The sequence below is a fragment of the Cnephaeus nilssonii genome (assembly GCF_951640355.1).
Source record: "Cnephaeus nilssonii genome assembly, chromosome: 10".
Classification (NCBI taxonomy): domain Eukaryota; kingdom Metazoa; phylum Chordata; class Mammalia; order Chiroptera; family Vespertilionidae; genus Cnephaeus; species Cnephaeus nilssonii.
This window is the reverse complement of record NC_137081.1, coordinates 73,873,727-73,945,815: the sequence shown is the minus strand read 5'-3', so window position 1 is coordinate 73,945,815 and position 72,089 is coordinate 73,873,727. Positions and strand designations below refer to the sequence as shown.

The 72,089-nt window shown below is 39.8% G+C and overlaps 1 protein-coding gene across 1 annotated transcript; it reads left to right on the top strand.

Moving 5' to 3' along the window:
- Positions 1 to 21,169: 21,169 nt before the first annotated feature.
- Positions 21,170 to 62,765, top strand: HNMT (histamine N-methyltransferase). The gene is made up of 6 exons (XM_079782974.1): positions 21,170 to 21,438; positions 25,394 to 25,446; positions 47,831 to 47,938; positions 49,119 to 49,249; positions 53,035 to 53,128; positions 61,751 to 62,765. Exons 1-6 carry the CDS (start codon positions 21,302 to 21,304, stop codon positions 62,104 to 62,106), a joined length of 879 nt encoding a protein of 292 aa, XP_079639100.1. The 5' UTR covers positions 21,170 to 21,301; the 3' UTR covers positions 62,107 to 62,765.
- The last annotated feature ends 9,324 nt before the right edge of the window (positions 62,766 to 72,089 follow it).

Genomic DNA, 72,089 nt, shown 5'->3' with positions numbered 1-72,089 from the left:
TTTATGTTCTTAATAACCCACTTACTCTTTTCCCATAAGATCCCAGTTTTCAGCAGCCTTTGCAATCCTTTGCAATTCTAAAAGAAACACCATTACTTAATAGTTATCGAGGATTGGCAAGAACTGGCCCCAGTAGGATAATTTTTCTGACATCAAAATTTAGTCAGAGATGAGCTGGGAAGCTGATGGCATTTTTGTTTAAAAACTCTGCATAGAGAGTTTGATCAAAATAACTAGGATCCAGCCATGTGTTTAAATCTGTCACAGAAGTACATCTGAGCACCGAGGAGGGAAAAGAAGACATAATATGAAACCCCCTTTGTCCATAGGATGATGCCAAAGACTCTCAGGAGGTTTCATATCCTTGTCAACGCTGTCTTCAAGGGCTAAGAGTGGGTGTGAGTGAAGACAGCCAGAACTTAAACTAATCCAGTGATGCTCTGTAGCCGGGGACTCAAGGCCAACAAGGAGTTAAACTGGTCCAAGCATGGTGAGTAAAGGTGGCTGGGTGTTCTAGCAAAGCAGAGGCCATGAACTGTGGGAAAGGCGGATTTGGGACAAGGATAGCAAGACTGGAGTAACTGTCCTAAAATGACCAAGGAGGAGAATAAAAAAAAAAAAATGAAACATGGTATGTTTTAGTTTTCTATTGCTGTTTTACCAAATTACTACAAATTTAGGGATTTAAAACAAAATGGATTAATTGTCTTATAGCTTTGGAGTCCAGAGGTCCAAAATGCATCTCACTGAGCTCAAATCAAGGTGCTGGCAGGGCTGCCTTCCTTTCTGGAGGATCTAGGGGAGAATCCATTCTCTTGTCTTTTCCAGCTTCTAGAGACTGCCCGAATTCCTTGGCTCATGGCTCCCGCCCATCAAATCTTTCTCATCATGCCATTTATGTGGTTCTATCTCTTCCACTTCCTTCTTCCACTTTTTGTTTTGTTTTGCCTTTTAACTCTATTTTAAGAAAATGTTCTTAATTTTATCTTCTAACCTTTCTATTGCATTTATCTTGGCTATTGATTATATTTTTAATTTCACTTTTTATAACACCCTTATCCTATGGATATAATACATTTAAGATTGTTAGTAATATTATTATTTTGCTTTTTAATCTTTCTTCTCTTCCGCAGATGATCTCTATTTCCTCCACATTCTGCATATTTAACCTTTGTTTCCTGGGCACCCTCTCTTTCCTTGCTCCCTGAACACTGACGGTAGTCATGAGCTATACTTCTCAGTAAAGGTGGAGGAGTCCTCTCTAGAAAAATGGAAGAACCTCAGAAACTATGTATACATATTGTTAGTAAAGGGATGCTTGATTAAAAAAAAAAAAGCCAAACCTTTGGTCGACCTGCATGCTAAAACCCACTTGTTGGCCAAGTCCATCTATGCATCTGACTTAGGAGGACCCTCAGAACTACTTAGAAGCTCAGGGTCCATGGGTGTTCCCAGCATGCACATGCTTACATAAAATCTGTTTTCATTCCCTAACCTCACAGAACTTGGTGTCTAGGTCTGTCACATGTTTAGCAATTTCTCCCCAGAATTATTTTTCTGAGATGTGAGAGGTATTATATAGCAGTTGTCAATCAAAAGAATATCTTGAATACAGAATTGAAGCACAAAGTGTCTGATCCAAAGAAGGCAAAAATACAGTAATACTGATTTATATTTAAACAGATAAGAATACACATTGTTTTGATAGGAGTATGCTGAGGAGTTGATAAGAAAATAGTAAGATGAAAACAAAATGCAATTCATGGTGGCACAGTGAAGAGAAATGTTGTCTGTCCTGGGGCAGAATTTTGGAAGGCTTTCCAGCATGAGGAACCTTTGAAAGAGGAGATTCTGAAAGGAGTGTGTATAGAATAGGGTGGAATCTTTAAGCAGCAAGAGGTGTTAAACAGGTATCAAGAAATCCTAAAATGGCCTGTTGTTCTTGGGGTATGATTAGAAATTATGGGTGTGGAATGTTGGCCCTCTCAGAACCAAGATCAGCAGCAGCTTTGCACCCATATCATGATGTTGTTCTGGAAACATGCAATTGTAAGCTTATTCCTTGAAATGCTTTCTTTTTATTTTTAATTGATTTAGTTAATTTGATTTTTTATTGATTTCAAAGAGGAAGGGAGAAGGAGAGAGATAAAACATCAATGATGAGAGAGAATCACTGATCAGCTGCCTCCTGCATGCCGCACACTGGGGATCGAGCCTGCAACCCAGTATATGCTCTGACAAGGAATCTAAGTGTGACCTCCTGGTTCATAGGTCAGTGTTCAACAGCTGAGCCACACCTGCTGGGCTAGGCTGCTCATTTTCATTGTCTTCCTCACTGTAATTCAGTCTGCCTATTACTTACTCTTTCCTTAACTACTTTGTTTCCTATTTCTTGCATTAACTTTGTAATCCAGGAGAGATATTAGGTTTATTGAAGCAAAAGGAAATGGAAAAGAGTAATTTAAACATATGTGATGGGATGTACAGTTTTAACCTATACCTAGTGCTATCAGAAATCTTGCTAGATCCCAGCTTTGGCTGTGAGTTTCATGAGAATACATTAAAGCAGTGGTCGGCAAACTCATTAGTCAACAGAGCCAAATATCAACAGTACAACGATTGAAATTTCTTTTGAGAGCCAAATTTTTTAAACTTAAACTTCTTCTAACGCCACTTCTTCAAAATAGACTCGCCCAGGCCGTGGTATTTTGTGGAAGAGCCACACTCAAGGGGCCAAAGAGCCGCATGTGGCTCACGAGCTGCAGTTTGCCGACCACGGCATTAAAGTATAGATAGTTACAACTAGAAGATATTTATGGACTAGACATGTTATAGTGTTGCACAATATTGATGGCTCTTAACCCCTGAGCTTCAAAAATAGGTTTCTGGTATAACACATCAGTACTCTATTTTGCTTCAATTCTGCTTAGCCTGCAGAATCAAGAATTACCTGGGTTTCTTCCTTCTGTGGAAATGGGGTCACAAGTCACCAGGTGGCAGTGCTTGTTAAAAGTGGCTACAAGTCAATAATACTCTGTACTCATTGTTCCTCTTTTCATTCTGGCCATATTTGAGGACTTGTACATGTTCCAAAGGTTCATATAAAACGCCCAACCAGGTCTTTCTTTTCTATGGAAATGTTATTCTCTCAATTTCCCATTTTGAAAGAGAATTCTAAATTATATTTCACCCTTCTAATTCCTTATTGTTAATATTCAATTAATAATTTCTTCTTACTAAAATATTGCTAATATCATGATACTTCTCTATCAGTCTTTACTTCTTACTAAAACACTGCTGATATTCTATGATTCTTCTCAATTACTTCTGATGGCTTCTTAATTACTGAGCAGGATCTAAGCATTTAGGGCTAAAAATTAGAGCTCTTACAACCCATACTGATCCATCTTTATGTAACCATCCTATATAATAAAAGCCTAATATGCTAAGTGTTCAGTCATCCATTCAATCAATCAAAGCATAATATGCTAATGATATGCTAAGGCCACTCAACCACTCACTATGAGGTACACTGACCACCAGGGGCAGACAGTCAACCAGTCGACCAGTCGCTATGACATGCACTGATCACCAGGGGGCAGACACTCTGACCAGTAGGTTAGCTTGCTGCTGGGGTCTGGCCAATCAGGACTGAGCAAGACAGGCCAGACACACCCTGGAGTCCTCCCGCACACCCTCCCCGGCTGGCCAACCTCCCGTGTCCCTCCCCAGCCCCAATTGTGCACTGGTGGGGTCCCTCGGCCTGGCCTGTACCCTTTCCCAACCCAGAACCCCTTGGGGGATGTTAGAGAGCCAGTTTTGGCCCGATCCTGCAGGCCAGGCTGAGGGATCCCACTGGTGCATGAATAGAATTATATGGTGTTATCCTTTGAAGGTACTTAATAAAATTTATTCTTTAATTGATATTTGTGTATATACAAATTGATATAAATGAAAATATAAGGGATATTGTCCTTCAACTATTTTTATTACTGCTGAATCTCTCTGCAAATAATATATTAGAAGCAAGCAAGTCATTCAAAGCTTATATATCCTTGAAGCATAAAGATTACATAAGTTTTCAGTACCACCTCAGAATTTAATCAAATACCTATGGCATAAGACAGCCTCCTGTGATAAGAACCAGCTTTTTCTTCCATTGAATGGACTAGTTTAGTTCATTTATACCCAGGAAACAAACTCACCAATGGATTTAAGATTTCATACTGACAGTACTAGTAATAATGATTTCATCTTGCATGCATAGAATAATTTATGATGACTTTAGTTGTTCTATCATTTGAATTTATTTTATAATTTAAGCCTTACAGGTATCATAGGAGGTTGGCAGAAGAGTATTAGTTGTTCTATTTTATAGAAAAAGGGATTGAATTCTAGTGGAAATAGGTATTTGTCCATAGTGACATGGCTAAGAAGTGGCAGAAATGTGACATATGCTGAATCTCCAAGCTTCTGGTTACAAATATAAACTAGAAAAACTTTGTTTTGTTTTGCTTTATTTCTTTACATATACCTGTTTGTATCAGTATTTAATAGTCACCTGAAATATCACGACCTAAAAGAACAGAAGAAGAAGTTGTGAACTGATATGAAGCTTGAGATAATTGAGAATTCACAGTGGTAAGCATGGAAGGGCTAAGAGCAACAAACCACAGCCCTACATCAAAGATCCCCATTTCTCAAGAGAAAAATGTGAACACAGTCACATTTTAACATCAGGAATGAAAATAAGAATTAGCCAGTAAATACCAGAGGCACAAATCACCTTAAGAAAGAGAGTTAAACACCTGTTTCTGGATGGAAGATGAAATTGATCATATTATTAAAAAAAAACACAAAAACATGAGGACATCTAAGTTTCGTTTGTTAAGAGCAATAGACACAATTTCTTGACTTGAAAAAATCTTGGTAAACTTCTAGGACTATATCCTAAGAAACCCGAAGCACCAATCAGAAAGAATGTATGCATCCCTATGTTCATAGCAGAAAAGTTACAATAGCTAAGATCTGGAAACAGCCCAAGTGCCCATCAGTAGATGAGTGGACAAAAGCTATGGTACATTTACACCATAGAATACTATGCAGCAGTAAAAAAAGAAAAATCTTTTACCCTTTGAGACAGCATGGAGGGAGCTGGAGAGTATCATGCTAAGTGAAATAAGTCAGTCAGAGAAAGACAAGTATCACATGATCGCACTCATATGTGGAATCTAAGTAACAAAATAAACAGATGAATGGAGTGGATCCGGAGACATGGAAGCCTGGAACAGAGTGCAGAATCTCAGAGGGAAGGTGGAGGAGAGTAGGTGGGTGGGAGGTAATCAACCAAAGACCTTATATGCATACTAGAGGCCCAGTGCATGAAATTCAAGCATGGGTAGGGTCCGTAGGCCTGGCCGGCGATCAGGGCTGATTGGGGCCTTCCAGCTGCCGGCCAGGGCCTTCCTTCCCTGGCTGCCACTGCCGGCTGCTTGCTGGGGTCTTCCTTCATTCTGTGCCGCCCCTGGTTGTCAATGAACATCATAGCAAGGGATCAAACTCTTGGTCTCCCGGTTGAACTCCTGAGGGGACACTTTACATATTAGCTTTTTATATATATAGACTAGAAATTTGTGCACAGAGGGGGATCCCTCAGCCTGGCCTGCACCTTCTCGCAATCTGGGACACCCCTCAGGGTATGTCCTACTGCAGGTTTAGGCCTGATTCCTGCAGGATCAGGCCTAAACTTGCAGTCAGACATCCCTTGGGCCTAAACTTGCAGTCGGACATCCTTCAGGCCTAAAACTGCAGTTGGACATCCCTTGGGCTTAAACCTGCAGTCGGACATCCCTCTCACAATCCAGGACCACTGGCTCCTAACTGCTTGCCTTCCTGCCTGATCACCCCTAACCACTCGGCCTGCCTGCCTCATCACCCCTAACCACTTGCCTGCCTGCCTGATCACTCCTAACCACTTGCCTGCCTGCCTCATTGCCCCTAACCGCTCACCTGCCTGCCTGATCACCCCTAACCGCCCTGCCTAATCACCCCTAACTGCTTGCCTGCCTGCCTGATCACCCCTAACTGCCTCTGCCTCAGCCTCTGCCACCACAGCTTCATCCAGATGGATGTCTGGAAGGTCGTTTGGCTGTCCGGTCTAATTAGCATATTACACTTTTATTATTATAGACATGCATAACCCATGGACACAAACAATAGGATGCTGAAGGCCTGGGGAAGGGAGGGGGGTTGCGGGGGGGGGGACTGGAGAGGGTAAATGGGGGGGAAAGGGGACATATGTAATACTTTCAACAATAAATATTTTTAAAAATAAAAATAAATAAATAAATCTCAGTAAATTAACAACACATACCACTGTGCTAAAATACTGAAGCACCGTTAGTCCTGAACCACCTTTAGTCCACTATTTACATGGGGGGTTGCACACACTGGAGAAGATTCAAGTCTGTTTGGGACAAGCTCGACAAACTTTCCATGTTGGAGAAGGAGCAGGAAATCACCTTGGCTCACTTAAAACTGCAGCTTTCCACCCAAGTGTGGAAGAACAGCTCTGCTTTTGTATCCAGGGAAAGTCCAGGAAAATTCATGGAATTTTATAGAGAATAAAGAACTACTTCTCTGCCACCCAAATGTAGTTTTCAATCTCCCTCTTCCTCCCACTCCCTAAAGCCCTTTTTCATAAGAAAACGTTAAGTTGAGCTGTTCTGATTGAAGGGGACGGAGAGCCCAGAGAAGTGCAGGCTTGGTTTAATTCTAGGTATTCCCATATTGCTCTTGAGGTACTTAGGATTAAAAAAAAAAAAAATCATAAAAAAGAAAGCATTTGTAGTATTCAAGATCCTTCTTTACCAGCAACAGAAACTGAGTCTAGCTGATATAGGCAGAAGCAGCATTTATTTACTTTAATCCTCTGAAGAATTTGGATTCTCTTTCTGGGAGGTCTGGAGAAGTGGATCCTGGACTGCTTGTCAGAAACAAGCCCAAAGTGATACCTGGAAATGATGTGATGAGGACATTACTCCCCTGAAGCTGATGCTGTGGTGGACTCGTTCCCACTGCGCCCTAGAAAGTTGTTGTTGGGGCCACAGCCACTGGTGGCACAGCAAGTCCCTGTGACCTCCGTGTTCTGGGGTCTCCAGTTCCCATGCTAAGTTCAGGATTTAAGAAGCCTCACTCACACCCTTCTTCTAGCTGCAAGGGAGGCCGGGAACCTGGAGGAAAGGTGCTGCCTCCAGTACAACTCACGAGGTGGGGGATTCCCTGAGCACAGGGCCTGGGTTTCCATGCTGAGTAGCCAAACAAAGTTACAGATGTTCCTTATACCTTTAGTTCATATTTGTCATTCTCAAACCTGGCAGCACAGATGAGTCACCTGAGGAACTTTGAGAACAAATAAAATGACAAAATACCACAGAGACCAAATGAGTCTGAATCCCTAGAGCTGGGGCCCAGGCCTGCAGATACTGATTTCAGTCTCCACTGGGGATTCGAATACACAGTGAGGGAAACATCACTGGCTGTGATGGTCTCTGAAATAGTCCCAGCTCTGCTGTTTTAAGGATTCCATTATAACAAACCTAGTGCTCTTTCCACAACTTTTTGCACATTTTGCTTCTTAGGAAACTAACTTTCTTATATTAAAGTGAAGAAAAAAAAAACAAGAATCATCCTAATTTTCCAGCCTGTCCAAATTTTATAAGAGAAAACCTTTCTCCTCGCTCTTAAGGTAGTAAGAGTGGCTTTATATCCTCCCACTGCTGCCTGCACCCTTGCTGGACTCCCATGTATCTGACATGAGACACAGTCTTCCTACTATGCAAAGTGAGGAATGAAAGAAGGGAGAAAAAGTCTCTCTCTGGCCGATAAAGGGAAGGCGGAACAGCTTTTCTGGAACATAGTATGGGCACTCCATAGCAGTTCACTCCCCTTATTAATTTAAACTATAGCAAGAATCGGGAACTATGAGAGGCACCAGAGAAACACACAGGCCACCCAAGGCTCAAACACAATTTCTTGTCTCCCTGGTATTTCATCCTAATGAAGGACATGTTTTACAAATGTTTTGAAGGAAAATATCTCACTGATATCCGAGAATCATAGGCTGGAGGGGTCCGGTCCAGGAAAAGTATTGGATTATGGGCAAGGGCCATCTCTCTGATGAAATGACGTTCATGGATTGTTCAAAGAGTTAATGTGATCAGATCAGATCTGGAATGGAGCCACTAACTCTCTCTTCCATGTTTTTCCTCAAGTCAAAGGCAATTTATTTTTCTCTATTTAAAACCAGGAGATTAGGCAACCAGATGGGCATTTGCTCAACTGGTTTGCTATTTATACTTTGCAATGTATTGATAAATATTGAATCCACTACAGAAAGCAAAACACACACATTTGGCAAAACCAAAGTCTCTTGAGGAAATTTCTCAGGAAGTGCTGGGGGCCATCTTTCTTGACGATGGTTAACAGGACTAGATTTGTGCTTTTCGTGTTAGTCTTATCAAATCATTTGTGGAACAAGGCACAGAATAAATAAAGATATGTATCTGTAGTTAATAACCTTCTGCCTCATGAGGGAAAACCTGTCTGATATGTTCATCCTTGAATTGGTCGAATTTCCCTCCTTCAATATATGGGAAATGAGATCTCTGGCACTATTTCCTGATTTGGAATTTTCAATTTGATACTGCCTGTTATGAAGGTGGCCTCTGACAGAGAGAACACTGCTTTAGTCTGAGCTCCCCACTTCTGTAGCTTTTCTAGATCAAATTAAAACAGTACAAGTGAACTCATCAACATGGAATTAGCTAGAATGCCATCCCTAAAAGACACGCCCAAAGTCCAGATTGCTGACTCACTTCCCACACACACCCTTTGGACAACCGCTGGCAAGGATTTCACTGGGTGTGATATTGCTGTTGGTAGCTCTGGCCTCACAGCAATTTGGCAGAAACTACATCGGTTGTAAACTGAAGCTAGCGCTTATGACCAGGAATCCTAGCTCCAGTACAAGCTTTTTTAAGTACCAGCCCGGTGACCAGGGGCAATTCACTGTCCTAGTGAATTGGCCTCATATGTAAAATGGAGACAAAGATCCCTACCTTCGTTAGTGGGTTGATGAAGTATCTGAGAAGCTAGTTTAAGATTATTGTAAATTATAACATACTTTATAAATATAAGGTAGAATTATTATGACATTCTTCTCCATTCCTTCCCTACCCCCCACCCCCGGCCCTTTCAGACTCACAGGGATCTTACAAAAAAAAAAAAAGAAGCGCCCTAACTGGTTTGGCTCAGAGGGCAGAGCGTTGGCCTGCAGACTGAAAGGTCCCAGGTTCAATTCCGGTCAAGGGCATGTACCTTGGCTGCAGGCACATCCCCAGTAGGAGGTGTGCAGGAGGCAGCTGATCAATGTTTCTCTCTCATCGATGTTTTTAACTCTCTCTATCCCTCTCTCTTTCTCTCTGTAAAAAATCAATAAAATATATTAAAAAAAAAAAAAAGAAGCTACCCCCCCCCCCCCAAGTCAACCTTCTACCCCAACCGCCACCACTTTGAGAGTGAAGCTATTCCCTCAGCACAGCTTCCCCACCATCAGAATGTTCTTTCCCAGGTCTGAGTTCTTTTCATCACCATCATTAATTTGAGGCCTTGGTTCCCAAAGTTGTTTTATTTTCCCAGAAAAAAAAAAAAGAGAGAGAAATCAGGAAATCTTAGCAAAACCTGGGGAAGCTAAAGAGATATGGGAGGGACGGGCGCTTTGAAATAGTCATTAGGAAGGTGCAGAAATGCTAGTTAGATGTGTCAAGTCTACTGGCGGAACACGTATCAGAAAGCCAAACTGACACACTTTCTTTAAATGTAAAAGTTGATGCTGTTTACTTGTTTATTTTCAATTTACATACAGTGAAACTCCCTTCTCTTGGCATACAGTTCTAGAAGTTTTGACAAATGCCCCCAAATACAGAATAGTTCCATCACTCTAAAAATACTCTCTCTTGCTGCTCCTTTGTAGTCCATCCTCCCCTGACCTTTAACCCTGGCAAGCACTGATCTCATTTCTGTCCCTGCCAGAATTTTCAAATTGGAATTGAAAATTTCCCATATGGGTGGTAAATATGGTTTCCTTCTTATCTCAGCATTGCCCTTGGTCTGGATTTTTGTTGTTCTGTAGTTCATAGTAATAAAGTTCAAAGAAGAGCTATGGTTTTCCAAGCATTCCTATCATTGTTTTGGCAAATGCTGTCCTGTCTGGATGCCAGAGAAAGGTCCGGGGATGGGGATATATTGTGTTTGAAAAAATGAACAAGATCTCATAGAAAAGCCATTTTCAGCACAGAACTGCAATCCTAGTATAAAATTAGAATTGCTTCTCAATGAGAAACAACCTTTATTAAAGTAAGAACAAAATCTTTCAGGAGAATCCCAGGTTTGATATAACTTTTAATTAAGTTTCTCAAAAGCTGGAGCTCATTTATTCTTCCCTCTGTCTGCCATTTAGCAGCTCTGTATTCACTGAGACCTTGCTTTGAATTCCAGTCCCAATTTGAGTTTTTGCACATAGTTTTGGTTCATTCTATGGGTTTTCTAAAATGATTTGCTTAAATATCATCAATATCTACTTCCCCTCTCTCTCCATTTTCACTATGGAAATCTCTCTGGATAAGACTATTAAGGAGTTCAAGCTATCTCTTCTCAATGCCAGATTGCAGTTAGTACTTTAAAATCAAATTAAACAAAATGAATTCCCTAAACAAATTAAATTCCAATATGCATTCATTTCTTACTCTTGACTGGAGATAAAAAGGTGATAAAATGAATCTTAGGAAAATGATTCTACAGCATTATTATGAAAATCAGGTGAGCTTTTTAGTGTTTATCTGACTAATGAATGGTTCAATAGTGTGAAAAGTTTTAACCAACTTTGAAATACCAACCAACGTTTCTTTGGCATCCAAACTAAAAGCAGATGGGAGGCAAAAATCACTGTGGCCTTTTTTTTGTTTGTTTGTTTGTTTGTGGCATGACATTTCAGAGGCAAGATAACCCACACATGTATTCAGAATTCTCAAAATCATATTTTCAAAATTTATCAAGTTAATTACATGCACCTTCACCACCTCTGACCCAATCTGCATTTCCTTGCTGCTAGAACCACACAAATGGAAGTATGTATTTCGACTAGCAGAATAGAGGTTTTATATGCACTTAGTATATATGATACCTCCTCCTGTAATCATCTGTTTATTGACTGTAAATTTCATTTGACTGCACAAAATACATTCAGAACTGATAACCCTAAAATGTAACAGCACTTGTGTTCATGGAAGGCCATCTTCTAGCTACTTAAACTGGCTGACACCCATGTATAACGTCTGGTTATAGGACATCCTGGGAAAGGAGCTGATTCTTCAGGTTCTATTGATATCAACAACTCTTAGATGCCTACACAGGAAATAATAAGAACATACATACATATACACACCAATGGTTTTCTTTGTTTTGTTTTTAATTAGCCAATCAATAAATAGACCTTTATTATTTTCTACTATCTGAGAGCATATGGGTAATTATTATGATCTCCTTATGTTTTCCAAATAGTGCATTATGATGATACTAGAGGCCCAGTGCATGAAATTTCTGCACGGGGGGGCGGGCAGAGGGGGCAGGGGTGTCTCTCTACCCGGCCTGCGCCCTCTCGCAGTCCGGGACCCCTCAGGGGTATCTGCCTGGGCCTAAGCTGGCAGGTGAACATCCCTCTCACAGTCCAGGATCCCTCTATCTTTACTGCCCACCTGATCCCTGCACCTTAGCGCTGCTGTGGAGGTGGGAGAGGCTCCCACCACCACCACTGCGCTCGCCAGCTGTGAGCCCCACTTCTGGCTGAGCAGCACTCCCCGTGGGAGTGCACTGATCACTAGGGGGCAGCTCCTGCATTGAGCGTCTGCCCCCTAGTGGTCAGTGTGCATCATAGCGACTGGTCATTCTAGTTATTCCGCCATAACAGTCGTTCAGGCTTTTATTATATAGATAATCTATGCTTAAAAAGGAAAAATAGCTTTGAATTTAGGGAAGGAGGAGTAACAAAGAGTCAGAGAATGAGGCATACAGAGTGCTAAATTTCTGAGAAGAGTTATCCTGCTTCCATACTGAAATATCAACCACACACACCTCTGAGTAATGGGTCTAAACCCAAATAATCAGAATTTTAGAAGTGGAAGTGAGATGATGTGATTGAGTTCTTTACATGTGAAGAAATTCAAGCCTAACAGAATTAAGTATTTATTCAAAGTCGCACAGGGAGCTAATAAGTAGAGTCAGAAGTGGAACCAGGCACTACTCTACTTACTAACTCCATCTGAGTCCTGAGGAGAGAGGCACCTATGGACCCATATCATGGCCAAGCTCTCAAACGTTCAGAGACTAGAGGAGTCCCAGGTGCCTACTGATGGTTCTTTCTGATGAACTTATTGAACCTTGAGGGATTCCAAAAAATACTTTCCAACCAAATACCCTCCTCAAACAAAGCCGATCCTCCTGATGTTCCGAGGGAGTTAATGGACACAGTCAATCATCTCAGCTCTTTAAGATTTCATGAATACCAGCCTTCCTTTGACCTTGCAGCTATCATAATGACTATAATAATATCAAGTATATAACATATAATAATAGCATAATACGGTGAAAATAACTTTCACTTTTACTGGCATTATCTAGCTTTTATTGAGCATTTAATGTTATAGGTGTCTTGCTTTATACTTTAAAAAAATTTTAACTCTCACAATAAATTAACCAGTGGCACTTGTGCTGCCCATTGCCTGCATGGAGTCAGATCCATATCTAGTCCTTCCCTTGTTCAATATTATAGGGAACTGAATCCTGTAAGTTACATTGCCCAAGCTTTCTTGCCAAGTGGCTTTCAGTTAGTTTTAGTAAGGGGGAAACTGGCAAAGATGAGAGGGTAGGAAGAAGGGAGATGCTGGGCATTTCTGCTCATTTCCTTAGGTTTCAGGCAACCTCTCCAAGGGTGCCTGTGCCCCTCCATCATTCTAGCTCATACTAGGTAGCCCCGGGTCCAGAGCTTTGGTAACACAATGTTCTCCCTTATGTCTCCAGCCCCAAAGGAAGCAGGAGCTTCCTGGTGGGTTCCCTCTCCATCTCTGCTTGTCCTTTCAGTTCTCCCAGTACATTTACCATTAGTTTACTATAATTACTAAAAATTCCCTTTGGACTCACTGGCATGGACTCTGCCATTTGGATTGGAAACTGGCTCATAAAACATTATTGTCTTCATCTTACACATGAAGAAACTGAAGTCTGTCTCACACCAGAGAGATTACTATATACTAAACACTATGCTGAACACTTTATGCATAGTACTTCATTTAATCTTCACAAAATATTGTAAGGTAGATTATTATTTCTACTTCACAGGTAAGAAAATGAGACTCAGGGTACATAAATGATCTGCCCAGTGTCATACTAGTTAGTGGGAGACTTAGGAGCTATATTGAGAACAGTCTCTAGATAATAGTAATTAATTAATTAAGAAATGCTGGATGATGGGGCCACCTTTTGCAGAGTTTAATTGGTCAGACTTTTCTGAAAGTTTATGAGACTGGAGAAAGGAGGACTTTGCCGCATTATATTAACTCAGTCAGTTTACAAGAAGGTTCAAGGTCATGGCAGCTGCTTTGTAAATAATCACAGGACTAAAAGCAGTGGGTGCTGCTAATTGTTTAACATCTAACCCTTTGCTGGGGAGGCGGGGAGGGCGAAGTCCTGATTCATAGCATTTGCCAATTTCCATAGAGTAAAGCATCCCACCAGGGCTGATTTCAAGCTATTAAACACACACACACACACACACACACACACACACACACACACACACACAACACAACACAACAAGACTCTTCTAGAATATACTATAAATCAACAGAAAAGAAACAATACAGTTTTTAAAATGGATGTAAGACTTCAACAGGTCATTTATAAAAGGCTATACACCTTTTATGACCCACAAGCATTTGAAAACACACTTAAAATCATTACTCAGAGAAAAATGCAAATTAAAACCACCAAGAGATCCCGCAGAAGTAATAAATCAAAAGTAACTGGCAATACCAAGAATCTATGAGGATATGAAGCTACTAATATCCTTATTTATATTTTGCTGGTGATTGTGGACATTTACAAAATTTTTAGGCAATGCCTTCTAAAGCCAAACATTTGCTTATCCTATAACATAATTTTCACTCATGGTAGCAAAATTGAATGCATATATCCATCAAAATGCATGTAAAGGAATGTTTCCACCAACTTTATTCATAATAGCCAAAAATTAGAATAGCCCAGATGTCCATTAAGAGAAAAATATGAAATATTGCCCTGGCGTGTGGCTCAGTTGGAGAGTCATCTCATATGCCAAAATCTTTCAGATTTGATTCCCAGTCAGGGCACATTCTTAGACTGTGGGTTCCATCCCTGGTCAGAGCACATACAGAAAGCAACTGATTGATATCTCTCTCTCTCTCTCTCTCTCTCTCTCTCTCTCTCTCTCACAGAAAGCAACTGATTGATATTTCTCTCTTTCCCCTCTTCCTCTCTCCTTTTTCTCTTCCTCCCTCCCTCCTTCCCTTCTTCTCTCTAAGGCAGTGGTTCTCAACCTTCCTAATGCCGTGACCCTTTAATACAGTTCCTCATGTTGTGGTGACCCCCCAACCATAAAATTATTTTTGTTGCTACTTCATAACTGTAATTTTGCTACGGTTATGAATCATAATGTAAATATCTGTGTTTTCCGATGGTCTTAGGCGAGCAGGGTTACCACAACATGAGGAACTGTATTAACCCTTTGCACGCGCTTGCTTTTTTCTCGATTCCTTTATTCTAATGCTAACCGTGTTGAGTCACACTCGACATCCAAGTGCAAAAGGTTAAAGGGTCGTGGCATTAGGAAGGTTGAGAATCACTGCTCTAAGGTCAATGAACATAACCTTGAATAAGGATTTTTTTAAAAAGAAATATTTCTCTGCCCAGGTGGGTCAGTTATTTCCAGCATCGTCCCATGCACCAAAAGGTTGAAGATCGATTCTTAGTCAGAGCACATACCTAGATTGTACATATCTGGGGTTTGATTCTTGATCAGGGTGCATATAGGAGGCAACCAATCTATGTTTCTCTCTCACATCAATGTTTCTCTCTTTAAAAAAAAAAAATCAAACATATCCTCGGGTGAGATTAAAAATATTAAAAATATAAGATATTTATACAATCCTATCTAATAAAGAGGGAATATGCTAATTGACCCTCATGCCATCGCAAAGATGGCAGCGCTCACAGCCAATAAGGAGGGAATATGCTAATTGATTGCCACGCCCTCAAAGATGGCGGTGCCCAGTCCCCTCAGCCCCGCTGGGACGGCAGGCGCACGGCAAGGCCAGGCCTGCCAATAGGCAGGCCTGGTCACTCTGCGTGCTTGCCTCCAGAGTCCCCCAGTCCCCTCAGCCCCCCAGCTGCCCAGGGCCGGCCCGAGGTGCAGGCAAGCCTCGGATGGCAGCTACCCAGGAGACGCCCGAGGCACAGGTAAGCCTCAGATGTCAGCTTCCCAGCTGCCCAGGGCCAGCCCGAGGTGCAGGCAAGCCTTGGATGGCGGCTGCCTAGCTGCCCATGACCACCCGAGGCTCAGGTAACCAGGGCCGGCCAAGGCTTGCACTGCCGGCAGTGGCAACAGCTGAGGTGTGATGTGGCATCACCTTCCCCTGATCGCTGGGTCTCCTCCTGCCCCTGAGGGCTCCCAGACTATGAAAGGGGGCAGGCCAGGCTGAGGGACCCCCCCCTCTAGTGCATGAATTTTCATGCACTGGGCCTCTAGTATAATAATGTCTAGCAGTAAAGAATAATGAACTTCTGATGCCCTCCCCTCCAAAAAAAAGTATAGGTGAGTTTCAAAAAATATAATGAGCAAAAGAAACCGAAGACATTCTGTTTGGCCTTTTTATATAAAGTTCAAGAACAGGATAAACTAATCTATGGGGATAAAAATCAGAATGGTGGCTATTTGAAGTGGGAGGACACATTATTAACTGCAGATATGAGTTAATCTACTAGGATGTACACATATGTAAAGCTTTCTCAACCTGTACAGTTGAGATTTATGTGCTTTATTATTTAAAGATTATGCTTTGATTTTTTAAAAAGTAATCTTTGGGTCCCCTCTTTTGTCTCTGGATCATGCAAAGGTAAGGTTTCCCAGATGCGAGACCATTCCAGCCCAGCATATACTTGAGCACCTGTCTCTGAACCCAATGCCAGAGAAGTTGTATTAGCATTACCACTGTCTTTGGCAAACTTTCTTTGACATGAACCCTTAACCTTCACCCAATCCCTAATTCAATATTAGACCTTCTTCTTAGGGTCACTGACTCAGTAAGATAATCTGAATCTTGGACTCAGACAAAGCTTGTTTGATGAACTGCATTATTTATTTCTTATGCATGTTTGTTTTCTGATAATTTACCAGGTTCTAAATATTTACCAACCTCTATCTTTGAAAGGGGATCTAGATCTTTCCAGTGACTTTTTACTTTTTTTATTTATTAAATGGGAACTAAGTTCTCAGACTATTTCTTCTTTGCCTTGTTTCATTACTTGTTACTACCCTTAATAGTTCATATAAGCTTTATGTCTCTATAATATTACTGGTTACTCTTCTATAGCTTTTAACATTATGTGTCTATGCATCTACCCTCTTCCCTGTAAACTAATTACTCCCCAAATATTTATTCTGCATTATTTCTTTTGGTTTGCCTCCTTTTTGGTTATTTTGGGCCTTTTAAAAAATGGTCTAAGTTAATTAAAACAAAACCATTATAAACTCCACATTAATAAAGTGAAATTGAAATAACTATACCATTAAAACAACAAAACATATGGCATTATTACCAGCTGTATGAGCTTAAGCAACTTTCATTGATAAAATGTGGCTCATGACATTTTATATAAAGGCAAGAGATTCCTTACCAAGATACTATTTATGTTATTACTTATGATTTATTGATTATTTGGATACAGTGGTACTATATCCAAATAATAGAATGAATATATCTATTTTTAGTTTTATAAACCTATAGTTATTTATCTTTTTCAAAATATGAAGACTAAGTAGAATTTCAAGAAATATTAAAGGTCATTCTACCTTCATTCCCCATACTTCTATATAGTGGGAGGATGGGAAAGGAGAAGTTTAGAGCAGTTAGATAATTTACCCAATGTCATTTACTGAGGAAGAGGCTAAGCTTGTACAGTACTCAGGTTTCCTTGACAACTCACTGAATGGGAGGACATATTTGCCAATGATACATGTGATAAGGGGTTATATCCAAAATTTATAAAGATCTTATAAAATTCAACATCAAAAATCAAGCAATTCCATTAAAAAATGGGCAAAGGACCATAAAAAGTGTTGGCAAGGAGATGGAGAAAAGGGAACCCTTCTGCACTGCTGGTGGGAATGCAGATTGGTGCAGCCACTGTGAAAAGCAGCATGTAGTTACCTCAAAAAATTAAAAATGAAACTGTTTTATGACCCAGCCATTCCACTTCTGGAAATACATCTGAAGAAACCCAAAACACTAATATGAAAGAATATATGCACCCCTATGTTCACTGCGGCATTATTTACAATAGCCAAGATATGGAAGCAGCCCAGATACCTCTCTATACTAATAAAAGGGTAATATGCTAATTAGACCGGGTTGACCAGACATCTTCCAGTCATCCGGTCCTCTGATCCTCCTTCCAGACAAAGCCACAGTGGTGGTTAGGGGTGATCAGGCTGGGAGGGGAGCAGTTAGGGGCAATCAGGCCGGCAGGGGAAAGCAGTTATGGGCGATCAGGCTGGCAGGGGAGGGCAGTTAGGGGCAATCAGACAGACAGGCAGAGTGGTTACGGGCAATCAGGTAGGCAGGCAGGTGATCGGTTAGGAGCCAGCGGTCTCAGATTGCGAGAGGGATGTTGGGATCAGGCCTAAATCGGCAGTCAGACATCCCCCGAGGGGTCCCGGATTGGAGAGGGTGGAGGCCGGGCTGAGGGACCCCCCCCCCCAGGCATGAATTTTGTGTACTGGGCCTCTAGTCACTAGATGATTAGATAAAAAAGCTGTAGTACATTTACACAATGGAATAGTAATCAGCCATATAAAAAGAAAGAAATTTTACCTTTTGTAACAGCATTGATGGACTTGGACAGTATTATGCTAAATGAAATAAAACAGTCAGCGAAAGACAAGTACCATATGATTTCACTTAGATATGGAATTTAATGAACAAAATAAAGTTGTAAAACAGAAACAGACTCATAGAGAGAACAGACTGACACAGTTGTCTGAGGAGATGGGGATTGATTAAAAAATTGAAGGGATTAAGTAAAAAAAAAAAATGCACACACACAAAAAACAGAGACACAGTGTGGTGATTACCAGAAGAAAAGATGGGGTATGGGGAGGCAGAAGAGAGTAAAGGGGAGTTAAATGGTGATGGAAGGAGACTTGACTTTGGGTGGTAAACACACAACACAATATACAGATGATGTATTATAGAAATGTATACTTGAAACCTATATAATTTTATGAAGCAATGTCATCCCAATAAATTCAATAAAAATTTTAAAAAAATAGAAATTGAGATTAATTGGCTACCTTTATTTTTTGAAAAGTGGAAAAATATAACAAAATTAGGGAATGATCATAATAGAATAAAGCTCTAGTAGATTTAATTGTAAATAAATAAACACTTTAAACCTTAAAAATATTTAAAAACAAATTAAAAGGGTGTGTTAAATGCTGCATTTTTCTTAAAAAGGAAAAAAAATAGCACAGCAAGTGAACAAAATAAAGAGAATATTAAGTAGGGTAGAAGTATTGAGAATGGAGAGAAAAATCCTTAATGAGAATTACATTAAAAGCAGATTGTTGGAGAACATTTGACAAGAGAAGCAGGTGATGAATTCAGGAGAAGATTGGGTTTTAGTTAAAGGCAGGAACTTTGAAGATAAGGTCAAGGATATTTCTTCTCAGCAGAATAGCACACAGTAGACCCTTACTAAATATTTGCTTAGTAGATGAATACATGAATGAATGATTTGGATTGAGTTCTATAGAGAAGAGTGGAAGATGGTAATAGAAAAACTTAGAGAGTCAGTTTGAGGAAGGTGGAGCTGATTGGATAGAGATGGGTGTTAAGCAGCCTATGTATGGAGGCCTAAGAGCTAGATTAGGAATTGGCCAATTAGGGCCCATGAGCCAAATCCAGCCCAGTAGCTGTTTTTGTACAAGCAGCCCATGAGCTAAGAATAACTTTTATATTTTTAAATGATTGAAAAAAATCCAAAGCAGGACACTATTTCATTACATGAAAATGATATGAAATTCAATTTTTAGTGTCTATAAATAAAACAACATTTTTGTTGTTTTTATTATTGCAGAAGGGAGGAGCCTGCACCTTACAGGAGCAGTAGTAACATGCTTTATAAAGATTATTTCTTTAAATTCTCACAACTCTATGCGATATAATTCATTGTTCCCATTTCACTGATGAGCAAGGTCACAAAGTTCAATAGTGGCCAAGTCAGGAGCTATACCCACAGCAATGTGCCTTTCTGGACTTCCCATTTTCCCCTAGGATAAAAGCCATCGCCTGGAAGTAGTGAGACCATAAAATGCTTGTAAAAGAGGGTGTGGGAATATGCTGAATATTTAGAGGGCAGTTTCGGAACTGAATCAGAGGAATGAGGAAATGGTTTAGGCAGACACATTTCTAAGAGATGTATATAGATTAATTCATTTAATTCTCACAACTCCTCCAGGAGTTGTATACTATTATTAATAATCCTAGGTTGGATAAAGAGTGGCTTCCTTTGATAACCACTTTCCGGGTAAAAGGCCCAACATTTGGGCACTCTAACACTTGGAGGCTCTTTGTCATGAGTGGTTGGGGTGGTCTCTGGCTGGAGGTAGCCTCTGGCCAGAGACAGTACTCTGTGCCTCTGAGTTGTGTTCTTGTCTTGCTTCTAGGAACAAATTTAAACAAGAGACAACAAATAGCAGCAAAAGCAGGTGAGGACTTATTTGTAGGAAAAAAGTACACTCAGAACCTGAGTGTGCAACTCAGCCGGCCGAAACCAAACTAAGGACCCTGATATTTGAAAGTTCAGAGAATGTACACCCCTGGGCTGGAACACCCCTAGGTGAGGAGCAAGTCACCCCCTCCTTCATGTCTCAAAAAAATATATCTTGAAACTATTAGGCTCCTTCACCTGGGTGTTATGCCACCGGTTAGACCACATGCTGGAGGGCTCTAAATTTTTCCTCCTCACATAGGGGTCTGCATCTCCATTGTCTATTTTTGGTTTGTCTCATCAGACATATATTCCCTCCAAGCCTCAACTGCCTCTTCCAGCTCAAATCTTTCTAACTACCTACTCTAACATTTTGATGGGTGACCCTATTGGGTCTCTAAAGGCTCATCCAACCCTAAGCATCTATGATCCCACCTTCAGAAGCACTTAGGGAAGGTGTCCAATGGACTCAGCTTCCACCCTCGTGCCCTGCATTCTTGCCCTAAGACTTCTCTCCCAATCCCTCCATCCCCATCCACTCCCCCCATAGGCTTGTGAGACCTTCTAGCTAATAGCTCTCTGGTTCTTCTCTGATAGTTTATTCTAAAGAGACTTCCTAAATCACAACACATTAATCAGTATTTGAAGAAATGCAGCAGATGAGTTTCAAGTTCAACTGTTAAGGGACATGAAGGCATAAAGATCCACAGAAAGCAGGAAAGTGATGACAGTCATATGTCAAAAATGTCAGCAGCTGTAAATTTAAGAAAGCTCTTCCTAGCTGGCGTGTTTACTCCAGTTTGCCACCTTTGGCCCTGAAAGCAGCCACTTACTTTCCCACTTGGAACTTACTCCTGGACAGCTGCTGACAAAACAGGAAGTGATTAGAATGTAATTTGTTTTTACAACACTCTGAACTTTGGGAGTTTTAAAACAGGGGTTAAAGTATCAGTGCAAAGTCCCATACCAAGACTGAAGGCTGACTTAGTAACCAGCTTTGCACACCAGCCTTTCCCTTGCCAGTTACATTCAAAACAGCAAGCTTTTTTTTTTTTTTTTTTTTATACAAATTGGTGGGGGTGGGGAGAGAAAAAAGGAACTGGGAAAAGAAGGAGAGGGGAAGTTAAACCTTCCCTCCCTCCCTGTCTTCCTCAGAAAACCAAACATGGCATCTTCCATGAGGAGCTTGTTTTCAGATCACAGCAGATACGTTGAATCTTTTCGGAGGTTTCTCAACAATTCCACGGAACACCAGTGCATGCAGGAATTCCTGGACAAGAAGCTGCCAGGCATAATAGCAAGGTAACAAAAAAGGACGCTTTGTCAAAGGAACAAGCCTCCGTGTTTTCCTTTCAGTGATAGATGGGTGGAGCCCAGCCCTGCAGGCTGGGCGAGGGGGATAAGAACCGCCACTGATAGCAATGCCCGCTCCGCTCCGCTCCCTCTGCCTCCCACTGGACTCCTTTTCCTGTGATTCTTTAGTTCCACTTTTGCTTTAAACATTCAAAGGGTCCTATTTGTGCAGCATTTCCAGCTGCATGAAGATAAGCATTAACTATTTGAAGGCACAAATCCATGTTCATTTGGGAAAAGAGAAGATGCAAATCTTTTGAGTTCAGATTTTTTTCATTCGTCCTCTAAATTTTGCATTAAAAAAAATGCCCCCAAAGGAGTCTAATATTCTTTTCATTAGAATCAAATATAAATAATTACCAAATACTATTTGCCCCTGAGGACTGAGTGGGTGCCTCTCAGTTCTGCTAATATCCATTTAAATTCATTTTTCTTATCCATTATTATAGTTATCACGCTCCAAAAAAAAAAAAAAGTATTTTCCTTTCAACTTAATATTAGCAATGTGGCCCAAAAGAAAACGCATTTTCCCATTACCAGGGAACCTCACTAGCTCCTATCCTTCGAGCAGACTGCTTTTTTTGGTGATTAATGTGTTCAATTTGTGCCAGGGCTGATAAGTATTATGGGAGTAACAGATTCCACATGCTAAAGATAATCAAATCACCTACGTAGGGGTGGATTGCTGTAACTTACTCTGCTTCAGGAAATAATGATGGAAAACTGGGAAGAAATGACTGACTGCAGATCCAATCAGCAGCAGCAAGGGAAAATGAAATGTTATCTTTTGCTGGCTTTCTCTATTATAGACCTGAGATTCTTTCCCCAATATGGTACTCTGCCTGAACAGAGAGACGTTGCTGGATGTATATGGGATTGTTCCCCTTCCTATTTTTTTTTTTTTGGCTTAGTTTTTAATATGTTTTAATTTTTTTAATATTTCAATTTACAGGTGATATACAATTCAAATGTGATTTTTAAAAGTAGAGTATTATATAATTTTAATAATTAAGAAGTAATAGAATAATGGTGCAAAAATCAAAGGAGACAGCAAATACAAACTTCTTATCTGGGCTCTAATTATAGTTTATTTCTTTGGGTCTTCTTGTTAATTTCTAAAATTAAAAGTAATGAGTTAATTTCTGAGTTCTTTTGCAGAACTAAATGTTTGTAGCTTATCCAGACACTTGGTTTTCTTTAGCCATCAGTGTGGTTTGAAGGCACCATGAATGGATATACATAATAAATGATGACCCTTCTCTTCAAGGTGTATACAATCCTATTGGAAATATTGAATGTGGAATATGTAAAAGACTGAAGAACTTTCAAAGGCATAAATAAGTTTTCATTATAATGGTAATACATAATTAGAAATTATCTAAATCAAAGTATCATTTATTTAAAAATAATCCCCCCGCTACTCTGCCCAAGGTGATGTTTGGAATGAGCTTTAGCTGAAGGAACTTTAAAATTGCTGCTAAAAGTTGTTTCTAAGTTATGTAAGTACACAACATGCCTGCTTTATTTTTCATTCTAAAAAAACTTTCTTTGAAAGTTAAACGGTTCTAAAAAGCTTATAACAACAACAGCAAAAACAAAAATAGAAAACACAAAAAAACTGGTTCTTGCCCTACCCACTCCCAACCCTGTCACCCATTTTCCAGAGGCAACCACTTGCAACATTCTGCCAAAATCTTTTAGTTGTTTCTGATGGAATTTTCTTTCCTAATTCTAAATAATAATTGCTAATATATGCTGTGTGCTTGTCATGAGTAGACACATGTCTAAGAGATTTACATGAATTAAATAATTTAATCCTCATACTCACCCATGAGTTAGATACCATTATTGCAATCCTATAACATATTATTATCATCCTATTTCATAGGTAAAAAAGAGGCAGAGAAGTTAAATAACTGGCTCAAGGTAACAAATCACTAAACTGGGATTTCATCCTGGTTGGGGAACGTCCTGAAATCAATTTGGTCTGACCCTGCCAAGGCATTATGGGTGAGTTAATTAAATGGTTGACCAAATATAGCAGGCTAATTTTTAAAAATATATTTTTATTGATTTCAGAGAGGAAGGAAGAGGGAGAGAGAGAAATATCAATGATGCGAGAGAATCATTGATCAGTTGCCTCCTGCACATCCTTTACTGGAGATCTAGCCCTCAACCCAGGCATGTGCCCTGACAGGGAATCAATCCATGGCCTCCTGGTTCATGGGTCAATGCTCAACCAATGAGCCACACCAGCCAGGCTAGCAGGCTAATTTTTAAGTTGATAATTGTGTATTGCCTGCAAATGTTATAAATGTCTAAATGGGCCTTGGCAGGAAAAAGGTTTCTCACCCATATGATCCATAGCCTCAGTATGCTATCACACATATGAGCATTTTAAAAAAAATTAACCAAGAACATAAATAGGAATGGGTATATATATTAAGACTCATGATTATGAGTTGGAGGATAGTTAGAACTAAGGAAGGCAACTCATTCATAAGAGTCCTTGAGTCTACTTTCCAATTTCTTTAACTTTAGCCAAAGAGCAGACTTGTTTACATCCTAAAGCACAACAAACACACATACTTTCAGTTCATGTCTCCCCTCTAGCAGTTACCCCTTTTCTTTTCACTCTTTCATCCTATTTCAGCAATCTCTCTGGATCTTTCTCCTCTTTATCAAGCACACTTTAAATCCCATGTCATCTGGCTTCTTCCCTCAACCTACTTTTAAACTGATATTATCAAATAATATTAATATTGCCAAATTCAATGGAGATTTTCCTTTTTTTAAAAAAAAATGTCATTTGTACCCTCTGCCACCTTTGACACTACAGATGGCTTTCTCCTTCTCTAGTACTCCTATCATATCTCTGAGCTTTGCTGTTCCCTGCCTGCTTTTTGTATGTGCCATAATCCAGTGACTTTCAAAAGCTGGTATTGCCTCATTATCCTACTACCCTTCTGAGTATTTGCAATATCCTTGGGTGATTAGAATCTACTCTTCTAGTTTTGACCATTATTTTATGACAATAATTCTCCAGAAGACATCATTTATCCTGATCTCTTTCTCACCCAGATTAAATATTGCATATCAAAATGTCCATTGAATTCAGATTTATCAAAACAAAATAAAACAAGCAAAAAACAAAAAGAAGAAGAAAAGCCCTGAGAACACATACTAGTAACATTGCCATCAAGCTATATTCTCCAGTTTCCTTTTGGGCACCATGCTTCACCAGGTCATTGTGCATTTGCCAAGCCTGAAACTTGGCAGTCATTGTGCAGTCAGACTTGTTCCTGACCCCTTTACATCAACCTACAGCAAGTCATAGTGTTGTTTTCCAGGCCATAAATTCCACTCTATTTCTAATACTAGAGCTATAATGTCAGGCTTTATCATCTCACATTTTGCTTGAGAGCAAAGGAGTGTCTTATTCATCTTTATCTTCCCAGAGCCTAGATTAGACATACAATAAATGTTTGCCTGTTTATTGAGAAGAAGTAGCAAGAAGAAAGGAAAGAAGGCAGCCATAGACCTAGTATGAATCACCTCAACCTTTCCCCAGATACAGCGAATGCCTAATTACATCCCAAGACTCAAGGACTCACTTTTTCTTTTCTTGTTCTCCAAATCAGTTCTCAACAAATGATTTACCTTACCTCTGAGATGTTTATAGCGTGTTTCTAAATGTCTACCAGTTCAAGATTGTTATTGAATAGAACCTATATTTCTAAAGATTTCTAAAGGCAGCAAGATAACTACTGAAAAAATTGGAATCTTTCATGTTGGCCTAGCTTTTGTTCACTGTAATTTTAGGCTGCTCTCTTCAACTAGACTTAATAATCAGATTTTTCCAAGCATCTAGCACATTTTTCTTAAACTACATTTTTTTTTTCAGGATTGGAGACAAAAAATCAGAAATTAAGATTCTAAGCATTGGTGGAGGTGCAGGTATGGATAACATACTTTAAAATTTGAATTTCACTCCAAACTAATGTTGTTTGATGGTAATATTGTACATTCTTTAGGAAACTACTTTTGGAAGACATTAGCTTATTAAAACTTGTAAGGGCAATACCACTTCAACTGTCCCCATAGATCTAAAGGGTTTATGACATCAGCCTTCATTACTATCTGTAATGTGGATAAGATCTAGCTTTCTTTTTCATAAATGGAGAAACATAGGATATATTTGGTTAACTTTTATCTAAAATTATTTAACTGTTCACAGAAAAGGAAAATTTCATAAGACATTTCTTAAGCTTTTCCAACTTTAAAGTGTGGTTCGTGCCGAAACCAGTTTGGCTCAGTGGATAGAGCGTAGGTCTGCGGACTGAAGGGTCCCAGGTTCGATTCCGGTCAAGGGCATGTACATTGGTTGCGGGCACATCCCCAGTAGGGGGTGTGCAGGAGGCAGCTGGTCGATGTTTCTCTCTCATTGATGTTTCTAGCTCTCTATCCCTCTCCCTTCCTCTCTGTAAAAGATCAATAAAATATATTAAAAAAATAAATAAATAAAGTGTGGTTCGTGGACTGGATGCTGGTTTGCAAACAGTCCAGGAAGAGATGAGAAGCGGAGATAAGAAGCCTGCACTGGAATGTAAATAAATGCACAGCTCCCTTTGAAAACTTGCTGCTGTGGGGAAAACTATGCTGAATGACATAATTGATTTACCCTCTTGTGGACCTACTCTTTGAGTTGCACTTGCCTAATGCATTCCCTTCCTCTGATTTTGTTCCAAATCTGCCCTCTAAGAATTCAGCACACTCCCCAGCCCCCTTTTAAAAGCTTTTCATTGTATTACTACTCTTAGATCCATTGTATTACTACCTTAGGGGAAAATGGGAAGTCTGGAAAGAAATATTGAGGTAGGCATAGTTTCTGACTCTGCCACTAATGAACTGTGTGGCCTTTGCCGAAACCTAGGCTTCAGTTTTCTTATCGGCAAAATGGGAACAATGAATCATATCTCATAGAATGGTAGTGAGAATTATGTATATAACATTTATAAAGTGGTTAGCACATTGTTACTGCTCCTATAAGGTGCAGGCTGGTCCCTTTTGCAAAAACAAAACAAAAAATTTCATCATCACACTTAGCCTCATATCAAACTCCTGAGTTGTTTGCCTTATTATTAAGTTGCTAGTCATCTTGAGGCCTGAGTTAATATATTAACACTAGAGGCACGGTGCACGAAATTCGTGCATGGGTAGGGTCCCTAGGCCTGGCTGGCGATCAGGGCTGCCAGCCGGGGCCTTCCTTCATTCCACGCTGCTCCCTGGTGGTCAGCACACATCATAGGGAGTGGTCGAAGTCCCGGTTGGTCGAACTCCTGAGGGGACAATTTGCATATTAGCCTTTTATTAGAAAACTAGAGGCCCAGTGCACGAAATTGGTGCATGGAGGGGGGTTGTCCCTCAGCCCAGCCTGTACCCTCTCCAATCTGGGACCCCTCGAGGGATGTCCGACTGCCCGTTTAGGCCCGATCCTGGTGGGCAGTCGGATCCCTAAACGGGCAGTTGGACATCCCTCTCACAATCCAGGACTGCTGGCTCCCAACTGCTTGCCTGCCTGCCTTCCTGATTGCCCCTAACCGCTTCTGCCTGCCAGCCTGATCACCCCCTAACCACTCTGCTGCCAGCCTGTTTGCCCCCAACTTTCCTCTGCCGGCCTGGTCACCCCTAACTGCCCTCTCCTGCAGGGTTGATGACCTCCAACTGCCCTCCCTTGCAGGCCAGGTGCCTCCCAACTGCCCTCTCCTGCTGGCTATCTTGTGGTGGCCATCCTGTGTCCACATGGGGGCAGGATCTTTGACCACATGGGGGCAGCTATATTGTGTGTTGCAGTGATGATCAATCTGCATAGTACTCTTTTATTAGATAAGATAGAGGCCTGGTACAGGGGTGGGGGCCAGCTGGTTTGCCCTGAAGGGTGTCCCTGATCAGGGTGGGGTTCCCTTGGGGCGTGGGGCAGCCTGAGCGAGGGGCCTGTGGTGGTTTGCAGGCTGGCCACGCCCCCTGGCAATGCAAGTGGAGGCCCTGGTATCTGGAATTTATTTTCCTTCTACAATTGAAACTCTGTAGCCTGGAGCGGAGCCAAGCCTGGGGCTCCCTTCGAGGCAGGCAGCCATTTGTGTTAGGGTTATAATAGAAACTTTGTTGCCTTAAGCGGGTGGGCCCGGCCAGGGTGTGCGGAAAGCTTTGCTTCCCCTGTTGCTGGCGGCAACCCTGGCCTGCTCTCTCAAGCTCCATTCTGCCGCCATTTGTTTGAATTTGTTTACCTTCTATAATTGAAACTTTGTAGCTTGAGTGGAGGCTTAGGCCTGCAACGGCTGGCAGAAAGCTTGGCTTCCTCTGTTACCTAGGAAACCTTGCTCTCTGTGGCTGTAGCCATCTTGGTTTGGGTTGATTTGCATACTCGCTCTGATTGGATGGTGGGCGTGTCTTGTGGGCATGGCTTGTAAGTGTGTCGGAGGTATGGTCAATTTGCATATTTGTCTATTATTAGATAGGATGTAGCCATATATATTATTCTTTTTTTTTTCTATTTTTTTATTAAGGTATTATATGTGTACATATCTTACCATTGCCCCCCCCACCCCACTCTCATATATGCCCTCACCCGCCAGAGTTTTGCATCCATTGGTTATGCTTATATGCATGCATACAAGTCCTTTGATTGATCTCTTATCTCCCCCACCTCCCCCTAACCTCCCCCCTGTAATTTGACAGTCTGTTTGATGCTTTACTGTCTCTGTATCTATCTTTTTGTTCAAGTTTATAATGTTCTTTATTATCCATAAATGAGTGAGATCATGTGGTATTTTTCTTTCATTGACTGGCTTATTTCACTTAACATAATGTTCTCCAATTCCATCCAGGTTGCTGCAAATGATGAGAATTCCTTCTTTTTTATGGCAGCATAGTATTCCATTGTGTAGATGTACAACAGTTTTCTGATTCAGTCATCTGCTGACGGGTACCTAGGCTGTTTCCAAATCTTAGCTATGGTGAATTGTGCTGCTATGAACATAGGGGTGCATATATCCTTTCTGATTGGTGTTTCTAGTTTCTTCGGATATATTCCCAGGAGTGGGATTACTGGGTCAAATGCGAGTGCCATTTTCAGTTTTTTGAGGAAACTCCATACTGTTCTCCACAGTGGCTGCACCAGTCTGCATTCCCACCAGCAGTGCACGAGGGTTCCTTTTTCTCCGCATCCTCGCCAACACTTGTCGTTTGTTGATTTGTTGATGATAGCCATTCTGACAGGTGTGAGATGGTACCACATTGTTGTTTTGATTTGCATCTCTCGGATAATTAGTGATGTTGAACATGTTTTCATGTGTCTCTTGGCCTTCCTTCTGTCTTCTTTTGAAAAGATTCTATTTAGGTCTGTTGCCCATTTTTTTATTGGATCATTTATCTTCCTTTTATTAAGTTGTATAAGCTGCCTGTAGATGTTGGAGATTAAACCTTTATCAGTGATGCCATTTGCAAATATGTTCTCCCATGCAGTGGGCCTTCTTGTTGTTTTGTTGATGGTTTCTTTTGCTGTGAAAAAGCTTTTTATTTTGATGTAGTCCAATTTGTTAATTTTCTCTTTAGCTTCCATTGCCCTAGGGGCAGTGTCAGTGAAGAATTTCTTTTGGCATATGTCTGAGATTTTGCTGCCTGTGGATTGCTGTAGTATTTTTATGGTTTCCCGTCTTATGTTTAAGTCCTGTATCCATTTTGAGTTTATTTTTGTGTATGGCTTAAGTTGGTGATCAAGCTTCATTTTTTTGCATGTATCTGTCCAATTTTCCCAACACCATTTATTGAAGAGACTGTCTTTATTCCATTGTATGTTCATGCCTCCTTTGTCAAATATTAATTGAGCATAGTGGTTTGGGTCAATATCTGGATTCTCTATTCTGTTCCATTGATCTATATGTCTGTTCTTGTGCCAGTACCAGGCTGTTTTGAGAACAGTGGCTTTGTAATACAGCTTGAAATCTGGTATTGAGATCCCTCCTACTTTATTCTTCTTTCTCAGGATTGCTGTGGCTATTCGGGGTCTTTTTTTTATTCCAGATGAATTTTTGGAGAGTTCTTTCAAGGTCTGTGAAATATGCCGTTGGTATTTTAATGGGGAGTGCATTGAATCTATAGATTGCTTTGGGTAGTATGGACATTTTAATGATGTTGATTCTACCAATCCATGAACATGGTATGTTCTTCCATCTGTTTACGTCTTCCTCCATCTCTTTTTTTCAGTGTCCTGTAGTTTTCCGTGTATAGATCTTTTACCTCCTTAGTTAAGTTTATTCCTAGGTATCTTAATTTTTTTGGTGCGATGGTAAATGGGATTGCCTTTTTAGTCTGTCTGTCTGTAAGTTCACTATTGGTGTATAGAAAGGCCATAGATTTCTTGGCGTTAATTTTGTATGCTGCTACATTGCCGAATTCATTTATTAAGTCTATTTGTTTTTGACGGAGTCTTTCGGATTTTTTATGTACAATATCATGTCGTCTGCAAATAAAGACAGCTTTACTTGTTCTTTTCCAATTTGGATGCCTTTTATTTCTTCTTCTTGTCTAATTGCAATGGCTAATACTTCCAGTACTATGTCAAACAGGAGTGGTGAGAGTGGGCATCCCTGTCTTGTTCCTGTTCTTAGGGGAAATGTTTTTAGTTTTTGTCCATTGAGTATGATGTTTGCTGTGGGTTTATCATATATAGCTTTTATTATGTTGAGGTATGAGTCTTCTATTCCCACCTTGTTGAGAGTTTTTATCAAGAAAGGGTGTTGGATTTTGTCAAATGCTTTTTCTGCATCAATTGATATGACTATGTGATTTTTATCTTTCAATTTGTTTATGTGATGTATCATGTTTATTGATTTGCGGATATTGTACCATCCTTGCATTCCTGGGATAAATCCTACTTGGTCATGGTGTATGATCTTTCTGATGTACTGCTGGAGCCGACTTGCTAGAATTTTGTTGAGGATTTTGGCATCTATGTTCATGAGGGATATTGGTCTGTAATTCTCTTTCATTGTGTTGTCTTTATCTGGTTTTGGTATTAGGGTGATGCTGGCTTCATAGAAGGAGCTTGGAAGTGTTCCTTCCACTTGAATTTTTTGGAATAGTCTGAGGAGGATAGGTTTTAGTTCTTCCTTGAATGTTTGGTAAAACTCTCCTGTGAAGCCATCAGGCCCTGGGCTTTTGTTTGCTGGAAGCTTTTTGATGACTGCTTCAATTTCGTCCATAGTTATTGGCCTATTGAGCTGTTTAGATTCTTCTTCATTGATTTTTGGAAGGTTATATTTTTCTAGGAATATGTCCATTTCCTCCAGGTTGTCCAGTTTGTTGGAATAGAGTTGTTCATAGTATTTTGTAATAATCCTTTGTATCTCAGCAGGGTCTGTTGTTATTTCACCTCTTTCATTTCTGATTTTGTTTATTTGGGTCCTCTCTCTTTGCTTCTTGGTGAGCCTGGCTAGAGGTCCATCAATCTTGTTTATCCTTTCAAAGAACCAGCTCTTGGTTTTGTTGATCTTTTGTATTGTTTCTTTGGTCTCTATGTCATTTATCTCCGCTCTGATCTTTGTTATTTCCTTCCTTTTGGTTACACTGGGCTTTTCTTGCTGCTCTTTTTCTAGCTCTTTGAGTTGTAAAGTAATTTATTACCATTGTTTCTTGTTTTTTGCAATAGGGTTGTAGAGCTATGAACTTCCCTCTCAAGACTGCTTTCGCTGTGTCCCATAGATTTTGGATTGTTGTGTTTTCATTGTCATTTGTTGCCATGATGTTTTTTATTTCTTCCTTGATCTCTCTGGTGACCCAGTCCTTGTTTAATAGCATGCTGTTTAGTCTCCATGTGTTTGATTTCTTTGGATTGTTTTTATTGTAGTTGATTTCCAGTTTTATGCCACTGTGATCTGAGAAGATGCTTGATATAATTTCTATCTTCTTGAATTTGAAGAGACTTTGCCTGTGACCCAGTATATGGTCTATCTTTGAAAATGACCCATGTGCACTTGAGAAGAATGTATATTCTGTGGCTTTGGGGTGAAATGTTCTGAAGATGTCAATTAATTCCATCTGGTCTAGTGAGTCATTTAGGATTGCTGTTTCTTTGCTGATTTTTTGTTTAGAGGATTTGTCCAGTGGTGATAGTGGGGTATTAAAGTCTCCTACTATGATTGTATTGCTATTAATCTCTCCCTTGATATCCTCCAAGAGTTTTTTATGTATTTGGGTGCTCCTATATTGGGAGCGTATATGTTTACCAGAATTATTTCTTCTTGTTGGATTTCTCCCTTTAGTATTATGAAGTGGCCTTCCTTATCTCTTGTTATGGCATTTACTTTGAGGTCTATTTTGTCAGATATAAGTATTGCTACCCCAGCTTTTTTATCATTTTCATTTGACTGAAAGATATTTTTCCATCCCTTCACTTTCAATCTGTGTGAGTCTCTTGTTCTGAGGTGGGTCTCTTGTAGACAGCATATATATGGGTCGTGTTTTTTTATCCATTCAGCTACTCGATGTCTTTTGATTGGAGCATTTAGTCCGTTTACATTTAAAGTTATTACTGAAAGGTATTTGTTTGTGGTCATATCTATTTTTGTGTCTGTATTCCTTCTTACCTGTTTATTTCTTCTTTTTACAGTATTCCCTTTAGCAATTCTTGCATTGCTGGTTTGGTGGTGATAAACTCCCTGATCCTTTTTTTGTCTGCAAAGCTCCTGATTTCCCCTTCAATTTTGATTGATAGTTTTGCTGGATATAGTATTATTGGATTCAGTCCTTTGCTTTGCAACACTTTGTATACCTCCTTCCATTCACTTCTAGCTTGTTGTGTTTCTGTTGAGTAATCATTTGACAATCTGATGGGTGTTCCTTTGTAGGTAACTCTCAGTCTCTCTCTTGCCGCCTTTAAGATTCTCTCTTTATCATTTATATTTGCCATTGAAATTATGACATGTCTTGGTGTGGGTCTTTTGGGGTTGATCCTGCTTGGGACTCTCTGTACTTGCGTAACTTTCATCTTTCCCATATCCGGGAAGTTTTCTGTCATTATTTCTTCAAATAGATTTTCTAATCCCTGCTGCTCTTCTTGTCCTTCTGGCAGCCCTATTATACGCATGTTACTTCGTTTCATGTTGTCCCGAAGCTCCCTTAGGCTTTCCTCCTGCTTTTTAATTTTTTTCTCCAATTGCTGTTCAGATTGAGCTTGTTTCTGTACCTGATCTTCTAAGTCACTAATTCGGTCCTCTGCTTCTTGTAGTCTACTGTTGAAACTTTCCATGGTGTTTTTGATTGTAGCTATATCACTTTTCATTTCTTCCTGATTCTTGCATAAGTTGTTGATTTTCTCATCCATCCGATGTATAAATTCCACGACCATTACTCTGAACTCCTTTTTGGTCATGTTGCAAGCTTCAGTTTCACTAATCTCCTTTCTTGGCGACTCCACATTTTCTTTCCTCTGTGAGTTATTTCGTTTCCCCATTCTGGCTATCACCAGAAAGCTCAAGCTTCCGTTTGCATGGACCTGGGCCGTGTACTGTGGGGACTTCGCTCCACCCGAGTTTCACTGAAGTGCGTTGACACTTGGACGTGTGGCTGCCTTTGGTTGGTGGGAACCAGACTTGCCCAGGGTCAGTGTCCCCAGTGTTCCGTGTGGTCTCGTGTGCACACTTGGAATCAGGGGCCCTGTCTGCACCACACTGTTGGTATGCGCCGAAAATGAGATGCTTAGGATGTGCCAGGAGTCAGAGTTTCCCTGTGTCTGCACCAAGACTCGAGTGTCAAAGTCTCTGTTGCCTTGTGTGGTTTCTCGTTGAGAATCACGGTCCCTGTGTGTGCATGCACCAACAATTGGGGTCGCTGGCTCTTAGTGTGAATGCGCTGTGAGTCAGTGATCCCAGGCAGCTGTGTCCGGTGTGCCAAATTCCCTGAAGTGGAGCTGCGTCCAGTGTGTGCTCTCTCTACTGAGCCAAACCGGCTAGAGCGCACATTCTTAAAATCTTGAAGGTGAGCTGGCTCCGTGCACTCTCCCAGAGTCCTGGAAGGGGGGCGGAGTCCGTCCTGCACGCCAAATTCCCCAAAGGGAAGCCCCTCTGTGCACGCTCTAAGATTCCCCTAAGGGGGAGCTGTGACCCGCAAGCCAAACTCCCCCAAATTCCCCGAAGGGGAGCACAGAAGGGGAGCCCTCTGTGCGCTCTGACAGATTTCCCCAATGGGGAGCTGCTTCTGTCCTGCTTCTTTCCCGCGCGCGCGCCAAATTCCCTAAGGGGGAGGGCGTCCCTCCGCAAAGCTCGGCAGCTTGGGCGAGGGGCGGGTCTATCAGTTACTATGGCGCTATCTGCGCGCCTGCGGGGAGGGGGATAGGCTCTTTGACTCACGGAAATCTGCCGGGAAGTCTGGATTCTTGTTGTTTGTTGGTCTGAAGCTGTGATAGCAGTTCTCTGTCCCCAGTGGCTGCAGGGTCCTGGTTTGTGTCAGAAGCCAGGATCCGAGTCTCAGGCAGCTCTGTTTCTCAAGATGGCGTGGTCTCCGCGTCCGCACCCGCCGCCGAGAAGTGTCCGCTTTGTGCGCGGGGCTCCGCCGTCTAGGACTGCCCAGTTAGGGAGCCCCTTGGAAGACGTGCAGAATCTAACTGACCCGAGCTCATACACACTCACACACCACACACGTCTACACTCTCCTCTATGGGTTCCTCACTCACACTCTCTCTCTCCCTACCTTCCTGCCGGTCGCCATCTTTTTTCTGATATATATATATTATTCTATATTACTCCTTCCCTCCCTCTCTCTTTCTTTATTGTTTTCTTTTCAAACAATCACTATTTAGTATTTGTTACCATTTGGTAACAAGTGGATGTTACATAGAGACAAGTGGTAATCTCTTGAGTCTCTTAAGTGTAAGAGTTTTAGTACCACATGAAAGAGTGAATTGTTGGCCCATATTAACACAAAAATAACCAAGAATATGCTAATGGAATAAGGCAGTACTTTTTCATGTTAATATTTGTCCATTTATCATACAATACACTGTGATATAATGTAATAAGGATTAACCCTTAAAATAATTTTACTTTATTATCATCTTTCACCAAGAAAATAGAAAATAACAAGGACAAATAAAAAAGGATATTACCATGAATGATCTTATAGAAATTGTTTGAGCTAAAATATTCCATTATTGCTTACTGGTATGATAATTCCTAAGGATTATAAGAGTGATAAATTGCCCAGAGTTAATTCATTTAACCAAGGCAGTCACTTCCAGTGTGCTTTGCATATGAGTTTCAGGCACCCAACAGGCAATGATACTATCATTTGATAGTGTCACTTTTACTTGGACAAGAAGAGAAGCCCTACAAGGAAAAGTAATTAAAAACAATCTCTATCTTGGCCAAATTAATTGACCTTTTAATATAAAGTTAATTGAATTTCTAATGTAAATTTATCCAGATGCTTATAAGCTATCTAGAGAAAGGAACAGTTGGCCTGCACAGTGATTCCTTACATAAAGGTGCACATAAGAGCTCATTTAAAGAATTTATCAAAACAAAGAGAACAATACTTGGAGTTCTTCTGACTGAGCCCTAACATTGTATTAAAAACAGGCACTGCCTTGGGGATGATATGGGTGCCCATTAAGGGCACTCTTCATAAGAAATTTATCAGAAATACAAGAAAAAATTCAAGAGAAATTCAAGCTATTGATACTTAGCTTTCACTGTTGAAGTGAGCTCCATGAAATCAAAAGCAATACATTTAAAATCCCTAGGTCTAGATGTCCCTGGCACAAAAGAGCAGTGCTTGGCGGGGTATAAGACACCCCACTCAGTTAGTTTGAGTGCTCAAACACCAACAGGGAGATGCTCACCTGATAACCTAACTTCAAGCACCTTGCAGATGAACAACCTGGGTGAGAAACTTCTATCCTTGCCTTAGAGAAATGGTCTCCTTAGAAGTTCCAGTCTACATTGGGTCTGAGACTTTTGCATTATCCTGTGGCTTCAGTATCCTTCCAAATCAGTCACTGAACTCTAATCCCTGGCAAACAAGGTCATTGGTCCTGTCTGGTACCTTTGGCTCAGCTCCCATAATGCATCTTACAGGGTTCTATCCTCAGTCTTAGCGTATAGTCCTCTCTGGTTTTACCTCCTAGATGTTCTCCTCTTGGTTGACCTGACACCTGCAGATCATATTCTGCATATCTTTGTTGCAAATACCCTTTCTGCATTCATAATGCTGCTACCACTTTTCCCCACCACAATGGAAAAATGTACAAAAAGCAAACTAAAACTTCCCTATGTGAAATTGCTGCTTTTTATATCACTTAATGCTCATGCTCTTTGGTGGCCTATTTGATTTCCTTTTCAGAAACACAAGCAGGGGGTGCTTGCGTACCCTTTCTGTCTCCTGACTCTTCTGTAGGGATCGATGTTTGTGTGGAAAAAGGTTTCAGTTAGGAGAGAATGTAAGGTATTTGAAGAGATGTTTGAAAATTCAGGTTAGAAGCCAAGCAATAACTGCTTAGGACTCTGAGCAGTTCAAAAGAAAGGAAATCAGTGCCCAACATTTTGATGTCTCCTTTAAGTAATCCATGTAAATAAAATACAATTGATAAGTAGTACTGCTATTCATAGATTATACAGGAAAATGTATGAAATAAATATGTGAACCAAAAACAAAAAAAAAATAGAGAGAAAATCAGGAGAAAAGCAAATCATGGGCAAAAATTCAGACCATGTAGCTTTTACAGAGGTCAAACTGGGAAGTATAAAGTCGTGTCCTGTGAGCTTTAATGAAATACAATGAGCAGCTCAGATTGCCTTATTCAAGGTCTCAAAGTATTCATATCAGCATTGCTTTTCAGATATTAAGAGCAATTGCATTTATTCTAAGTCTCATAGAATATGCTCTTTGGTCCATCTTTGACATTAATGCTTCCTAAAATTAAGCCACTCAACATAGGTCCATTATTATTCAACTTTAAAGAGTGTTGTTTAAATGGTACATAAAGAAAAAGAAACTTTTTGGTAAGGAAGAATGCTATTAATTTATAGTGTATACACTTTTGCCTCACAAAATGTTCCAGAAGGCAGTGTGGGCAATGTGTTCTCCTTGCTCTGGGCTCTGCTTAAAGGAGAATCATTTTATCTGCTGCACTGTTCAGTTCTTCAAATGCCAGAAAGTTTTATAAGGGTTAGACAGGACTATAACTCAGTCTTATTTTATCCAGCTTTCTACTTCTATTCTTGTTAACCTATTGTGTACCAACTCAATTGCCATACCCTACATAATAGTATATACATATGTTTATAGTCTTTTAATCCACTGAAGCAACTCACATATGAAGCACAAGTGGTTTGAACTCTCGCATAACATTTTTTTGTTGTTGTTAATAATTTTTCTGACTTATGTTGACAGAATTTAGGTGGTTTTCTTGTACTACAACATATGGACACCAGCATTCCTACAGGGGTTACAAAATAAAGAGTTTAGAGACCATTAACATCCTCAACTTACAAATAAGAAAACTAATAGCCACCAAGACAGAATAAAACTCGGGTCTCTTGATTTTAGTCCAGTCCAAGAAATTGTACAAAACAATATAGATGTTAATTTTTGACTTGGCAAAGGAAAGATTAGGTACTCAATAATCACCAGCTGTTTGAAAACCTAATCTTATGAAATTATTAATCTTTTCTCTTTTCATAAATGACATGTTAAGGTGACACAGAGGTTTAGTTTTCTAAGAGAGTTGGTAGAAGTGAAACAAATAATTAAGGCAGAAACTGGAAGAGCCAGTATGTCAGCTTTCACAGCCAGGAGGTGGTAAGTAGAAAAGGTTAGTGCTTTCCAGTGATTCAGAGTAAGTCAACAACCTATTATCAGCAAATTGGAGAAATATAGAGAATTGGGGGAATTTTTGCCTAGAAAATAAGAATATGAATCTGCCTTTCACCATTTTCAAATATTTCCTGCTGATCAAACTCCAGAATATTTGCCCCTAAAGGGCCAGTGGTAAAAGAGAGAAAGATTTCTTGGTTCAGTATTAGAGTTTACTAATGATCAAACCTGTCCAGAAATGAGAGCACACATTTTTAGAGGTAAAGACCTATAGACATATGAACTTGTAAACTTCATCTCAGCATAGGCTGGAGAAATATTTATCAGACACACTATGGAAGGGACTTAGGCACTGGTTTCTTGGGTGGTTAGGCTGTTAAAGATGCTTTTAATAAAAAATAAAAAAGAAGTATGATCTTGTGAATAACCTTCTAGAAAGAGGTGGGCAATTCTCCTGAGTGGTGTGGCTAAGACCATGTTTGGATATAATTAAGGAAGTAAAATTTATATAGGACTTCTAGATATGCAGACAATTTTTAGTCTTCATTTTAATTGCTTATTACTTAAAAGGAGTAAGAGCTGTTTTACTTATGTGCAGCATACTAACAATTACTCCATTATTAAGAAGGATATGAACTCTAGTGATTCACTAATAGAACAGGATTTAGGACCGTCTACTTCAGGTAACCAGTTTGGGGCCTTGGATATAAAGGCATTCATAACTATATTATTTAAAAATAAACTATTTTCCATATTATTTTTACCAAAAAATAGTTTATCTCATTGTATTGTATGTAAAACTTTCTAGTGAACATGAAAATATTTTGGTTAAAGACAAATACATTTCAGATTTGAGACAACTGAATATGATGCTTACTTACTACACAACATTGGAGCCATTGTCATTAAAACCAGAGTAAACAAGATTGTTTTGGCTAATTCAACAGGAAACAGAAAAACATGGGATAATGAATAGATGAAGACGAAAACTATCATTATTAGCAGATTAAATGACTACATACTTAGAAAAACAAATAAACTCAGTTATACAGCCTTAGAATTAATAAGTGCAGTAACAGCCTGGTTTAGGTAAAATAGGGGAAAAAAAAGGGAGATCCACATTCTTTTTTGTTTTTGTTGATATTTGAGTATTTTTCATGCAGTTTTAATTCTTTAAAATGTAATTGAAAGCCACTGGCATGTGGTTATCTGATTTTGCTGAAAGATAAATTTGTATCTTGCCAGTTCTTGTGCCAGTTCGGGACAGTCTCTTAGTGAATAGGCTTCCACTTGACATATACTGTTGAATAAAACTTTCTGATTCAACGCAAACACTCATGCAGCCCTGGTGTGGGGGTCTGTTGTCATCCTCGGTTTATGCATACTGAACCCAGCAATACCTGCCACAAGGGGTGTGGAGGTAGGTTATAGAGCTTGGGGTCAACACCCAGGGTCTTCTGCAGCTTAGCCTCTTCTAACAGTAATAAACTGATGGAAATTATGTTAAAGTATTTGCTAATAATATACTTAATATAAAAGATTTTTTAAAACTATTTGAAGAAAAGTTCAGATATTTACTGAGAACTATTTGAGAAGATTCAGAAAGCCAATAATGCAATAGTGATGAGGTTACAATGACATGAAAGCTTTCATGAACAAAAGGAAAGGGTATGAAAGGAAACAAAATGTTCCTGAAAGTGATGTGGCATTGTGTATCAAGAACGGTTCTACTATCTTCTAATACACAAAGGCCTGGCCATGCTGTTTGTTAAAATAGTGACATGCTTGGTAAATAGCCACTCCACTGCTGTCCCATCACAGAACCAACCGCCGCTTCAGCCCCTCCTCCTGGACTTGTGTGCATCCCACCTACCCAGGCCCCACCTCCTCTGGGACCCCTGACCCCGCCTCTCAGGCTCCAGCATCTGGACTGGTCTTGCCCCCCAGGGATCCTCTAAGAATGTGCTATAGTTCTTCAGCCTGCATCCTTTCTCAGCAGCTGGCACCTTAGATGGGGTTTTTTGTTTTGTTTTTCCATATAATCAAAGATCAAGGGTCTCATTCTAACCATTAATTCTGGTTCTTGGGATAAGTTTGAAAAAATGATCATTGTTTGCATAACATTTTATGGTTTGTTGTCTGTCTCATAATAGCAAAAAACTTAAAACTAAGTATAACTATCTATAGAAAACTATATATATAAATGTATACTTTCATGTGTTTTATATCATTTATAAAAAGTTAAATCAATTATTGCACGTATATTTAGAAAATAGTATCACCACTACAAATAACACATTCGCATACATTTTGACATATTTGTGGTATAACTCACAAGTGAGAAAGTAAAAATAATCTATATACATAATGAACTCACATGTGTAGTCTAAAGAAAATTATTTGTTCAAAGGATAAAAGAACACCTAGGAAATAAACTAAACGTTAACTTTTTCTTTCTCTGGTAGTGAGATATTTATTTTCTACCTATACTTTTGTCTGTGTTTCAGGTTTTCTATAGTATTAATTTCATATCCAAGGGCAGGAAAAAGAAGCCCAACTAAACCAATAATGTTACAGGGGATGAGAGTGATGGTAAGGAGTGGACGCACTGGCGTCTGACAGCTCCTTTAGCTCTGGGACTGAGGCCCAAAGCGCTGTTCCCACACGTTTTCCTGACAAACTGGCGTCGGCCGGCCACGTTTGACTCACCAGTAAGGGTATCTATCACACCTGCACAGATGCTGGAAGAACAGTGCACCTGTGTTGAAGCCGAGCATCTCTGCAGAGCCCATCCTCCGTGATGAGGCTGGGGGTGATGCTGACCGAAAAGACAGTAGTTGTCCGCTGTCTGTCTTGTTTTCTGTTGATTAGTTCCTGCTGCTTCTTCCACTAGGACAGCAGGCACTCAGACTCTCTACTCACACTGGGGTGTAAATGACTGATAAGGGCCAATGGAGTGCAGCTCAGGAGAGAGACGGTGAAGGTTGTTGAGGGCAAGAGGCGAGAGTGGAAAGTGCACCAGAGCCCGCGAGAGTGCGGAGCCTGCGCAGGCGCACTGGTATTGATGACGTCACCGACTCGTGATTACCTGGGACTACCTTTGTCAGTTCAAGTAGTTTCTTCTTGTAAAGCCTATCATTGGTGAAAGCAAGATAGGAGAACGTTAGCACTTCACTAAGGGTAGCTCAATATAACAGAAATATTACAATAGTATATGTATATTATTTATCTCTCTATGTTTGTGCTGAAGTAGCAGTCAACTATCGTATTATTTAAAATTTATAAATAAAAAGCTAAGGCAAAATTTAGTCTTTTCTGAGTTGTCTAATATCTCTATACTTCAGTGTTCAGCTCCCTTTGGGGCATTTTCTCTACGTTTATATTTCATAAAACAATTTGATAGCATGGCTTTTCTTAGGCCTCCTGCAGTTGCAAAGCATTCATTCAGTCAGTATTATTCCTGGGCCAACAGCCAGAAGGCACACCAAAGCAAATGGCAATGCACTTTTGACTCAGAATTTATATTTGTAATCCCCTTCCTGAGACCCTACAGTTATTTTAATATTCTACAATCATGTTCCCATACTGAGAGAACTACCTCAACACTGAGGCACCAGGGTGTAGGGGAGCGGGAGAGAGAGAGAGAGAGAGAGAGAGAGAGAGAGAGAGAGAGAGAGAGAGAGAGAGAATGGAAAAGAAGTGATCTTGTCAAGAATCTTATATCTTTCACACTGCAACTTAAAATCAGATTGTTTTCCCACTGGTTGCAAACCCATAGCTGAAATTATTTTTCATCACTAAGCACAAGGTTATCTGGGCAATTTTTCTTCCTAGAAACAATTTTTTGTGTGTGCTTGTATTCTAGTAGAGGGAACAAGGAAGATAATCATCTTAATGCAACATGTAATAAAATAAATTTTTCCTGCTGATAATCTGAAGAATTCACATATATTTTGATATGAGAAATGAAGCAGGAATAGATGGAAATCAAATGGCAGGAGATATCTTGACAGTCTTTAATCCCCTGTTTTCTTGACCTGTAGATTTTCTCATTTGGAGAAGCCACAGGGTTCTCAAGTTGGGATTTGTGATTCATGTAGCATAGGCTCAGTTAGAAGGACAAGCTATCATGAATGTACGATGAGTGCTTTTCCAAGTTGTCATTTTAGTATGGAGCTTCCCGCTTAGGAAGGGCAATCTTCATTTCCCTCATTCCCAGGCTCTTTCAGATTTCTCTTAAATGTCACCTTTTCCATGAAGTGTACTTGACCACCCAGTGGGAAATCACAGAGACCCCCTTCATGGCTTCCTCTCACTGTTTTTTGCCTTGGTTTTCTCCATGGGACTTAACGCCATCCCTAAAGGTTGGATGTTTATGTCTGCTTTATTTGTTGCTAAATCTCCAGTGATTAGCACCTGGCATTCAGTAGTTGCTCAAAAATATTTCTTGAATTAATGTATAATAACTTCAACTTATTGAGTAATTACTATATATCATGAACTGTGGTAAATTATCTCCATATAATGTCTCTAACCTTTGCAATGACCCTATAGCATAGACCATATTATTCCAAATTTATAGATATGTAATTTAAGGGGTAGAGATATAAAAATTTTTGTATGAAGTAATTCTGGTGAATACTATATTTAGTTTTTCTCTTTTTAGCCTTTAATATTTTATTTTTTTCCATTTTTAATCAGATGACCTTGAATTCCAAGCAAAAACTACATGTCTCTGCTATCTCATTAAATATAATACTTGAAATTCAGGATCTGAAGAAATGTTGTCTAAAAGATGAAATTCCCATCCCTCCACTTTCTTGTTTTTGAACTTTTTTATAAATTCTATATCAGGGATGTCAATTTTATGCCCCTCTTTAAATATAGACATGATACATTTAAAATATGACTTATATGAAAGCAAACTATTATAACCACAAAAATATGTGTCTGAAAAAATTAAGCAAAGCACTCATCATAGCCCAGGAAGGAGACATGAGAAGTCATCCTATACTTGTGGCTGATTTGAAGAAAGGGAGATACAAAGGAAAGAGATTTTCAAGGAAAGAGAGTTTGAAATGTAGTTTTCACTTAACTTTCCAAATAAAAAAAGTCAGCATATTCTGTTTGATAGAAATAACACAGGAATGAACAGAACAGAAAAAAATCCACAATCCAGCCTAATAGAAAATTGTGATTGGTGTTGATGCATGTCTAGATCTTTCTAATTTTACTCAAGTTCCACATATTGATCAACTGAGAAAATCAGTTACATCATCATAAAGTGCAGACACCAAAATTATTAGTTTGCTTAGGTAGTCATGAAGGGGAGAGGGGAGAAACTGAATGGAGGAGAAGAGGAGCAGAAAGGAAGTGAGGGGAGGAGAGGGGAAGGGAAGGGAGGGGAGGAGAAAAGGGGAGAGGAAGAAAAGAAGGATGGTGTATTTGAATAGATTTGTTTAATCATTATAATTTTTCCATTTGTCACAAGAAACTTTGTATATTTTGTTCCAAATCTTTGGGGAAAACAGACAACTGTTGACATTATATATCTAAAGTCTTAGGATGTCCAAAATAAGTCGTCTACAGTTGTCAGAATTATGATCAAGCAATGCCTAATGAAATCATCGGTGAAAGGAGACTGACTATAAAATAAACACGTATTGCCTTATTTCCCTTACATGCTGTTTTCTGGGTCTCAAATTTAAGATTCCCAGAAGGTTGTGCAATGCACAATGAAAAAGCAGGCTGTTGGCTTCCACATTTATTTTGTTTACCCCTGATTTTGCTCAGAATTTCTGAATTATTTGATTGACTTATTTCTAGTTTACTCTCCCCCTTCTTTTGGCACATTAGTTTAGCTTGTGTGCTCTCTAAAAGCATTTACAGAGCACTTAATGTCTGATACTGGAGCACATTCATAATGTTATAGCTCCTGCTCAGAAGGATTCAGTTGAGAAAGAACAAATGGTCTTCTTACTTTTTTTTTTTAAATCTCTTTACTGCTGGTTCATGGTTCTAGGGTCTGATAACCCCTCATATACTTCTCAGTGATTGATGTTGTTCAATCTACCATTTTAGAGTCTTTGATTCTGTTTAAGAAACTCATTGGAATCAAGCCTCCCCTAGCGAATAAAATAAGATCAAGGAACTCAAGAACATTTTATCTGTGTTGCCATCGCCAGTCAACTGATGGGTAGTTTCTGTCTGAGGATTCTGATGCTACTTCCAGGCTCTACGGGAAAGACTACCAAGGCATCAGTCTTTTGTGGAAGTGCTCAAGATGCATACGAGTTAGTCAGATGAAGTGAGGAAGTAAGGGGAGAACAATCCTGTAAGAGGGGATAGCATGGAAAAGAGAGTGTGGAAGAGCATGGTGTCTATGGGGCAAAGAAGGGATGAGAAGGGTGGAAATGTAGGAATCTGGTTTCTGGAGCCAAAAGTTTCAAAATATGAAGTTGTGAGACACGAGAAAAAGAAACCAGGCAGGGTGGTCTATGCTTAGTTAAGAAGTTTGGGCTTTACCCAGTTGTTTAATCATTAGAAGGTTATAAGCAGGGATGAGCTTGTTGAGCAGAAGGAAAATGATAGCATTTCAGCTATCTGAGAGTCAAAATGTGGTGGCTGGGGTCTTAAATGGTTGTTGTAGTGATGGCTTGAGGAAGTCAAAGTTCAGAAAACATAGACTGAATTTTTAGGATATTATCTCAATATTCCAAGAGATAGATTATTTGAGCCTGAACAAAGGCATTGCTAGTAGAGACGAGAAAGAGAATGTAAAGAAACGTTTAACAGGAAAACTTGCAGATGGCCAGGGAAGGAGAATGAAGGAAAGAGCAAAGCTTAGATGGATATTAAACAGTATAGGTGATGTACCATGAAAATTCATATAACAAAATGCTAAATTTTTAGACTAGATTTTAATTTTATAAAACATTTGAACTACCTCTTTATTAACTCTCTTTTTGTTGGGGAAGAAGTTCATATATATCATTTTTAAAACAAAAAATGATATATATGAACTTCATTTTATATAAGCTCATATATAAAATGACATTGACAGAACTTTTTCATGGTTAAATATGGGAGGCGACAAAGCCATAAATCATGAGACTTGGAGGTCTAAGAGGAAGGGGATGAGGAAGATAAAACAGGAATACAATATGCTAATGTGATACAGGAAGGGAGTATAATGGTGTACTATATTTGAAGGATACTAGAAAATAAACTATGAAGGATATGATACCAATAAATACATTATCTTACATGATCTCTTTCTTTCTCTACCTATCTATCTCTATATCTCTATCTCTATCTCTCTATCATCTATCTATCTATAATAAGAATAATAGAGTCCATTATAAGAAACAAATACAGCACTGACTTATGAGCATGGTGACATTATTTATTGTCAAACTTGGGATACTTTTAAGAGTGAAAATTGGAGGGAGTGGGCAAAATAATTAAAGTTATTATAACTTTTAAAAATATTTATTATCAAACAAGTTGTTTATTATATTTGTCTATATATTAAACAGTTATTTTAAAAACCTCTTTTCAAAATTAAAATTGTAATAATAATGCTTTTTTAGAAATAAAAACAACTTAAAATAAGAAATAAATCCAGATAGGGCATTAGCACAGTAAGCATCAAGTGGAACTGTCCCTGGCAAGCAGGAATGTAGTCACCTGAACTTACAAATTCAGAAATGGATTTTATCTGCTAACTCCAGAGGAAATAGTTTCATTATCTCCCCTTGTTGTTCATTCATTTCTGCTAGGAATCTAACAGTAACTACATGGATGGCTCATGTCCACACGTGGGCTCACACTCTAGAGGTTGTTATATGAACCATGCTTTCTATGTCTCAATTGTAATTCTTGCATTGTGTGCTTTATCATTGCCCTAGGTCAGTGGTTGGCAAACGCATTAGTCAACAGAGCCAAAGGGACTTCTGCGCATGGGCCATGAAGTTTCAATCGCACTGTAGGTGCGCACCCGCAGGTGGTATTTTGTGGAAGAGCCACACTCAAGGGGCCAAAGAGCCACATGTGTCTCGTGAACCGCAGTTTGCCGACCACTGCCCTAGGAGAAGGTACTGGCTGGCTCTGACTGTGGCAGATCATTGTGCTGGTTAGGAAAGTGACAAGATAGGAACATACCCTAAGGATATGCTAGATACATTTTGCAATTTGGAGAGTACCAAAATGTCCGGGTCCATTTTAGGGGAAGAGCTGATCAAGCCCCAGGGGGAAAATGATTGCATTTCAACTATCTGAGTTTCAAAATGTGGTAATTGGGGTCCTCATAATTGATAATTTTTTTTAAATTTAAAAATATATGACTAGGGTGGTAGAGGCAAGAACAGGACTTTTGGCTTCTGGTCTTTTGGGGCAAATGGGAATCTCTCTGTTTCTCATTAGCCTACAGCTTTTCTTAGCAGCCTTTGCCTTAGTTATTTTATTTACCCTTCAAAAATAGTTACTGTGGAGAAGAATAAAAACTTCCTGTGCCCTTTTAGTATTTGGTCTCATTATTAAATAGTTAGAGCAAATACTTTAGAGTTAGCCAAATGTGCCTTAAACTTTAGGCATACTAATACCCCCTGAGTGTCAAATTACTCAAGGCACCTTTTCTGGTTGGGAATAATCTTGTGGAGTTTGTGACAGTATAGTGATCAGGATTAAACGAGATGTTCCAATTAAAGTCCCTGTACAACGTTTGATAAATAGTAGGTGAGCAATAAATGGCAGCTGGAATTGAAAAGGAAGAAATGAAAGGTTTCACGTTGGTACGGCCAGCTTTGGAGAAAACTGTCACACAGGTTCTTCAATCTCCATTTCAGCCTCCATCCCACTCCTCCCCGAAGTTCCCCACCATCTCCTGTTACCAGTACTTGGGGCTCTTATTACATCATTATAATCCCTTCCTGTCTCACATTAGCATATTGTGTTCCTGATTTATCTTACTCATCCCCTTCCTCTTAGACCTCCAAGTCTCATGACTTACGGTTTTGTCACCTGCCATATTTAACCATGAAAAAGTTCTGTCAATGTAATTTATCCCAAAACATTAAAGACTAAAATCGTTTTAATACACTAGTCTTGTCAGCACATAGGTCTGGTTTAGTGAAGGTGTCAACATCATAACCTAAGAGAGTAAAAGTGCAAAACTTCAATTTGGAGCATCAGTAATAGGGAGAGAAGACATATTTTTAAAAAGAGGAACTCAATAATAATAAAATCGAACAGCTAACATTTATTGGTTGCCACCTCTATCTTGCACTGTGCTTTATATGCCTTGACTCATGTAACACTCACAGCCAATAAGTTATGTGCCATCATTGCTATTTTTGTGTTGAGGAAATTACAGCTTAGAGAGGTAAAGCAAATTGCCAAAGGTCATATATACCTAGTAAGTGAAGAAAACAAATTTGGGACTCAAATCCATCCAACTTACCACCATCTCTCTCTTGCAATCATTTACAGGCTAAATTTTCATCAGGGCAGGTATCTGTGTCTCTTCTTGTCATCATTTCCTAGAGCCTAGTACAGTGTCTGGCACATAGTCAATAATCAATTAATAGTTGATGCATGAATTAATGACTAAATATCAATCGCACTAAAACCTCCTATCCATTTACCTCTCTGGTATCATGTCTTTCTTGGAGGCTGTGCCTTGCCCAATATTTCAGAACTCTGAACTGCCAGTAGTCTCATGTATAATGCTCTGCTTCCTTCATCATGCCTCCATCTTCCTGTCCTCTCTACCTGGAGTTCCTTCCTCATTTCCCCAGAAATCTCTGGGCTAACTTCTACTTACCCTATAACACAGAGCTCAGGAGTGGTCTTTCTCCATGAAGCTTTTTATCTCTTTGGCCTCTTCCTATCCTCTCCCTCACTGTCTCCTTTCCTCTTCCCACCTCAGCCCAGTCAGGGTTCTCTTCCATGGTCTGACATATTTTTGTACCCTTTTTTGTACCTGACATATGTTGCATATAACATATATTTTGGTATGCTTCTTGCCTTGCCTAGTTTATTCTAAGGTACATATTTTTTTTTATATTTTAACATCTGTGAAATTGGGATACATTTTCCAGTTAATGATATCTTAAAATTATAATGAACTGTTTTTTTCTGACACTGATACAAAAGTAAGGATTGATTATATCCTATGATCAATGGCATCTTAGATTAAATGTAATGCAATAATAGATATTGAATAAATGTTATATGAATGAGTGAATGAATGAATGAATAGCAATCATAGCCCTCCTCAAATTACATTATTATTACTACATACAATCTAGCTGTTCTGCATCATAGACAATGTGGCAGGGAAACAATTGAGCATTATTCTTTATACATGCTGGACTTTCCTAGTAAAACTAAGACAAATAAACTAGCTCAAATTATTCTTAATCATTTATTTTTGGACCAATGTGATCTGTTTCCTATGCTTGTATTCCAGGTGAAATTGATCTTCAAATTCTCACCAAAGTGCAGGATCAATTCCCAGGAGTTCATATTAACAATGAAGTTGTTGAACCAAGTGCTGAACAAATTGCCAAGTACAAAGGTACCTGTAACCCATGGTGCTATATGTCAAATTCTGTCCCAAAAAGCTTATCATCCCAAATTTGCCCCTTTAATCATTAACAGCATTGTTATTGTAGTATATTCTTAGTAAACTTAATGGGAGAAGAACCTAATCAATTTGTTTCCTTGGCAGGGATAAACACCTCAGAATATGAACAGTGAATAATTAAAGTCCTTTACTTATTGACTCTCCATCCATTCACTGGCCATCAATTATTATTTTTGATGTTTATTCTTAGAGATGGAGTTATTAATTCATTCAGAAGTATTTAATCAGAATCTCTCTCCTTAAAGGTCTTATGATTAATAGGTTATAGTAGAAATCTGCAAACTTTTTCTGAAAAAGGCCAAAAAGTTGTAAAATTTTAAATTTAGAAGACCACAGAATCTGTCACAACTAATCAACTCTACCATAGTAGCACAAAGGCTGTCATAGAGAATATATAAACTAATGACTGTGGATATGTTCCAATAAAACTTCATTTATAAACACTAAAATATGAATTTGTTATTTTTTTCACATATAACAAAATAATATTCTTATTTTGATTTTGTTCAGTCATTTAAAAGTGTAATGGCATGAGATATAAAAGACAGAGGCATGGAGTCAGGAAGTAGAATCGTATATTTGTTTTTATTTTTTTGTTGTTTTGTTTTTTTATTGTCTAAAGTTTTACATAAGTCTCCTTTTTCCCCAGTTGACCTCCCCCCGCCCCCCCCCCGCCCCAGTCATTCCTAGAATCGTATGTTTTTAGCTTGCAGTTCATTTAAAAATAGGTGCTGGGCCAGATATGGTCCATGCACCATATTTGCTGACTCCTGGGTTACAAAATCATATCACCTGTTTTATATCAGTTTTCCATCGATAAAACCCATGAGTTGATTCCCTATTAATACTGAGATAATATAACCTATGTTTGATCAGGGTCCTCCTAATTATTTCTTATTGACTCTTTCTTTCATCTCTAAATTCATTTAATACTAGAAAAAAATCAAGATGAACTCTCTGGTCTTCCAGAGCTACATAAAAAGGAAAACTGTGTTTTATATTTGTTATGTATATAACATTGATTGCATTAAAATTCTAAGTGGAAATAGGTTCCACATTTGCACATTTGCAATTAAAATAGATTGTGTGCCACCTCTTTTCTGTATTTTAGAGTTTGTAGCCAAGTCATCAAACCTTGAGAACATAAAGTTTGCTTGGCATAAGGAGACATCATCTGAATATCAAAATAGAGTGATGGAGAATAGAGAACTTCAGAAGTGGGACTTTATTCATATGATTCAGGTAAGAAGTATTTATTGTTACAAATGCTCAGAAAGGAGATTTTTCAGAAATATATATGAAGAGTGCCTACTATTCTAATTTTAAAAAGAAAAATGAGAATCTGATTTTGTAAGTGAGCATATTCAAATTGAGGATAAAGATGTTAATAATATTAAGAAATTCTCTGTAACATTAAAAAAAAGCCAGTTTTATCTACTTAAAACTTATTGATTTTTTTCACTGTTGGCTTAATTAATTTTCATAGGACTGAAAGTTCATAGATAGATTTGAGGACAGTAGATTTGAGGACTGCAGAGTGTAACATATCCTAACACAGTTCTCCAGTAACTCTAATGGTCTAGATGGACCAGTGTCTCAAAGTTTTTCTGAATCCTCCTGCTTTTGCCTTCTGTTGATGACCTGGCTAGTGTGCATGTGACAAAAGGGGCAGGTTAGATGATTCCTCAGGTTAATTAAGTGATTAAAATCAGTCATTCAGTAGGAATTTATTTCCGTGGTCAAGCACTGGCAGTATATTTCTTCTAAAGGGGGTAACTATTCAGTAGATAGTATGGAGACACATTTCCACTGCTCTTTCTGCATAGCATATGGGTGTATGGGCATCCCTTAGAAGATGTGTATATTTTAGAAATACCACAATTAATAACAACATGTTTCTTATTTTCTATAGTCCACAAGAACAGTTACTCCAAAAGAATAAACTTAAATTGGCATATTCAGGCAATCCTACACCTCTGCTCTCTCAGCTGACAAAATCCTTTACCTGTAAGGGAGTGCCCAGTGAGCCTATGATATTTCTCTATTAGACTTGCTTCCCACCTCCTCATACACCTATTTTGTACCTCCCTCTCTCCCCTACACCTCCTGTAACCCTTATCCCACCACTCATTCCCAACCAATGGCTCACTTCATAGTGTATAGGGAAAAGAGAAACCATCAGATGGAAACTCATCTTTCTTCGCCCTCCAAATTTATAAACAAAGCTGCAACTGTACCCATCATATCTTCCGTTCATCTTATTACAAATCCTCCTGTTATCAAAAGCTAGTCTCTCCACTTATGCTCTGGATCTATTCTTGGCCTGTTATAAAATTTTGCAGCTTCAGAAGTCATTCTCCCATTTCTCTCAAAGCTTCCGCATTTGATTTTTCTTACAGCAACTGCTTCTTCTGAATTATGACTCTATTCCTCTCTTATTCTATGTCTACTCTGCATTTTTCTGTGCCGTGCTCTGTCTCTTCATTGTTCCTCATAGTCCTGACACTCTCATAACATTCTTTCAACTTAATATTCACAGTCAACTACAGAGAATCTCAGAGTCTATTAGATCAAATTTCAGAGCATCTAGTATGGTCCACCTTCACTTTGCACCACGTCATGTCATAGCCATCTTATGGACTAGCTGTACCTGGATACCTGCCTAGGTGTGGTCCCTGTGGTGAACACCATGGAATGACAATACGACATATGCTGCTGTGGCAGCATAGGCCATGTTCAAGCGAGAGGGGCATAGATTATGTTGTGTGTGTTTTTTTGTTGTTGTTATTAATCCTCATCTGAGGACATTTTTTCCATTGATTTTTAGAGAGAGTGGAAAGGAGAGGGAGGGAGAGGCAAAAAGAGAGGGGAAGAAAGAGAGAGAGAGGGAGAGAGAGGAAGAGAGAGAGAGAGAGAAAGAGAAGTATTAATGTGAGAGAGATACATCAATCAGTCATCTCCTGCATGGGCCTCAACTGGGGCCAGAGATCAAACTTGCATCCCAGGTATGACCAGGAATTGAACCTGTGATCTTTCAGTGTGTAGGCTGACACATCAACCACTGAGCTACACTGGCTAGGCAAGTTGGTTTTGTTTTATGCAATAATAAATTCTATCATGGGAATCTACATAGAATATTGAATTATTGTCCAAGAGAGATGAATATGAAATATAAGAAGTAAGTATCTATGAAGATAGATGCCAAGAATTCAAGCCCTGAGGGATAATTTTCCATTGCTATTATATAATCCCAAGCTCTCTCTCTGTGGGGTGTATAGGCCTCTCTCTGCACTTCACCAGAGATGGTCCAGAATTATTAAAAACTAGATGCCCCGTGCACGAAATTCGTGCATTCAGGGGCGGGGGACGCCCCTTAGCCCGGCCTGTGCCCTCTCGCAGTCCAGGAGCCCTCAGGGGATGTCCGACTGCTACAGAAGCAGGAGAGGCTCCTGCCACCTCCGCTGCGCTCGCCAGCTGTGAGCCTGGCATCTGGCTGAGCAGCGCTCCCCTTGTGGGAGTGCACTGACCATCAGGGGGCAGCTCCTGCATTGAGTGGGATCAGGCTAAAACCGGTTCAAGGGGTCCCGGATTGCGAGAGAATGCAGGCCAGGCTGAGGGACCCCACTGGTGCACAATCGGGGCCAGGGAGGGACACAGGAGGTTGGCCAGCTGGGAAGGGACTGCAGGAGGGCTCCAGGGTGTGTCTGGCTCATCTCGCTCAGACCCAATCGGCCAGACCCCAGCAGCAAGCTAACCTACCGGTTGGAGAGTCTGCCCCCTGGTGATCAGTGCACATCATAGTGGCTGGTCGACCCGGTTGACTGTCTTTCCCCTGGTGGTCAGTGCATGTCATAGCGAGCGGTTGAGCAGCCTTAGCATATTATGCTTTGACTAGAGGCCCAGTGCATGATTTAATCATGCACCTGGTGCACCAGCGGGCTGGCTGGCCGCCGGTGCACCAGGCCTTCCGAAAGCCTCCGGCGCGGCGGAGGCTTTCGAAAGGCCTTGTGCCAGAGCAGACAGCTGGCCAGCTCCCCCGCTTTGGCTTTTGATCGCGGGGGAGCTGGCCGGCTGTCCGCCGGTGCACCAGGCCTTCCGAAAGCCTCCGGCGCGGCGGAGGCTTTCGAAAGGCCTTGTGCTGGAGCAGACAGCTGGCCAGCTCCCCCGCTTTGGCTTTTGATCGCGGGGGAGCTGGCTGGCTGTCCGCCGGTGCACCAGGCCTTCCGAAAGCCTCCGGCGCAGCCATGACATAGACGCTGAGCTCGCGGCGCCAGGCGCCGCGAGCTCAGCGTCCTGCTGGCCCAATCAGCTACCCCGGCCACCCTGAGTCCCGCCCCCTGCGCCTCCTGCTGGCCCAATTGTGGGCGTAGCGGAGTGATGGTAATTTACATATTACCATTTTATTATGTAGGATTGGTTGAACTGATGATGGGACGACTGGACACTTAGCATATTAGGCTTTTATTATATAGGATGGGTAGACTGACTCTTAGCATCTTGTGACCAAGCATGTAACTTCATGCTTTATCCAATCCTTTCCTAGAGAATATGTCAACGTCAGAGCTTTTCCATGATTTAAAAAAAGCATCTGTAAGCACATGGTGAAGCTAGTACAAAGGGCTTAATTTTAAAGAAACTCCATGAAATGGAGTCTGTGTTTATGGTGCTGGCACCATTTTCTCCCAGAAAATTAAAAGGCACCAAATATGGAGTAAGCCTAGAATCATCACCTCCATGTGGAGCAGAGACTGAGTGTCTCCAGCTGTAGATGTCAGTGTTATTAAAGCCAGAAAGAGTAAATGTAAAACCATTTGGCTCTAGTTGAGCAAATAAAAGTTTCCCTTTTCCCAAAAAAAATGTTTATTCTATCTCTCCATATAACATTTTTACTTTTTAGATATCTTAAGTGTTTTGTCCAGTAAAACCCACTCCACTTGAAAATCAAACTTTCTAGTGAGTATCTGGTCCAAGCACACAAAGATGTTGATGTAGAAAAGTGTCTCATGTCTCTTTTCCTTCATTTCTAGATGCTGTATTATGTAAAAGACATCCCAGCTACCCTGAAGTTCTTCCATAGTCTCTTAGCTACCAATGCTAAGATTCTTATTGTTCTTGTGTCAGGTAAGTTATTTTTATCCGGTCTGAATAGACAACAGTAGTGCATATATGTATGGATGCATGTGTTTGAAGGCCGTATGAGGAAAGGCCTTCACAACAGCCCCCAATTTAAGGGAGTCTCCTGGCATTAAATGTCTATTTCTTTCTCCTGAGAAAATTTGTTATCTATATGTAAATTCTTTTTTATATCTCATAGAGCAGATACAACTGTTAATAACTTTATAAATGAGACTAAAAATACTAAATATTTTTGTTTGCTCTTTTGTGTCCATTGAATGTCTCTCTCTTTACCCTCTGTGATGTTTATTAATAAATAAATAAAGGTTAAACTATTTGGGGTACCATCATATTTGGCTAATTTGCATTTCTAGAGCCATTATCAATACTGTTCATTATAGGTTTTCTCAAATAACTATCCTACCTAATAAAGAGGGAATATGCTAATTGACCATCACTCCATCACAAAGATGGCTGCACCCACAGCTGAGGCCAAGTTCCCATAAGGAGCCTTAACGAGCAATCAGCAGGGACCTGAGGCTATGCCCTCCCCCACCACCATGGGGCTTGACAGGGGACCTCAGGCCGTGCCCCCCGCCCTGTTGTCAGGCTGGGGGACCACAGGCCACGACCCCTGCCCTGGTGCCAGACCAGGGGACCTGAGGCCATGTCCCCCACCAGGTGGGGCTTGACAGGGCACCTCAGGCCGCACCCCCTACCCCAGTACCGGGCCAGGGGACCTGAGGCTGTGCCCCCTGCCTGGCTGGGCTTGACAGGGGACCTCAGGCCACACCCCACCCAGTGGGACTTGACGGGGGACCTAAGGCTGCGCCCCCCTCCCGGTGCTGGGCCGGGGGACCTGAGGCTGGGCCCCCCCCACACACACACTCAGAGGGGCTTGACAGGGGATCTCAGGCCATGTCCTCCACCTGACGGGGCTTGACGGAGGACCTTAAGGCACGCCCCCCACCCCGGTCTGGGCTGGGGGACCTCAAGCCATGCCCCCCATCCTGGCACTGGACCAGGGGACCTGAGGCTATGCCCCCTGCCCGGCAGGGCTTGACAAGGGTGGGACTGGTCGGTTCTGGATCTAGCCCAATGGGAGGGCCAGCCGGGTCTGGGTCTCACGCGATTTTGAGGTGCATGTGCGTGGGCGGGGAATTGACTCTGGATCCCATGGTGAGCCCCAGACTCTGACAGGAGGATGGTTTTCATATACATTTTACTAATTTTCTTTCATCTCTGACACTTCTATTATAGAGAAAGGGCAAATAGCAATATTAAATTATTTCCTCTAATTAATCCCCTTTCAGTGTTCACGAATTTCGTGCACTGGGTCACTAGTTAAAAATAGTTCACTTGTTTTGTTTTATGTGCTTTATTTTTCAAATAAGGCATCTGATCCTCTCCTGTTGCTTCCAGGGATATAATAAGTACCACACAGAGAGCATAAGTAAACATGTTAGCAAATGAGGCATTGTAATTGTTGAATTCATTAATTTATAATTTCTTTCATTTGTCAATCTTTATGGACTGTCCATGCAGTGCAAGGCAGGTTAATTGTAGTTATAAAATAGTTTCTATCTTCTTAAGCTTATACCAGACCCCGTACTCAAAAATCCATGTCACAAAATCCATTTTTTCTTAAATATGAAGAATGGCTTTAAGGATGATAAACATGGTTGTTAACCTTAATCCAGGGTTTGAACTCATGTGGGAGTCTGGCAAGTGAGCACTCCTGTACACAACCTCTTCCCCAAGGGAACATTTTGATATACTATTTTTATCTCTGGTTAGTTAAAAATACTCATTTAAGTGGGAGAGTTCTGTCTTCCTATTTAGAAGTGCTTATGTGAACTGGATGCTTTCTGCTAATCTCTCCAAATTAGGACTTGGGTAAAGCACTTTGTTCTACACTTATCAATTTAAAAGTAAACTTAATTATCAACATTAAAGGCAGCCTATTTTTGACAATCTATATCAATAGTACAGAAAAAGTGTTGTAGACAGGAACAGCAATTCATCCAGAAGTCATAGGTTTGATTTTAGAACGTATTGAATATCCATAGAAGACCCACTCTTATTTTCAGTTTATTCTTAAATATTTTCAGAAGTAAAGTATTCGAGTGTCAAGGGGCAGCTTTCTCTGAGTAAATGTCTACCAATAAGAAAAAGACAGCCTGTTTAGAAAGTGGCATGAGCAGTCTACAAACAACTGAGACTTGACTAAGTGTCCTTATGGATACAAGATTCTGCTGGCTATATCATGAATCAGTTAATATAATCCATGGTATATTGGCATTGAGAAATGTGCAAACTAAAACAGGCCCAGTGAAACATATGATGATACATGAAGCAAGAATGCTGAGGCACTTTCTAGCAGTGTGAATTTGGTCTATGAATCTAAGTTTATTCAAGGGCTATTTCTGGATAATCATACCTACATTATTGCACCTATGCATATATGTGATTCATGTGTGCTATATCTATATATTTTCATGGGGAAAATCAAAGAAAAGGAGTAAAGGTTTAAAAACAGTTAGCTTTTTCTAAAGTATTTTAAGTCAAATATTATTTAGTCAGTGTGGTTTGATGGTGAAAATATTTTACTAACTTTTTCAGTTTGCAGTTCATAATTCTTCATTACTGCACATAGCATTGTAGATAGGTATCCCAAAGAGGAAATATTGTTAATGGTTACTGATCCTAGACATAAGCATGCAACAGATAATAGTTGTTGAATTAGTAACAACTCATTACTTCCTTTCTTTACCATATACACTTCTTTCTTAGAATATTTTATACAGCTATAGAAGAAATATATACATTTATTTTTAAAGAACCACTTAGCAAATAGAAAAATAGGTTTAGGTATTTTATTTTGGACTTTCCACTTCCCTATTAAGGCTAAAAGTTATAGCTTTATTGCTTCTGTTTATCAGGAGAGTTATTAAGTATAAGTAAAAAATTAAAAACAAACCATCTTATGCAATATAGTTTGTTTGTTTTTTTGCAATTAAAGAAAACATTCCACCTGTAAGGAAATAAAATTGTCATCAACTTAGTGTAACCTGGATGACTAATACTTAACTCTTAACAATCCAGAGTAAATGACTGAAGCCCTCATCCGAAGTGATTGGTCATCTATCACTTGCTCTGTGACTCCTGAGGAAACCTGGGTCATGCTTCTGATGGTTGCCAGCCACTGTTTGCTCCAAACTTCTCACAGTTCAACTTTGGATTTCTCATGGCCAAACCTTGCATGTGCTGCAGCTTCCTTTTTTGATCCTGTTCTGCTTTACCCCAAACATGGGCATAGCTCTATTTCCTTCATTCACCAAAGCGCTGTTCTTTGATTTGGGGAGATGTTGACCTCTATGAGGAGGAAGAATAGCAGAAACAGAATTTAGTATCAACGTCTCACAGCCACTCTTTTTCCAGCCTTTCTCTTGCTCAGTTGGGGCCCTCTTTCCCTTCACCTAGTCATAACTTCTCTCAGACCTCACCCATATCCTCTTAGCTCAGTACTTTTTCTAAGATACCAACTCCTTACTTCCCCCTTCCATAGAGCAAACTCCCTTTTACTCTATCTCTCTCACCTTGATAAATCTATAAATTTCTCTTATCAACAATATGTTTTCCCAAGATAAATTATATTGCCCACTTAGTGTATAGAAGTGGCTGCAGTTTCCTTTTATAATAGTGGCAGAAATTGCTTTGTTGTATTAATACAGCCAATATAAACATATGGGTCAGCGCTTAGAAAAATAGTCATGGTCAGTTTCCAACAGTAGAAACAAGTTTAATCACAGGAAATGTCCAGTCAGATTTGTATTATATAATTGTCAATAACATGTATAGGGTTGATCCACATTTTTATTTAGTCATTTTTTTTTTCTTTTTCATTTCTAATCCCTGTCTGCCAGCCCATTCTGTGGATAGTAAACAAGCTTGAGAAAGCTCTCCAGGGCATCTGAGGTGCCCAGTCAACTTCCCTCCTCACCCCTGTATAAAAGCCATTGCCCTAAACAGCCTTCTCAGCCCAAATTATAATTCCTGAAACCCCACTCTCTATACTTGTCCAATGAAAACATTCCTTAAACTTAAATGTTGCCCTAAAACTTGGAACACCTACACCAAAATGATTCACATTAGGCTCTGTTTTTATCAGGTTTCTCGCAGCCACTCTCTAAATGGAATCCACTTTATAATTACCTAGAAGTGGAGAAACCTGTTTGTATATTTCCTTGATTCCAGTTTAATATTGTCACTCATAGCTTCACTGCAATGAAGAAAATTGAGTGCTCATTGTAGACAGATTCCGAAAGCCTAAATTAAATTTCATCGTTAAATTAAATTTCTAAGAGCACTCATCTAGCCATTGTCTTATCCAGGCAGATAAAGGTATGTCTGTATTAACATCTTGTTCTATGTGGTCATATTAAATATCACAGCTAAGGCTCTTGTCTGTCGATCTTAGTCACTGACCTGTTACTGAAAGGACAACTTATTTCCTCTTAATAGACTGAGTTACTCATTTATTTGAGCACCATATAGATACTAATTTTTGCAGTTTATTACATTAGAAGATAATGAAATATGGGTCAGTGTCTAGATTTAATTATGCAGAGTACCTAGCTTGGCTAAGGATCCAGGTTTGTTCAGCCGTATTCAAAACACAGAATGCTTAGTTCCACGCTGGCTGCCCAGGATGGTCATTGTGTACACATGGTTCATTCAGCTTTTACTGAGCTCCTGTAGTCCGTCACTACTGGGCTCTGAAGGTTGCAAAGACTACTTTTCCTTTTCCTTGGAAAGGCTGCTAATTTAATGGAGGATTCAGACCAGACGTGAGGACACTTCCAGCCGTGTGCTGAGTTTCCTATTAGAGGCATGTGGGGAGTTTAAGGAGAGTTCCTTGAGAGCAGGGGGCTCTGCCTCTTATTTCTACTCTCAGATCTTGCAAAGCCCTTGGCACCTAAAGGACACCCAGTAAATGTGTTTGAATTGAACTGAATAATTGCTTATTATTTCTCCTTTATGTTATCCAAGCTACTTGTTCTGAATGTCCTCCCAAAATAAAAACACCAATAAATACCATGTTTTAGCTAAAACTTACTACATGATGGACATGGAATCGGATAGATAACATAGACAGTTCTGGAGATTTGAAGCTAGGTTTAATAAACAGAAATAAAAGACTCAATAAAGAAGATTACATATTCACACACACACAGTCTACACTGACATAGGTGGACAAAAGCAATGAAGGGTAGGCAAGTGGAACTCATGAGGAAAAGAAAGAGAAATTGAAGTCAGAATTAAATGCCAGCATTAGCTGGTCAGCCCATTAGAGTACATGTTGCTTGAATGGGAGAGAGGCTTGCCTCTTTGTTGCTAAGGATCCATTACAGAGCTAGCCCATTTCATTTAACTATAATGAGCAGAAGTTCCTGATTATGAAAATAAAAGATTCCATTTGAAAATAAAAAGAAGAAAACTAAGAACAAAAGAGGTATATCACACACTAAAATGATGTCAGTGACATGTTTTTCTGCAAATGTAGTAGCCAGGTATTAGTTGAATGAGTTGTTAATTAATATGCAATGTGTCTGGTTAAGGGAGCTAAGCCAGAAGGAGAGCACTCAAGTTTTCCGTCCTTCCCTCTCCTTACCTGAATAAGAAAGGAGGTAAATCCTGTGTGTGATTTTTAATACAGTGCGAAAAAACAATCTGGTTTATTCCATGTTGAAAACAAAAGTAACACCATATGCTGTGCCCACCGAGAGCCATTATGATAATGCATCCATCAGAAAGTGTATAATTGCTCAGCTCAGAAAAGGCACCGAGTCACAGAACACTGACACCACCAGCACATTTTCTGCAATTAGTGTTTTGTTCTTTTTCCTCTGCCAGGTTGAAAAAATTATGATAACAGAGCCTCTCCTCAACCGCTGAAATATTTATGTTCTTATAAAGTCTTATTTGTAAGGCAAATTCTTTTTCGGGATGACAATCACTGTATTGGAATGAAAGATCTTTTAATATATACTCATGACCCTCATTTTTTTTTCCATTGAACTGAGGTTTTATTGTTTTCTGCTTCATTCCAATTCCTAGAGCATATCCTGCAGTTATCATTTAATCTTCTGAAATACAAGTGGAACATCAGTTATCTAGGCTATTTATTATTTACTATTTCCTGCCTTGAGTAGTCTCTTCTGTTTAGTTAAATCTGGGGACTTCAGCTTAGTCTGAGGATGAAGGTCAGGGGTGTTTGAGCATCCTGTGATTATATGCACAACTGTGTGGGTGTGTCTTGTTTGTGTACTTTTCCAGAGAGCCGGTTACTTTCATTCGATCATAAAAGAGGTTTGGGAACCAAAATAAATTCAGGCCTTTGAAATCTTTACTTTTAATCCTGGAAGTTCATAGAAAATATAGTTCTCTGTTATATTGCTTTAGCCAAGTCCAGCTTAATTATGTAACCCTTCAACAATGTTTACTATATGCCAGTCATGGTTCTAAGTGTCTTACATTTTAAACTGTTAATCCCTGCAGAAATTCTGTGGATAGATTCTATTATTATTCCTGCATTACAGTTGATAAAACTGAGGCACAGGTTCAAAAAGTTTAGAAAGGGGAAAAGCCAGGCTTCACACTCAAGCAGTTGGGCATTAGTGTCCACCTTCAATTCACTGTACCATCTGTGTATGTAACAGCCATTATTACAGGCATGTATTAGAAGGTCCACAGATCGATTTTCATTTGTTTTGATTTATTATAATCATTGATTTCTGAACAGCAAGTTTGCTTTTTCACAGTCTCAAGATTATAACCAGTAGAAATTATCAAACTAATTTCATAATGTAATGTTCATTTATTTTGTAAGTACTAATTACACACCTGCTGTGTGCTTAGCATTGTGCAATGGTTCACTTAAAGTATCTCATTTAATACTTTCCGGTGCATTTGAGGTAAGTATGGTTGTCCCCATCTTATAAAACTGAGATTCTGGAGGACTAAATAACAAACCTCATCTCAATTATGAAATATCAGAAGAATAGTCCAACAGCCTATGTCTCTCTCCCTTAGGCTTCTCTAGGCTTCTACACTGGGCTGGGTTTTTAAAAGTAAATGCAACAGATATTGCTAAAACATCCTCTAAAGTTGGGGACAAAACCCATAGAAATCAACCTAGCTATTGGCAGTCCAAAGCAGAATGTAGTAGATGGATAGACATGAGTCTTTAGTTTGAGTAAATCATTATTGTATTTATTGTGCTCTTTCTTTTGATGTCAGTTTTTACTCTTACGTGCTCTCCTTTGAACTCAAAACTAACAAACACCTGTCTTGCTTTTATCACCACCTGGATGCCCAATAGGTATCTCAGATTTACATTTCTAAATGTGATACAGGTAAAACTGCTCCTCCCTCATTCTTCCCACTTCCAATAATGGCAATTTTCTCTTTTTAGGTGCTTGGGTCAAAATTATTGGGGTTATTACTGACTTGTTTTTGTTTTTGTTTTTACTCACACCCAGTAAGGAAATTGTTGGCAACTGGCAATGTATGTAGGAGTGTAGCATATAAAACATCCAACCACTTCTCATCACCTCCAAGCTCGCTGGTCCAGGTTACCATCATCTGTCACCCAGGTGATTGCAGTCACCTTCTTACTGTTCTCCCAGCTTCTGTCCTTAATGCCCCTATACTTGCTTCTCATCTGTATGGCCAGAGTGATCTTATTAAAATGCAAATCAGGTTAAGTCACTCTAATGTCAATATGGAAGCCCCATTTGGATACTGAAATTTAAATAACCTAAGATGAATTATAACATAAAATACATTTTCTCAGTCACACAGCCACAGTTAAAATGCTCCATAGCCACAAGTGGCTACTTTATGGGACAATGAAGATACAGAACATGCCTTCAGTCCAGTAGGTTCTATCAGACAGCACTTCAGTGGCTTTCCATATCCTGCCACTTTCCCTCTTATTCACTTAATTCCAATCTCACCAGCTTCCTAACTAGTTCTTAAAACATGCCAAGCATGTTCCTGCCTCAAGTCCTTTGCAATTGCTCTTACCGCTTCCTGGAGTAACCTTCCCTCCTCCGGCCACCAGCAGGCACCTGGGACACCAGCTGGCTTCCCTTGGGCCGCCCGCAGGCACACGGGACCGGGCTGGCATCCCTTCGGCCCCGGCTTCATCAGGAAGGATGTCCGGAATGACGTCGGGAAGATGTCGGTCTAATTGCCATATTAACTTTTATTATAGATGGTTTGTCATGTCTGTGCTCAAATGTCATGTCATAAGAGAGACTGTCTATAACCACCCTATGTAAAACAGCAGACCATCTTTGACTTCCTTGTTTTGTGCTCTGATTTGTTATCATTTGCACTTAGTATCATCTGATATGTGATTTATTTATTTATTTATTTATTTATTTATTTATTTATTTAACTTTCTCCCTACCCCCAACTCCTCACTCCTTGAATAAAGCTACACAAAGGCAAGGATATATTTTTAATTGACTATTTTATCCCAAGTATCTAATGCACTGCCTGGCAGGGTAGGTAAATGAAAGAAAGAGTGAATGAAAGCATGACTTTGTTTTCGCACAGGAACCAGTGCCTGGGACAAGCTATGGAGAAAGTATGGATCCCGCTTACCCCGAGATGACCTCTGCCAGTACATCACATCCACTGACGTCACTCAGATGCTAGACAAGTTGGAGATTAAGTATGAGTGTTATGACCTTCTGTCCACCATGGATATATCTGACTGTTTTATTGATGGCAATGAAAATGGAGACCTGCTTTGGGATTTTTTGACAGAAACCTGCAACTTTAGTACCACAGCCCCACCTGATCTCAAAGCAGAAATTGTAAAAGATCTGCAAGAGCCTGAATTCAGTGTAAAGAAAGATGGAAAGGTTCTTTTTAATAACAGTCTGAGTTTCATAGTGGTTGAGGCATAAATATCAATCATGAGAAGAATGTATTCAAAAATTAAATTTTAAACAACGTGGATCATTTATGTCTGTATTAAAGATTACAAATACACCTTGTAATATAAATAGAGCATTGTTTCATATGTAAAATCTAGAAAATCCCAAGACATTCTTGGACTTCCATGTACAATCATATATGAAATTGCTGGTCTTATCCCATACCTTCTCCAGTAAAGAGACTACCTGCAGGCTAAATACCACATATGCTGGAAAAATGAAACAACTAAGTTTTACTGGCTTGTTGACAATAAAATCCTTTCCATTTATTGATTGTACTGGAATTTCCTAGAATATCAATAAAGTATATACTATGTATTCTTTAAATAGTAGTAAAGTAGATGCTTATTGATACTTTGAACACCAAAAAAGTATGTTTATTGATTTTCCCCCTTTTGTGAAGTATTTGTCTTTGTACATCCAACGATTATAGTTTCTATCTTATTTTTATTGATTACTAAAACAGTAAGATTTCAGGGGATTTTTAAAAACTTATTTGATTTCCTTTATTTAAATTTTAATAATAAATACCCATGACCCTCATAAATTAGTACATCCTATATAATAAAGAGGTAATATGCAAATTGACTGTCACTCCAACACAAGATGGCTGCCCCCCATGTGGACACAAGATGGCCGCCACAAGATGGCCAGCAGGGGAGGACAGTTGTGGGCGATCAGGCCAGCAGGGGAGGGCAGTTGGGGGTGACTGGGCCAGCAGAGGAGGGTAGTTGGGGGTGACCAGGCCTGCAGGGGAGGACAGTTGGAGGGACCGGGCCTGCAGGGGAGGGCATTGGGGGGGACTGGGCCTGCAGGGGAGGACAATTAAGGGTGACTGGGACTGCAGGGGAGGGCAGTTGGGGGTGACCATGTCAGCAGGGAAGGGCAGTTGGGGGCAACCAGGCCTGCAGGAGAGGGCAGTTAGGGGTGACCAGGTCAGCATGGGAGGGCAGTTAGGAGCAATCGGGCCGGCAGGGGAGCAGTTAGGCATTGATCAGGCTGGCAGGGGAGTGGTTAGGTGGTGATCTGGCTGGCAGGCAGAAGCAGTTAGGGACAATCAGGCAGGTAGGCAGGTGAGCGGTTGGGATCCATTAGTCCTGGATTGTGAGAGGGATGTCCCTTGAGGGGATCCAAATTGGAGAGGGTGCAGGCTGGGCTGAGGGACACCCCTCTGTGCATGGATTTCATGCACTGGGCCTCTAGTCTCTTTATATAAGTAAATAATTGATTTTATAATTAATAAATAAATATATTTTTAAAGTAAGTAAGTTAACTATTACTCCCTGTTAGAAAAAAACCAAAAATAATGTTTTACTAAAGCACTCATGAACCCATTTTCCCAGGAATGAAGCCTTTAACGCAGTCTGATAGTTTCTCTTTCACAGTACAGAGCTACCACTTAATGCTGCCTATAGTCACTTTAAAGAGTTAATGTCCCTCCCTAATCTCTTGGCTGAGGCCCAGGGAGTACACTGCAGTACAGAGCCTATTTGCATTAAAAAAATTACTACACTGTGTTGTTCAGAATAAGTAAAACTGACTTGCATTGCCCTCTTTTCTTGGACAACTTCATCAATGTTTTTTGAATTATAATTTCCAACAAATGAAACGACAGTTATCCAATCAGATTCTTAAATATGAACTCTGAACCATTAATCATACTGATACGTACTACTGACAGAGGAAATCCATGAGGCACACATGATTAATTAATATGGACCATGGTGACCTTGAACAATTTTGCCAAAATGATGGAAATCAAGACTCTACAGAGAAAATTATGGCCTTTTCTAAAAAGTGCAAATGCAAAACAAAACAAGACTAGAACTAACATGCTACTTGAAGATAGAAAAGAATAGCAGCCCATAGATGGATATTTGTAAATATGCCCTTTTAATCAGCCCTATGCAGCCCTTACTATAAAATACAAGGATAGCTCAGGCTGGTGTGGCTCAGTTGGTTGGTCATTGTCTCGTGCATGGAAAGTTTGTTGATTTGATTCTGGGTCAGGGCACATGCCCTGGTTGTAGGTTTGATCCCCAGTGGGAGGGGGCATACAAGAGGTAGCCAATCAATCTTTCACTCTCACATTAATGTTTCTCTCTCTCTCTTTCTTGCTCTCTCTCAAAAAATGAATAAAAAATCTTAAAAAAAATACAAGGATAAATAAATTTGCACTTGCTTCACTATAATGTAATGGGAACACTCAATCCTCTTTAAAGATAATATCTCCATGAGTACATACCAGTTGGTGGTAGAAAGGTACATAGGTACAAGGGGTAGAACTATTGGTTTCTGTCTACTCTGCATGATATTACAAAGGACTGAGGCAGTCACATACTGACTTTTCAAGTTTATTCTTGAGGTTCACCAAAAAAGCCTGTGACATAAATTTAGAACATTGTAATATGCATCATTGTACATCTCTCAGTGTTTAACATAGTGCTGCACATATGGAAGATGATAAATAATGGGTTTTCAGCGAATTCTTTTCAAGCATTTCTTTTATACCTATGTGTTTATATTCTTATTGTAAGCATAGCTCACAAAAAAAAAAAAAATCAAAACTGTTGCCCTTAGTATTAGTATAAACTTTAACTTATTTAAAGTGGAGCACAGTGTTTTAGGGCCTGGCTATTTGCTTATTATAAAAATTGGCAAATGTCTTCATTGAAAACTGTCAATTTGGGCAAAGTATTTTAAGTTTCTAGTGTATATACATAAAAACAGATGCATAGATCATAGAGAATACTAGATCTTAAGCCTGTCAAACTGCACAGGCCCAAGGGTATGTTTGTTATATTTTAGATTTTTTTAAGAATAGCTAACTCAAAATATGTTGACATTTTAAAAGCACATTTGCATGTGTTTACCTCCCTCAGAATGTAGTTTCTAAGAAAATAAGGATTTTTTTGCTAAACCCCGCAGGGGAATGAATGTATGAAATAATCTTGTTAGATGAAGAGGTTGGATCAGGCTTCCTGGGTTTGAATGTTGATTCTGTTAACTCACTGAGCAATCTCAGGCAACTTATTCTCTCTCTATTCCCACATTTCCTTATCTTCAAAATGAAGATACTTATAGTCCCTACCTCACAAGATGGTTATGAGGATTTCAGAAGTTAAACTACATAAATATTCTCATAAAGTAGCAAAAGGCTCAAAGGGAATTGAAAAAAAACATTAAGTATATTATTAATTGCTCATAAAATTCAATAAAAATTTCAGAGCAGGGAAAATAATTAAATTAAGGTAAATTATGACTAAGGCCGGAGAGCTAGTACTGAGAAAAGCCAATCTAGTTTCTGACCTTCTAGTCAGAGGTATATGGCCTCTCCGTGTCTATTAGCTGGTGCTTCACAAAACTCAAGGTGCCATCAGGGTTGGACCACTTACGCCCCACTTAGGGAATCTTGCCTGCCTGACACTGTAAGTACCTGCACTCTGTACTGTATGAACTGATCCCATCTCAGTTCTCTCTCTGAATAGGCCAATGGGTGGGACAGATGACATAAGAAGGCAATTCATAGGCTGGCAAGTATTTGATTGAAGTGGTTCCTTTTGAAAAGTATGAAATGGATCATTTTTATTCTCTTAGAAATCCTATATAATAAAGAGGTAATAGGCAAATTGACCATCACTCCAACACAAGATGGCCACCCCCATGTGGTCAAAGATGGCCACCACAAGATGGTCAGCAGGGGAGGGCAGTTGTGGGCAATCAAGCCAGCATGGGAGGGAAGTTGGGGGGAACTGGGCCTGCAGGGGAGGACAGTTGGGGGGGACCCAGTCCTGCAGGGGAGGGCAGTTGGGGGGGACCAGGCCTGCAGGGGAGGGCAGTTGTGGGCAACCAGACCAGTAGGGGAGGGCAGTTAGGGGCAATTGGGCCGGCAGGGGAGCAGTTAGGCGTCGATCAGGCTAACAGGGGAGTGGTTAGGGGGTGATCAGGCTGGCAGACAGAAGCAGTTAGGGGCAATCAGGCAGGCAGACAGGTGGGCGGTTGGGAGCCAGCAGTCCTGGACTGTGAGAGGGATGTCCAACTGCCCGTTTAGTCCCAATCCCGGTGGGCAGTCGGACATCCCTCGAGGGGTCCCAGATTGGAGAGGGTGCAGGCTGGGCTGAGGGACACACCCCCTGTGCACGAATTTCATGCACCAAGCCTCTAGTTAAGAAAATAAAAGTAGATAAAAAGAATACCAGATGGTATAATATTAGAGTGTTCAGGGAATGCCTCTTTAAAAGGGTGAGATTTGCACAGAGGGTTAAATGAAGTGAAGGAGCAAGATAGGTGAAGAGTTAGGGGAAGAGCATTTCAGGAAGAAGGAAGTGCAAGTACAAAGGCCCCAATGTGGGAGTGAGTTTGACATATTTGAAAAACACTTAGGAGGCTGGGTGGCTTTCTATATAGTAAGTAAACCGAAAGGTCATGATAGATTCAAGTCCAAAGTTGCCACTGGGGCCCGCATGTGGGAGAAGCTCACTAGGATACCATAGAAAGAGGAATGGAGCCAACTTGCAGAGAGAATAAGACCAGATGGCCTTTAATAGGAGATGAGCTGGGCTGTCTCAAATTCTGCTCCTTGTCATTTCCAATTCCTGTCTATCCTGAAAACAAATACCTTTTCCCCCAAGGTATCCTTGTGTCTGCCTCAAGCCTCCCAAATGTCCTAGTTAGAATGATATATAAGGTCTCATTTCATTGTTGATGCATTTAAAAGATTGGTTATTATTACTCCATGTTGATGGTGAGGAAGCCAAGATACTGGTAATTCAATGGCTTAACTCAGCTCTCAAATCAAGTTTGTAACAGGAAGTAAACTGGACCCTACAACATCTGACTTCACACTGCATGTCTATATATTGGGCAAATTAAATTTATGGTTCTTGTTCATCTTAGATGCAGCTTGTCTTAAAGAATAAGACTTCATAGAACTAAATTACCTTTGCCTCCAAATGTCCATCTGCAAACTGAAAGGAATCTGATTACAAAGGGAAGAAGTAATTGGAGGGTCAAAGTGTACTATAAAAAAATCATCTTCCTTGAAAGGTGAAATAAAGCTCTTTCTTAACACTATGCTTCACTAATAAGTTTGTTTCATAATCTAATAACAAATACCTGGATTCTCCCATCCATTTGCCTTAACTTTTGTTTTTATTTCTCTATTATTCCTACCCCATTCCAGGAATCACCAATTTCATGTTTGAATTATCTGTCACCATGTCCTAGCTCCCCCATGATTCATACACTGAGGGACACATCCACAGTATGAGATCAACTAATGCAGGGTAGTTAAAGCTACGGATTGTGTAATCCATTTCTCAATGTGATATACACCGTGAAAAGGCAACTGCAATAAAAGGGAGTTGATTTAAGAGGCTCCCTGGGCAACGACAGTCACAATTTCCAAACATGCCCCAAATTCATTAGGGCTGCATGTCAGATTGCCGTAATCTCTGCAGCAATGGATTAATAAATACAGTGATGCTCTGTTCTGGAGGCTTCAATGACGCATTGTGAATATTCTGTACAAGCAGTGTCTTCCCATGATCATATTCTCTTGAAGAATTATCTGTGTTTCCTGACTCATCCTAATGTTACTTGAAGGACTTTGCAAACAACTTTCCTTGGGTAGAAAATGTTGGGATAAATCACAGTGGCCATCAACTACAGTCCAAGCTGGGTGAGTTCTCCAAAGATATTTGATACAGAAGATGCAGGAAAATGTCAGTACCTCTATTTATGTCCTACAGCTAACTAATGCCATGCTAATTTCATTTCTATGCTGTGGTTCCTTTTTCTCCATGGGTTGATGGATGAGTTTCATGAGTTAATTCTCTAGTTTCCAACGCAGACAGACTGGATATAAATCCCAGGGTTCTGTAGAAGAGGCAGTTGTTCGACACTACTTATTATCAGCACAAGCACATTGCAGCCTTAGCTGATTTATCAAGATATTGCTACTGTTTTCCAAGAGGCTTAATCTACCCCACAACAGATTTTAATGAGAGGTGCTTTACTCTCTTTGTGTTTTGTTTCGACTTCTTTCTCCTTGTATAAAAGATACCCAGAAAACAGGACAAGGAAATTAGCCAGGCCTTACTGCCTCAGAAGAAACCTCATGGGGTAGATTTGTTTGGACAAGTTTGGCAATCCGTGAGTTTCCCATCTGTGAGTCTTAGGATGGTGAAGTAAACATTGGCTCCCAGGCTCACCTGTTTCCATATGTTTTCTTTGGTCTCCTTAATTTCTAGATTTCCAGTTTGAAAAGGGGTTGATCATGGAAGGAGATTCTTTGCTAGATTAAACAAACCTTAAATACTTTTAAGGCCTCCACATTAATAACAGCTAATATTTTTTGAGGGCTTATGGTGAGTTAGGCACTGTGCTACATTATTTAATCTCACTCTCATAACAAGTTTATGAGTTAGTCTTTTTATTCCAATTTCATAAATAAAGGAGCCAAGGCTTAAGTTACTTATATAACTTCCCCTATATTCTCACAGCTGGTGAGAATTCTGAACTAGAATTTCAACCCACACTGATCAACCCCAGAGACCATTTTCTTAACCACCTTATCTTGGCTGCCTCTAATGTTGATTTTTGTTGATTTTCTGTCCCTTTCTCTCCTAACTCTCCAAGCTTAATTTTAGGAATTATCTACCAACTTCTGAATTTCCATTCTATTTCCTGGGGACTGATCTCACCTGGTGACTGTTTCCCAAGAGAGTATCTATTTGACTTAATCACATTTGATCCAATAATGTACTGCCTTCGAAAGGCAGCTCCCACATGACTGTGGCCTGCCTTTTGGGCAGGGGAGAACAATCCCAGTGAATCGATCTATTATTTTGTCTTCACGTAAACATAATCTTAGTTATTGAATATCCATAACGAAAGAGACTTTGTAATGGCAAGTGATGAGACCTGTGTTCTTTCAGCTGGCCAGAGAGTTGAAGGTGATGTGGCAGAAACTGATTCCTAATAGCAATCCTCCCCCTCTATGGTAACACAATGTGTTTTTTCTTTTAAGTTAGGTCCATGGCTGCCCAGATGACTACATTTCTCCTATTCCTTTTGAGTTACATGTAGTCAGAGGACCAAATTCTAGCCAATGGGATGTGAGAAGCAACAATTTGTGGGATATGTGGACAAAGGGAGATGTACCGGTATGTTCTCTTTCTGCTTTTCTTCCCTCTGGATGGCCAGAAGGTAGATGTCATAGTGAACTATCTCAGACCATGCAGAGAAGAGTGGCACTGTCTAGAAAATGCAAAGCAGTAGGTAGAAGGAGTTGGGTCCTGGGGCCCAACGGAGCAGTTGCCACATCAGGGGTGGACTCTCTTCCCTCAGACCGCTACATGAGAGAGAAATAACTGTCTGCCTTGGATGTACAATGTTAACTTCTTTGGTGTTCCAGTGGCTGGACCCATGCCCTAACTACCACAAGTAAATTAATCTGACCCAAGTCTTTCCCATCTTTTTCAGAATCTTCTTTCTAATCTAAAAAGCAGGAACATTGAGGAAAATAAGAGAAAAACTTTAAAAAACTCAACACAGGTTATATTGGGCCTATGAGAGTGGATGACTGTTTTCGAGGACATTATTTTTTTCCCAAATAGAGCGAAAATATCGAGATGAGAAGTGTGCTTATTTTATTAATCACGTGGATCCCAGATGTTTAACCGGCATGATGTCTACTATAGTAGTCCCCCTTATCCACAGGGCATACATTCCAAGGACTGCAGTGGATGCCTTAAGCCCGTGGTCGGCAAACTGCGGTTCGCGAGCCACATGCGGCTCTTTGGCCCCTTGAGTGTGGCTCTTCAACAAAATACCACGGCCTGGGCGAGTCTATTTTGAAGAAGTGGCGTTAGAAGAAGTTTAAGTTTAAAAAAATTGGCTCTCAAAAGAAATTTCAATCGTTGTACTGTTGATATTTGGCTCTGTTGACTAATGAGTTTGCCGACCACTGCCTTAAGCCATGGATGGTACTAAATCCCATATATTCTATGTTGTTGTTTTTTCATAGATGCCTAGGGAAAAAAATTATAAATTAGGCACAGTAAGAGATTAACAATAACCTGATATTAAAATGGAACAATTATAACAATAAAATCAGGGTTACCTGAACACAAGCTCTGAGATACTGCCACAGATGAATCTAATAACCTAGAGGGTTAATAGGCAGGGAGTATATACATTGTGGATATGATGGAAAAAGAAATGATTGGTTGTTTTTTTGTTTGTTTTGTTTTTCACGTATCTTGGCTAAGTTGTGGTTAGCATTTTTTAATGTCAGTTTTTGTCAATTTAAATATGCTCCTCCACACTTATATCACAGCCCTCAATCTCTGCAGTGAAGGAATCATGATGTGGACTATAAATTCATGTTAATTTTACAAGAAACTTGTGGATTTTCTTAATTTAAAATAATATTTACATAAGCGAGTATATATAAAATCTTAACGGGGCCCTCACTTACAGCAGGGAATTAAAACAAGAAATTCACGTACAAAATGTTACATTTAACTCAAAGACATCAATATATCTCTTGCTTTTGTTTTATAGCAAGAATTGTTAACAGTACTATTCAGGAGAGAAAAAAAAATTCTCCCTTTTCAATGAAAAGGTTAAAATTAAATAGATTAATATCTAATTTTATAGCTTCATTTATATGATGTGCAAAATTATCTTAAATATTTGTTATGGATGAAGTGGCTTTCTACCAAATTGGGCCTTTTCATAGTAGAAAATGTTAACATAAATTGTAGCATAAATCACTGCCTTGTAGAATACCAGAAGGCGCATATAAAAACCCATATCTTTAGTGCACATATTTCCCATTAACCATAATCTATTAGTAATTGAAGTTCATTACAAATTCTTGTAGACTTTATTGCTATCATGCTGCATGACATACCGAACCTGGCTTGCATAACAAGAAGTCCTTGCTGGGAAATATCCTATTAACAATGACAGTGCATTTGTCATTGTGATAATAAACCCAAGAGCTGCCTGTAGCCTATAAATTATCGAGGCGCCATTTGTGCTGCCCCTGCTCGAAGGTTTGTCAGCGCTTCCATTTTAAACCCCTGGTTTTCAGTGAGTTGTAACTCAACTATCAGAATCTGCAGCGAGTTGCAACTTTGTGTCCAAGGACTCAGCTCTGGACTCTTTTGGAACAATTCTTAAGTATGATTTACATTTCCAATCAAAAGAACAAAGGTCTGCTGGCTTGTGCACATAGTATTAAAAGGAATCTGCAAGACATAATCATTTCTCACCAAGAACAGTATGTTTAGGTCGGGCCTAGATACTGATGGAGTTTGAAACAGTCACAGTTTTGTGCCTTAAAAAGACATTATTTAATTTATAGGAGGGTAACAACTAAACTCAAAAGTCAGGAATGCAAGGCGACTTCATATGCCACGTGATTTTTCCTTTCCTGCGAAGAACTCCTGCTCCCACCCCCTTTAGATCAATAATTTGAAAAATAGAAGCATTTACATGGAACAGTAAGAAAACATCACTGAGAAGGGAGAGGAGCATTGGAGAAGCAAATGTCAATTTGAAACAGAAACAGCCACAACTGTGTAAATAGAAGCACCTTTGCTCAGAGGCGAGCTTTACAGTCTGCAAGGTTTCTCAGCCAAGGAGCTGGATGTCAGCTGGACCAGTGCTTTCTGCATTACACAGGCACTGGTTCCACAAACTTTTATCTTTATTTACTTCCAAATGGAGTTTTGCATAATTACAGTTGAAATCGCCCCAATTCCCAGTTTAAGGACAGGCATTTTCATGGACACAATCACCAGAACCGAGTTTCAAGTCTCAGGGTCCTGCAGAAAGGGAGTGATAGGGGCTGACCTTGTTTGGATACTTGAGGGCAAGACCAGATGCTGCGTGGGATGGGAAAGCCACAGCGACGGAGCCTTGGCTTGGCTCTGAGGTGC

What these genes read in the sequence shown, in the direction of transcription:
- HNMT (XM_079782974.1), top strand. Translation starts at nt 21,302, where the DNA reads ATGGCATCTTCCATGAGGAGCTTGTTTTCAGATCACAGCAGATACGTT. An exon ending in AAGCATTGGTGGAGGTGCAG is followed by an intron (nt 25,447 to 47,830) that starts GTATGGATAACA and finishes CTTGTATTCCAG; the next exon opens with GTGAAATTGATCTTCAAATT. An exon ending in ACTTTATTCATATGATTCAG is followed by an intron (nt 49,250 to 53,034) that starts GTAAGAAGTATT and finishes CTTCATTTCTAG; the next exon opens with ATGCTGTATTATGTAAAAGA.